This window comes from Rosa chinensis, chromosome 2 (genome assembly GCF_002994745.2).
Source record: "Rosa chinensis cultivar Old Blush chromosome 2, RchiOBHm-V2, whole genome shotgun sequence".
NCBI lineage: Eukaryota > Viridiplantae > Streptophyta > Magnoliopsida > Rosales > Rosaceae > Rosa > Rosa chinensis.
Window position 1 is genome coordinate 31,851,358 of NC_037089.1, and position 72,089 is coordinate 31,923,446.

At 42.6% G+C, this 72,089-nt stretch overlaps 4 protein-coding genes and 1 long non-coding RNA gene across 5 annotated transcripts in view; 1 reads left to right on the forward strand and 4 right to left on the reverse strand.

Annotated features, from left to right (window-relative positions):
• Window positions 1-17,659: 17,659 nt before the first annotated feature.
• LOC112187873 (cytochrome P450 81Q32) lies at window positions 17,660-19,622 on the reverse strand. Its single transcript, XM_024326829.2, has 2 exons — window positions 18,690-19,622; window positions 17,660-18,517 (listed from the first exon to the last, which is right to left on the reverse strand). The coding sequence occupies exons 1-2, from the start codon at window positions 19,587-19,589 to the stop codon at window positions 17,906-17,908; spliced, it is 1,512 nt and encodes a 503-aa protein (XP_024182597.1). The 5' UTR covers window positions 19,590-19,622; the 3' UTR covers window positions 17,660-17,905.
• Window positions 19,623-42,812: 23,190 nt separating this feature from the next.
• LOC121051606 lies at window positions 42,813-45,433 on the forward strand. Its single transcript, XR_005806211.1, has 3 exons — window positions 42,813-42,876; window positions 42,992-43,155; window positions 45,333-45,433. It is a non-coding gene; the product is annotated as an uncharacterized LOC121051606 (long non-coding RNA).
• Window positions 45,434-62,396: 16,963 nt separating this feature from the next.
• Window positions 62,397-63,875, reverse strand: LOC112184128. The gene has a single exon (XM_024322416.1). It carries the CDS (start codon window positions 63,873-63,875, stop codon window positions 62,397-62,399), a length of 1,479 nt encoding a protein of 492 aa, XP_024178184.1.
• A 2,367-nt stretch (window positions 63,876-66,242) lies between these two features.
• LOC112184129 lies at window positions 66,243-67,587 on the reverse strand. Its single transcript, XM_024322417.1, has 2 exons — window positions 66,933-67,587; window positions 66,243-66,811 (listed from the first exon to the last, which is right to left on the reverse strand). The coding sequence occupies exons 1-2, from the start codon at window positions 67,585-67,587 to the stop codon at window positions 66,243-66,245; spliced, it is 1,224 nt and encodes a 407-aa protein (XP_024178185.1).
• A 3,634-nt stretch (window positions 67,588-71,221) lies between these two features.
• LOC112187861 (cytochrome P450 81Q32) overlaps window positions 71,222-72,089 on the reverse strand; it is a 1,958-nt gene continuing 1,090 nt past the window's right edge. Inside the window, exon 2 of the mRNA XM_024326816.2 lies at window positions 71,222-72,074. Within this exon, the coding sequence (XP_024182584.1) occupies window positions 71,463-72,074 (612 nt within the window). The 3' untranslated portion in view covers window positions 71,222-71,462. The remainder of the gene's footprint in view (window positions 72,075-72,089) is intronic.

The following is a 72,089-nucleotide window of genomic DNA, read 5'->3' on the forward strand; positions in this document are numbered from 1 at the left end:
GACAAGGCTGCCAATCCACAAAATAGCCGTCCAAGGAGTACTACGTCACGTACCTAAGGAATTACAGCTCTCATTCAGTCAACGAATCACAAGGGGTTCGAAACCCTAAATCGAACCAAAGTTCCCAAGGTGACGCCAAATGAGGCGAAACCGCATCCGAGGCCTCCCAAAGTCCCCGGAATATGTCCACGATCGATGTGACCAAACCACAAGTCGATCGGACGCTCGAATCCTCAAGGATCGAATAAATCGATCGGTATGAAACGGCAAAAATCATAACAATTCCATACGAACTCCAAAATTTTCATATTATATATCGAAACGCTCGTATCAACGAGTAGAACATATATAATACCAAAACCAATTCCTTAAGTGGCCGGAACACCGCCGGAACGCCACCACAGACGGTGGTGCACCGCTGCCGGCCAAAAACTCATTATTTCACAAAACTCCCAACATCAAAAAGCTTCATCTAAGCATGCTTGTGAACTTTCATAACTGGATCGAAGTCAGAAAACAAGCTTAAGGGATCGAAAACTACCTCACAAGCCGTGAACAGTGATCCAATCCGAGTTGATCGAAGTTTCACGTGAATCGATCCAAACAACCACCAAGGATCGATCAGCGAAGCTATTCTGAGCTCAACCAAGGAATCGTTGAAGCCATGAAGTCGCCGGAGTTGTGTTTTCCGACCGGGTCCGAAAACACAAGGCTGCACCGCCTTGCAGCGCCGCCGTGGAGAAGAATCGGCGATAGAGACCACCAGAGGAACGACCAGACGGAGGAGACGACCCTGCTGGTCAAGTTTCACGGCCGGAGACCGCCGCAGTTGGCCGGAAAAGCCGGGTCGGAAGGCCGGGTTCGGGTCGGGTCAGGCGGTTTATTTCGATTCTGAAGGTAGCAGCCGAGAGAGAAGAGAGAGAGAAGTAACTTCCGAAAATGGAAGAAATGAAAATAGTAAGTTTCTAACTTGGGAAACTTCTATTTATACCAAAATGGAAATTCCTTCCAATGGCCATAACTTTCTCATACGAACTCCGATTCTCGCGTTCTACATATCCACGAACTCGTATCGACGCGCTCTACAACTTTCGTGAAGGAAGTTTTCGGAGAATCCCAACGTATAAAAAGTCAACCTTTTCAAACCCCCTAAAACCATACTTTTCGAATAAAAATTCGTCCGAAACACTTCCGCTCCGTCCACAAGCCACGAAAACGTCCGATACCCACAATTTAAATTCCGGAAAATCCTCGGAAAGTAAATACGAATTTCTGGGGCATCACAGGATCCAAAGTGGAGGAAGGCAATGGAGGAAGAAATGGAGGCGTTGTAGAAGAACAATACTTGGCAACTTGTGACTCCACCACAAGGCAAGAAGGCTGTAGGTTGTCGTTGGGTGTTTACCGTGAAGCATAATGCAGATGGATCAGTGAATCGGTACAACGCACGCCTTGTAGCAAAGGGGTTTACTCAGATGTATGGTATAGACTATGATGAAACATTTGCCCCTGTTGCCAAGATGAACACTATTCGGGTTATGCTCTCATTTGCTGCTAGTTTAAACCGGCCACTCCGACAGTTTGATGTCAAGAATGCATTTCTTCATGGAGAGTTAGCCGAGGAAGTGTACATGAGCCTTCCACCTGGGTATGTAGTTGCTTCTCCTGGCAATTTTGTCTGCAGATTGAGAAAATCTTTGTATGGTCTCAAACAGTCACCTCGTGCTTGGTTTGGAAGATTTTCACAATTCATGCGGAAGGTTGGTTCCAAATAGAGCAACTCAGACCATTCCTTGTTCCTTAAGCATCAACAAGGGAAGATAATAGCTCTAATTATTTATGTGGATGATATGGTAATTACTGGCAATGATACTGTTGAGATGGATAGACTACAGAGACAACTAGCCTCTAAGTTTGAGATGAAGAACTTGGGTGAACTTAAGTACTTCTTAGGGATTGAGGTAGCCAGGGGGAGAGAAGGAATCTATCTGTGCCAGAGGAAGTACGTTCTTGACTTGTTGATAAAGGCAGGTTTGTTGGATTGCAGACCTATTGACAATCCTATTGAGCAGAACCATTGTTTAGCTGAGTATCCAGATCAGGTACCTACTGATCGAGCTCGCTATCAGAGGTTAGTTGGGCACTTGATTTATTTGGCTCATACTAGACCAGACGTTGCATATGCAGTGAGTGTGGTGAGTCAGTTCATGCATAATCCGAGTGAAAGTCACATGGATACTGTTTTGCGGATTTTGAAATACTTAAAGTCAGCTCCAGGAAGGGGAGTACTGTTTTCTAAACACAACAATATTCTTGAGGTTTGTGGCTTCACAGATGCAGATTGGGCTGGAAATATCACAGACAGGAGGTCGACATCTGGATACTTTACCTATGTGGGAGGTAATTTGGTTACATGGAAGAGTAAGAAACAGAAAGTTGTGGCACATTCTAGTGTTGAGGCCGAGTATAGAGGTATGGCTCACGGAGTGTGTGAATTGTTGTGGCTGAGAAATCTGTTGCATGATCTGGTTTTCAAACTCAAAAATTCCATGCAGTTGTATTGTGAGAACAAGGCAGCGATTGACATATCACAGAATCCAGTACAACATGATCGTACTAAGCATGTGGAGGCTGATCGTCACTTTATAAAGGAGAAGCTAGATGCCAAAATTATTTGCTTTCCTTTTGTTCCAACTGAAGAGCAACTTGCAGATGTCCTTACCAAAGGAGTTTCCAGGAAGGCGTTTTATGACTCATTAAGCAAGTTGGGCATGGTTGATGTATATGCGCCAACTTGAGGGGGAGTGTTAGTGTGAGTCATCGTTCCCTATTAGGAATAGGCCACAAGAGAATATATTGTTGTAACTACTTACCTTGTATATGTTGTGTAGTACAGTAGTACACAATAGTTGTAGTACGTTGTAGTACGATTGTAATCGGTTTATATACACCACAGAATGGGTGTAATAATATATCAGAAAATTCATTCTCAATCTTATTCTATTTGACTGATATCTGATATGGACCTTAAGATGAAGGGAATGAGTTTTTTGTCTCATCATTCTTCAAAGGTCTTATGTTTTGTTTAGGTCAATAATTAATGGCAAGTATTTGTAAGATTTGTTAGTTTATATTTGACGAGCAAGCTGGCACTTATTTAGTTTATCCGACTAGGAGGGTGAGTCTCAGACTAAATTATCATACAAAGATTTATTAAATTGCAAATTAGTCCTTAAGGAATTCGGTTGACTTTGATAGATTCAATAGAAAATTCAATAATACATATCAGTATGTTATACACACAGTTACAAATGTGACAATGAATTTGTCGTCGTAGTGGTAAAGTGAGTTATATTTTGTGCAATCTTCGTCCTGTTAATAGTAATTACACCACCTATGACCTTGTTATAAGTTTTTAGAGAAATTCATTGTCAATGTTGTAATTTTGGTCTAATTATATGTAAATAATGTAAATGAATATGATAACATTGTTCTCAATTTGTAATTTTGATCAATTGTAATTTTTGTTCAAGTAGATGTAAAATTAGTGTATACGTATTTTAAACATTACAGTACCATACCTTGTCCTAGATTTAATAATTGTGGTAACAAACTTGAGAGACCAACTATCTAATCTATGAGTCCAGTTCTCCTACTCAATGATTTTCTTACTCAGTTATGCTCAACTGTCTTTGTATTTAAATTTAACGGTAACGAATAGTGAGGAAAATAAATAAATTTAAACTACCTGATTATTCACCATCTAGTAGTTTGAATCCGATAACAGTTGAGCACAATTGAGCATGAAATTCATTGAGTAGATGAATATGATTGTCTAATCCATATCATAACAAAAAAATCCACTATTAAACATGAAAATCTGAAAAGTTTTACAGCAAACTAGGATTTGAATACGAGCAAAAAACACCTTTTGTACACAAACTAGAGAGAATCAAAGAACTCTGAGGAAGATACCATAAGCTTATTTATAAAAAATAGTAAAATACATGCAACAATTTATAGTTGAAGCTTTATCTTGATAACATGGACGGGGTATCCATTCAAATTTGGACATGTAGAGATTTTCTTTACCTAAATCTGTGAACATTTTTTTATCGAGAAAGGTCATCTCATTAGAAAGATTCAGCAAGCAGTACAAAAATGAAACACCACTGAGGGGTCAACATAAAGAATTGTTCCTTAGAGAACCCTAAAACCTATCCTGACAACAAGAATAAGACCTAGGGTACTCCCCAATACACCCATCTTTTAGGAAATCGACGCACCTTGATTCCAAACAAAGATCAGAAACTATGAAGTTAAATAGTAAAATGATCCTCAGAGAGTCTGGACTTTGTGATGACCTAACAAAAAATTAAATAAAATTGGGCAAGGAAGCTGAAAGGTTCCCGTCCATACCTTCTTCCACCTCAGCAAACTCAGTGTCATTCGAAACATCTGCAACACCAACTTCACCAGAGCAATCAACATGGCTCTTCCATTTTTGAGTCTTTTTTCTCTGGTTCCTCCATCTCCAAAACCCTAGAAGATTTGGGCTTATTTTTGCTTCCACGAGGACGCCCTACTTTTTTCTTTCTCGGTGACACCACTATTTTTCCATTCTTGTGCTGCAACATCAGAGTTATATTTTCATCCACTTGTAGTTCAAGAACTGGCATAACCAAGTACCGCTTACCAGTGTTAGTGAGATCAAATGTAGCCATATGCTTAGTCCCTACTAGAGTAGCATTAGATGCCTCCAACACCGGACTAGGTTTCTTCATCAATTTCTTTGCAACAGGCTCAACCTGCAATGGCGCCATCTTAGGTATAGTAGTAGATGGCACCAAAGATGCCCAATTCTTGAAGAAGCTTGCATCACCAATGCTTGCCAGAACCTATTTAGCACAACTAGAGACTCCAATCGTTATGGGGCCAGATATCCTTTCACCTCTCAATGACGCATGGGCTTCAATAATGCCATGCAAACCACCATTCACCGCTGCACTAGCCTAACGCAAAACCAGGTCCATACAGCCACCACCTCCTTCATTAGTCACCATCAAGTCGTCCGATGTAGAGGACCCCAATTCCTGCTGACTGACAACAAGTGACAAACCTACCAGCGCCACTGGCCATGCCATTGGCTGCAGCTCTTCTTTTTCCATCACAAGGAAACCATCACATCCCTCTACATCATGCTCAATCAGCCCGCATTCCCTGAAGAAACCCTTAACCATCTCATAGATCAAGGTAATTTCAGGTTCAATCGAGGCAGAGAATTCAAAAAGCATCTAGGTTTGCATTCTTGGATGAACAGCAAAGGTCAAACAGACAAGCTACACTTCCTCCTTGCAGCGGAGTGCCAGTTGATAGAAGCGGATCACCTGACCAATCGAAGATCCAATCAGAGTTAGGGTCGCTTTGTTCCTAAGAGCCACCGACAACCCTTTGACCACCACCCATGTCTCCATCTTCCACAGAGGCATAGCCTCTACCGAGCCTACACCAACTTAAGCGCTGACCACCAACATAGTGTGTTTCTACAGAACCAAGGTCTATCGTGGAGGGCTTGGTTTCGATATGCTTCACGATCAAATTGGAACAGGAATCGATCTCTAGTATCATGGATAGAGAGACCAGACTTGATGCGCCAAATTGAAGGACTAGTGCCTTTGAAGCTAGGAAACCTAGCCTTTGGACCAAGCAAGTGGCCAATAATGTAATGGTTATCTTGCAGAGCTGCCATTCCTGCCGAATCCAGCGACACACGGGCAGAATTAGAGGGGTTAAGGGTTACCGTAAGATTAGGCAGTGAGTAACATTATCTGAGAGCAGGGGTAGAGGCAGAGCTTCAGGTTTTTCCCCTAGCTATCAAAGTATCGTTTGGTGTTACATTTTGTAGGAAGGACAGGGGTGCTTCCAAGGGGCTTGATCTTACGGTTTTTTCGAAGGACAATGATCAAGCCTTTCTTCCTTCAGTCTGGTGCGGCGTATTCTGTAGGCATCATTCATAGTGGACTGCATAACTATTAGGGGTGGGTAAAAAAGACCATAAGCCTGAAAACCCGATCAATACTGGCCGGTTCGATTCAAGTTTAAAAAAAAATTGTCAAAATGCTCCGATTTGGTCCAAACCTGCTCAAACTTGGCCGCCCCCCATCCCAATCCGAGGTTTTGAATATTAAAAAGCCAGTTAGGCCTGATTCTTAATTAATAAATATTTTTTTATTAGTCTTCCTTCCCGATCCACGAGTCTTCTTCTCCAGATTTTCTTTTCTTTAATTTTTCTCTTCCCAGATATATCAATTTTCCATGGCCCAAATATATCAACACCATTATGAGGGTCTCTTCCCTCCAAAATCCTAGTCCTAATTGGTCTCTTACTTCTATGGTAAAGCACTTCTCTTTCTTATCTCCCCCCAAATTCTTCGAATAATGAATTGACTATGCTCTTTAAATGGGTTTTCCGACACTTCGGGCTCAAATTTCTGATACCTATCCTCACCGCCACTAAATTTGGTTGAGCTCGAAAAGGGCTTAGGGATTTCAGAATCAAGGGGAGGTTGTCTTCGAGCTCCGGGCCAATCAAGGCAGATAAAGGTTTAAACTCTAACAAAAGATGAAGTTCAAAGACAACCCAAAGCCCTTAGAATTTGGGTGCTTCGGGTTGGTATCGTAGGATTTGTTATCAGGTTTTGCTTTTGACATTAGGTTTCGTCGTGCTTCCATTCTCAGTAGTTTTTCTTTAAGGCTAGTTTGGGCACAAAACCCCGGAAACCCAGCTCCAATAATTTTGGCCTATGTTCACAACAGTCATAGCTAATGAATAACTCATTTTGGGCCCCGCCAAAAAAATTCAGGCTTGTGCCCAGGCCTAATAACTATTGGTTTTGTAATGAACCAGTGATCTCGATGGTAATGACGTGGTGATCTGGAATTGTATACAATTCCTTGACTTTTTGGATTGACCCTTGTGAAGCTTTGATGATTTAGCTATGGCTTGATCCTAAGTCAACTCTAAGACGAGCTAGTTTTCTTTTCATTGTTCTCAATGGTCAATCTAGGGATGTGGCTGTCCGCCAGAGGTGGTCAGGGGGTAGCCCTTTAGGGCTCTAGTTTTTATTCAGTGGTGACAACCTTCTTACTTAAGATGCACAAAAGAGTATGTTGGGCATGGGCTTTTGGGCTCAAACCCTAATCTTCTCTCAGCATTTTGAGTTGGGATTGAGATTTTATTGCATGTGATAGGTGCATTCGACGTTGGCTAGTATTGTTGTACACCATTTGAGTCTTAGGCTGATTTCTAGTTAATTTTTTCGAGTCATGTAACATCCAATAGTTATAAGGTTTTAGTTTTAGGCACCTTGAATAAAGTGTGTAATCTGAGATCTAATGGGTGTACATTGCTTACTAGAAGCACTCTTGGTCAGGCTGTCTATGGTTTCGATAATATGAAGGAGATGAGTCCAAACATTTGTATGACTCTGGCACTGATCTAATATGGTTGTCATGATTTTTCAATCAATGAATATATTATTCCCCTAAAAAATTAGACTTCTGTTCAAGTAAATCTCTATTTTGTGTCTGGCTCAAACTCTAGGTTACTTGACCTATTGGTAATAGTTTAATTAGATAATCTCGGAGAATCTTAGAGATTCCTATTCAATGTATGTCACCTTTCCTTGTACAATTCAGATTCAATGCCTTATAATCCTTTATATAAAGAGGCCCATATTATCAATGAGAATACACAACAATTTCCTCTCAATTCTCGTTTTTCTAAAACACGTAATCAGCACGAAGCTCTAACCCTAAAACTCTAATTTCGTAGCTGTTAATGTTTGTGACCGAGGGGTCTAATTAACATAAAGAATGAGGGAGAGAGAATGAGCGAGAGAGAGACACAAAAAGTATAGTGGTTCGTCTCCCGCCTTAGCAGGAGACTACGTCCACTTGAATATTATACTATGTGTGTTTGGGCCTTGCAGAGCCTTGCCAGCAGAGGCAATGCTCAGCAGTGATGTGGCCTAGCGAAGGAGGATGTTGGATGGCGGTGCTGGGTGTCTTGAGCAAATGGGAGACAAATTGTTGTTGTTTTTTTTTCAAGCTGTGAGTTGGCGTTGACCAGCTCTGATCAGCATTGACCACGCGTAATGAGCCAAGGATAAGACTTCTAGCGGTGACACTTTGACAGAGATTGGATGAGTAGCAGCGGACTCACGCTGGCAGTGCAACTTTGTACCCTTGTCTGCCAAGAGTAATGAGCTAATGAGAAGATTAGGTGCCCAAAGTAAATTGGCACCTTAAATATATATATATATATATATATATATATTTTGTGGTGTAGCTTTGGCCAACTGGGAGTAGGCGTTGACCAGCTCGGAACGTTTGTTGACCGAACGTTGACCACTCCTATCAGCGTTGACCAGCCTTGACCGCTCGTTGACCAGTCGTTGACTAGCCATAATGGGCGTTGACTGGCCCCATGAGAGTTGACGGACTATTTTCCGCTTTGACCGAGCGTTGACTTGACGCTAATGGGCCAAAGTTCATGGTATGTGACGAAACCTTTGTGTTGGCTTCTCACAGACGGCGCCAATGTTAATGTTTGTGACTGAGGGGTCTAATTAATATAAAGAATTGTGGAGAGAGAAAGATCAAGAGAGAGACACAAGAAGTATAGTGGTTCGTCTCCCGCCTTAGCGGGATACTACGTCCACTTGAATATTGTACTATGTGTGTTTGGGCCTTGCGGCCCAAGGGGATTAAAAAGCATGTAATGGGATGTTGAGGAAGTGGGAAGGAGGCTCCTTCCTTTACATGTTTTCCAATGTGGGATGCTAAAACCACTATTCTAGTGTAAAAAGGCCTATTATAGAGGCAACTTGGCAAGGCTGGGAAGGTGGCTTCCCGGCGAGGTATTGGCCTCTTCCGACTACCGTTGCGTAGTTTGGACATCGGGCTACGGGATGCATGTCTTGGTTGGGCCCCACCATGACTTGTGGGCCCCCCAAAGAGGGTGTTACTTATGCTTGGTGATGTAGCAAATCCTATATATTGTTGGAGGTATGTATAGTAGCCCTCAAATTCCACTAACCACCTCCCCATATATTGAAGCCCTAGTATCAAGGAGCCTAGAACCGGCTGCGGAACCACCGAAAACTGCCAAAATTAACCTAAACCGGCCGTCGGAAAATCTGAACCAGCCCCTGTCCGGAGCCTGCCTTGTGCTTACCCCTGCGCAGCTGCCAAGAAGTTGTCGAGATCTACCGAGCATCTACCGAGCCCCTACTCGCCTGCTGCCGACACCTACTGAGCCCTTAAGCGCCTGCTGCCAATACCTGCTGACAGCCCTGCATAGACCCCTGCCGAGACTTGACAACACCTGCCGAGCCCCTGCGCACCTGCTGCTGACAGCTGCCGACACCCCTACAGCATCTGCCGACAGCCCCTGACAACCCCTGTAGCAACCCCGCACAGCCCAGCCTAGCTCCCGCCAGCAGTTTTCAGCCACTTTTCAAGGGACCGTTTTCCGGCCATTTTCAGCAACTTTTTCCGGTCAAGATTTCCAGCAACTTTTCAAGGTAAACTTTTCTAAAAGTTCCATTTTTGAAGTTTTTCATTCTTTTCTCTTCTTTTTCTAGGGGACTTGCAACCTCCCTTCTTCTCCCCCCTTTCATCATAGGGGAGACCTAATTAATCCGAACTGTGGGCGTTCATGCTCAATCTAAGCTTGGAGCTTGTTGAGATCTCCAAAGTTAGAGTTTGTAGAGAATTTATGATCGACCACTTACGTCATTGTTTCGATCTAATCCAATATCTCTTGGAATTGAATTTCTTGGAAGCGATTACGCTTACAAATTCCTAATTTTTTGGGAGCGACTACACTAAATTTTTTTATATGTTTTCGTGGTAGCCTTTTACCCTCCAAAACTAACCCTAATTTCTTGTTCTCTTTCAGGATGAGTAACCTGAAAAAATTGGACTTTGCTCCATTAGGAACAACTGGCTCTGGATATCACAGGTGGGTTCGTGATGTCCGCCAGCATCTCAAGGCCAACGGAATCCTGCATACGATTGAGCAAGCTCAAGCTTTGGGAGAAAATAGAGCAGCCTTAGAGGCAAATAAGGAAAAAGCCATCATCGTAATGGCTCGTCATATGGATGATTCACTCCAGTACAATTGTATCAATGAAGAGGACTCCAGAAGTCTGTGGGTCTCACTTTAAGAAAGATTTGGCAACGTTTGTGACTCCCTGCTTCCTAACCTAGAAGTGAGATGGCATTGCCTCCGCTTCTGTGAGTTCAAGTCAGTTCTTGACTGCAACTCGGAAGCACTTCGCATTAAATCCTTAATGGAATTCTTTGGTAAAGAGATCACAGATGCGATGTTGATTGAGAAGACTCTCTCTATCTTCCTTGTCCCTGCATTAATGGTTGCTAAGAACTATCGAATCGATGTTACTGCAAGACGGATCACGAGGTTTCATGAGCTTGTTGGAGTTATGAATGTCGCTAAAAAGCATGACAACATCCTTGTGAAGAACTATAAATTTAGATCCGTAGAAACAGAGCATATTCCAGTAGCCAATTATAGTCGCGACTCTAAGAAAGGGCGCCAAGAGCAAAACCCTAATCTTAGGGATTCTTTTCGACGTTCTGGTCCATATAATCACTCTACTTGGGAAGGTAACCGCCAAAATTGCCGAACACGGAACCGAAGAGGTAAATGTGGAAACAGAGAGGGAGGCAACGTCTCTGGCCATGTTGGTGGCGCCACCTACACTAAGAGCCATCTAAATGATGCTTTCAAAGCTCCTCAACCCATGGAGTCTGAGCAAAGAGATGTATGTTCTCGATATGGAGTATCAGGTCATTGGGCACACATTTGTAGAGCTCGTGAAGAAATTGTCACCGCCTACAAAGCATATTGTGAAGCAAGAGATGCTCACTATGTGGAACAAGAAGATTAAGAAGATGATCTAGAGTGAAGGGTTGAATACTACAAATCTGACTGGGATCAATAGATCGCCAATTCTGTTTAAGTCTTTATTTTTCCAAGAGATATAATAGGCAATTGCCATATATTTTGTAGTAAATGCCATTGGTTTAGTTTTTCTTCACATAGGCTCATCTAAAATGAGTATGATGTCTAGGAAGGTTTTGAGGTAAGTGGTACTTAAGCGAGTTTTGCTCCACCGACATCTCTCTACTCATCTGGTCATATTTACTTTGGAGTTACCGAAAGAAGTCAGACGACTACCTTTATTTTGCATTAGCTAGCATTTGGATTAGATGATGGCTGTGTCATCAGTATTAATTCAAGGACATGGAATAGCCGAAGTTCCCCCTGCCAAATGGCAACTTGATTACTGGCACAAAAACTCTCTACGCAACTAGAGAAATCTCACCTATGAATAACCAACAGATTCCATGCGAAAACGCATGTAAAGAACATAAATGAGTTCCTTTGCAATACCTCTAATGATTGTGAACAAAGGCGCATCTTAGAGAAGTTTATGTGTCTCTCTAGTGAACTCTATGTCACTATTCGAGCTATTAAATCCAATAAAATTATGAGAGATGATCTCTTGGATTTAGACACATAATGGCTTTGTCACGACAGGATAGGTCATCCTAGTCATGATGATCCGTCTACTATATAAAGACTTCACAAGGACATATATTCTTTCGAGCGAAATGAAGCATGAATCAAAAGTTGATTCTTAGACTAAGTGTGATCACCCCTGCTGCCTCTAGCTCCGCCACCATCCACCACCAGCCTAGGGCTGACACAGTCCCTATCCATGATGCCATGGATGGCGTCCATCAAGGTGATGACGCCCCAGGTCATGCTGCAATCACCAACTTTGCTTCAAATAGTGTTTCAAACGCTCAGGCCCAACCAAAATCCTCATTGGTTGCTTCTAAAGCCTCTCGCTCGTTTTACAAAGCCTATTCCTTAGGGAAATTAGGACTAAGACCGTCCTATGCAAAGGATATGAAAATACTCATTCTGTTTCCATGGGGATTCTATGGACTAGTTCAACCAACTTACGGATGTTTAAATATCACATGATGTTGGTTGACACGCAAACACGCTGATCACGTGTTGTGCCATTGTCCACTTGTAATGTTGCTTATGCTACACTCCTAGCACATATCATATGACAACAGGATCATTCCCCGAATAATCTTATTCAGTCAATTGGATTTGACTATGCTAGAGAGCTTACATCGAAGATTTTCGATGGTTATTGCATTGGGACTGATGTTGGACATCATATTCCCATGAGCACACCCAAATGGTCTCGTGGAAAAGACTACGATGGTAGTCTGAATATTGGCAATGCGCACCAATCTCCTAACATCCGCTTGGGGTGATGCAATATCGCATGTAGCTATGCTAATTCGTCTACGACCCATCGCCACTCAATCTACCTCTGCATTACAGCTAGTGACTGGGTACAAGTATCGTACTTATGCATATTTGAGTGTGTCATTTATGTGCCAATTATGCCGCCACAACGCTCTATAATGAGTCCTTACAGATGAATGGGCAACTACGTTAGATTTGAGACTACAAAAATCGTCCGCCACTTAATGCCCTTGCTAGGCGATCTCCTTACTGCTAGATTTGAGGATGTCACTTTGATGAGACTGTCTTCCCATCGTTAGGGGGAGATAAGAACAAGGATGTTCAGCAGGAACCACAAGAATTGTCTTGGCCTGTCCCCACTATGTCTAATCTGGATCCCTGTTAAAGTGAATATATCACACAAATATGCTACAAACATGCCTGCAAGGATGGACGTCCCTACGAGAGGACGTAGCACCAACCTACACGGAGCTAGGTATGGCGCCAACGCCAAAGAGAGTGGCACTCTAGCGTTATAGGCCATGGCCCCATCTAGGATGTGTGGGAGGTTCATGGGATCGAATAATACTTTGGCACATTCCAATCCTTTGATCATCAAGACTCAAAATCCGTCTCATGAGTATCTTTCGGGTTATGGTTATCGTTGGGGGACGCCTCAAACATCAGAACCTATTCTTGAGAATATAGAGCTCTATGAAAATTACACAAGTGTACATGTGACGTGGAATAGAAACTCCATCATAAATGATGATGTAGTCACACATTTCATTACGCATGAGTATGTTGCGTCTGATGACATCGAACCATGCTCCGTTGATGAATGAATGCCTATGTAGAGAAATCTGTCATAAATGGAAAGATGCGATCTAGGTTAATATGGATTCTCTAACAAAGAGGAAGGTTTTCGAACTAGTGATGCCAATACCTCCTAACACAAAACTATTGACTAATGGGTCTTCGTTAGAAAGCGTGATGAGAAAAAGAGATGACAATCTAGCCTTATGGCTCATGGCTTCTCGCAAAACGCCCTGGAATCGACTACAATGAGACATATTATCTCGTAATGGATGTCATTACACTCCACTACCCTGTCAGTTTGGTAGTTTCCAAATAACTGAACATGCAGTGTACAAATGTGGTCACTACGTATCTCTATAGGGACCTAGATACTGAATATAATGAAAGTTCATGGTGAACTTCATTTACCCAAGTCAAGTGGCTCTAGACCACGGAGTGCGTTTACAATAAGGTTGAAATGCTCACTAAAGTGACCACTTGATTGGGAAGGGATATGCCCACGCATTTCCATAACAAGTTTCGGATTCTATCGAGGTTCATGTTGGACATGATCTACATTGAAAGCCCTTAAAGAGTTAAGGAAAATAGCTGAACACTTGAGATCCGATTTTGAGATGAATGATTTTGGGAGAACACGATGATGTCTAGGTTTGGAACTTGAGCATTGTGTTGATAGATGCTTAGGTATTTTTGACAAGGTCAAGCCTTCAAGCACCCCCATGATCGACCGTAGTCTTAATCCTGAAAAGGATCTTCTTCGCCCAAAGGATGATGAAGAAGATGTGCTAGAGGCAGAAGTGTCTTACTTAAGTACAATAGGCTTATTATTGTACTTAGCTCAATGCACAAGACCAGACATCTCATTTGCCATGAACTTGTTAGCTAGATATAGCTTTGCACCAACGCGACGTCATTGGATTGGTGTAAAAGATATATTTTGGTACTTGAGATGTACGATTGATATGGGCTTGTTCTATCCCTATAGAGAGATGATGGATTCAGACCCATCACACACCAGGAACGCCGCTAGCACTGGCCTGCATCCACTATCCCCATCCCCAAAACGACATGTTTTTGGAAGGTTTTGCTGATATTGGGTATCTCTTTGACCCACACAAAAGTCATTCTCAGACTGGTTAAGTGTTCACCATGGGTAAAGACTGTGATATCTTGGAGGTCTACAAAATAGACCATAGTTGCTATATCTTCGAACAATGCAGAGAATATTGCTCTTCACGAAGTGGTTAGTGAATGTATATGGATTGGATCCATAATTATGCATGTTCCAACAATTATGGTTTGAAGTCTACCAAAGATGAGTCTACAAGCATTTAGGGTAATGCTGCTTGTTTTGAACAAATGAAGCAAGGCTACATTAAAAGCAACAACATCAAGCATAATCAGCAACAATAGACTCTCCTCAAGATCAAAGTGAACTAGGTTCAATCTGAGGACAATGTGGCAAGCTTGCTTACTAAGTCATTGCCTAAATTCCACTTTCGAGAAACATGTAGCATCGTTTATGGAAGTTATCCGAACTCCCAAGACCATAGTCATCAGGGGGAGATGCAGACATTAGGGGGAGATGTCTACATGTATGGTCTCGAAACGTGAAAGGTGTGTTGTGCTCTTTTTCCCCTTCGACCGAGATTATTTTTGTCCCACAGGGTTTTTGTTACTCCGCAAGGTTTTTAGCGAGGCAACGAGAGAAACATCGCGTTTGGGCGACACAAGGGGAAGTGTTCAAGTTAATCTCTATTTTGTGTCTGGTCCAAACTTTAGGTTACTTGACCTAGTGGTAATAAAGTTTAATTAGATAATCTCGTAGAATCTTAGAGATTCCTATTCAATGTATGATTACATTTCCTTGTCCAATTCAGATTCAATGCCTTATAATCCTCTATATAAAGAGTCTCCTATTATCAATAAGAATACACAACGATTTCCTCTCAATTCCCGTTTCTCTAAAACAACTTCTTCATTTTAATGTATACATACAACCAAAATAAAAGAGCCAAATCAAAAGAGCAAAACTAGTTTAATTAATCTTCATCTATATATATTCTTATTTTAAATGTAACAAGCTACTGCTCATCCTTCAAAACCATTTCTAATGGTTTTCTTTCATATGCTACTTTCCTTTCATAATTTTGTCCCAGTGCGCGTGTATGTTGTAGAGGTAAAATAATGACTTTCCATTTATAAGGTCATCTGTTCAAGCCCCATCTATTTAAAAAAAAAAGTGGTTATCAATGTTATATGTGGTTTTTGAAGAAAATGTCTGAAAAAACTCAATAAAGTGGTAACCCGAGATATAATGGGTGTACATTGCTTACTAGAAGCACTCTTGGTCAGGCCGTCAGTGGCTTTGACATTATGAAGGTGATGAGTCCAAACATATGTATCACTCTGGCACTGATCTAATATGGTCATCATGATTTTTCAATCAATGAATATATTAATCCCCTAAAAAATTCGACTTCTACATTTTAATGTATACATAAAACCAGTTTAATCTTCATCTATATATATATATATATATATATATTTTGCCTCTTGCTATCCATTAAAACAATTTCTAATATTTTTCTTTCATAATTTTGTTTCGATGTAGTTGTAAGACAATGACTTTCCATTTATGAGGTCATCTGTTCGAGCCCCATCTATTTTTTTTTAAAAAAGGTTGCATTCAATATTATAGCTATTTGAAGAAAAAAGTTGTCTAAATAGTAGTTTTTTTTTTTTGGGAAATGGGGATTAATTAAGCTGCCCCAAAGCTAGCCCAAAGGGCTGAAATTAGTACCTACTAAAAAGTCTGATGGACAGGCCCAAACAGACAATAAAGAAAGGAAACTTAATTTCCCACTGGGCTTAACAAGGGCCAGTATTAGGAAATTAACCCTTGTAAAACAACTGAAACAAAGGCCCAAAGAATAAGCCCAATCCAATACAGAAAACCTAGCTACTGCAGACCACCTCGCGCCGCTGACCATGAAGAGCCGCCGATATGTCGCCGGAAGCAGAACACCAAGTAGTTTCGTGCTGTATATCAGATGCCAATCAAAGCCCAGAACACAAATCATATGAATATCAACAACCCAAGGGATATAATCCCTCAAAACAACACCATACTCTCCACCATAGAGACCCATACCAAGAAAGCGTTGCGGCTACCGAAGGAGGACCGAGAACCACAGCCGAGAACCAAAACCATGGAGAATGGGGGGTGATGAACCCATGCGTGAGCACCCATACTCACCTTGGTAAGTGCCTTGCACTTTATCATCGCAGCCACCATAACTTTCTTGGAGTTTAGGAGTGAAAATGGAAGAACTGTTTTGGGGTTGGGTAAACATTGATCTGGAAAGATGTGGGATTGATTGACAGAGAGAAAGAAAGAAAATGAAAGATGAGGAACAAGGTCCTCCCGATCTCCAGAGAAGAACTGGACATAGCCAAATATAACCACAAATGGAGCAAAAAGACCACAAAGGTGAGAGAAGAACAGTAGTCTTTAGGATGCTGAAAGGGAAGAAAGAGTGACCTCCCCCAACTCTTAAGCCTTCAATCTAGATCCAGATGGATCAAGATTTGGGCAAAAGAGAAGGGGGAGGAGGGAGTTTTTTTCTCAGATCAACTTTCTCTCTCTACTATTTAGAGAGAGAGAGTCTCATGTGCAAGACTAATTTCTTAAATAGTAGTTTCTAATTTGATATGAAGCCACATTTTAGTTGTGCACCTCAGGTATCCAAAAAGTCATGACCCGCCATGTGCACAATGCTTCCAAAGACATAACGTTAGGTATGGACGTATGGTAAGCCTTTTGCCTTTAGTCATATCAATCTCTTCTTCACTAACCCTGTCCCACTCAAAGCATTAATAAGCATCCACCCCTTTGCGATTAAGGTAATTAATGACTTCTGGCATGGCCAGCTCCCATAGTGTGACAGGTATTGTGTACAAGGCCTGGGAAGCCAAAGTCATGCCAACTTTGTCTATACAAGATTGCTTTAGAGCAATTCCTTCTTCCCATTTCCAAATGGAAAGAGCTTGTGTGCCTCATCCTTACTGCAGGTGTCAACCTCTCAAATTTTCTTTCAAAATCACCAAAAACTTAGGATTTGTAATTATCGCCCACTCATTTACCAGTACCACTGTGTCATGTGGAATATTATTAAATAAAAGCCACAGTAGAAGGCCCCATTGGAGATGACCATACCATTTAAATAAAGGCTAGAATTAGAACCTCCCCCTCTCTCTTTGGGATTTTATTGTCAAGAAAAATAAATTCCTTAATATATCAGAGGTACCTCATGCTCTCTGTTATAAATTAAAAATTAGAGTGTTTGAATAAATTTAGTAAAAATTATAAAAATGGGAAAATATACCTCAATCGATATTCATCTTTCAATCTCATTTGTATATAAAGAATAAATATTGAGAATTGATATAAAAGAAAAATTAATGAATTGAAGACCAAAAACCAAAACAAAGGCATCAATATACACTATACAATAACAATAGTTGTACAATATTGTACACAAATTATATAGCTTATAATTTACTAATACATTTATTTAGTAGAATCGACAATATTTTCCTCATCTCACCTATCTCATGATATTTGTGTATGTAATCTCCATGGTGTTAGTTATTCTAAATAACCAACTGCACATAACTTAATGACGTTTAATAATACATTTTGGTATAAAAATTGTCCACTAATCAATGGAAAACCTTGTTAAGAAATGAGCGTGGTTTGTACATGGCCTCCAATGGCACCAGTTTAGGCATGGTGAGTCCTGTCCCTTCAGTCATATCAACCTCCTCCTTACTAACTCTCTCCCACTCAAAGCATTGAATCAATGAGGCCAAAGTCAAGCCAATCTCACGTTGAGCCAATCCTGCTCCGGGGCATGCCCTTCTTCCCATTCCAAATGGCATAAATTTGTGTGCCTCGTCCTTGCTGCCAGTTTCAAACCTCTCAGGTTTGAAGCCTTCAGGATCATCCCACAACTTCGGATCTCTATGTATGGCCCACGCATTGACCAATACCAATGTGTCACATGGTATATTAAATCCACCTACAATGCAATCATCTGATGCAAAATGTGGCACTAGCATCGGTGCCGCAGGGTACAATCGAAGAGTCTCGGAGATAATACTTTGTAGGTAGTGAAGTTTGGAGATGTCTGGTTCGTCTACTATGCGTTCTTGACCAAGTTGAGCATCCAGTTCAGCTCTAGCCTTCTCCAAGGCATCCGGATGGTTTAGCAAATTAGACATAGCCCATTCTATTGTCACAGCCGATGTATCAGTGCCAGCCAATAATAGACTCTGAAAGTTAACTCGAGTTAATTAATAACTTCAAAAATATATATATATTAAAAATTAGATCGTTGAAGATGCTTATAAAGTAGATATTTAACACTAAATGGTGAACCACTATGACCGTAATTTTGGACATAACAGAAAAAGGCGAGGCTGGGATATAATAATTTTTACTAACCAGTATAAGTCCTTTGATAATCTCATCAGTATAATACCCAGGTTGTGACTCCTGCTGAGAAAGCAAATGGTCGATCATGGTGTTTTTACTCTCCGAAGCACTCTTGTTCCGGTGCTGATCAATTAGACGCTGCAGGAACAAATCTGCTCTCCTGCCCAACTTCTTCAACTTCCTCTCATAACCATTACCGCCAAAACATTTCAAAAAGGGCATGAATTCTCCGGGGTTGGTTCCCCCACTGTACGATAAGGCTTCATCCATGATCTCAATGAACTCCTTCCCCTCTTCCTTGTTCGCAACATCGTTCCCGACATACCTCTTCCCCGCCACCATGGTCATTATGTTGTTGAAGGTCAGCTCAAACAACATAGACCTCAGCTCCACTTTCACAAAACGACCTTCTTCTTCTTCTGCATGTCGGGAAAGCTTGCGCAGCAAATGCTTGACTTCGACTTTTCTGATTTCGGAGAACGAGTTGAGCCGGCCGGCAGACAAGACCTCGACAGTGCCGATACGGCGAACGTTGCGCCAGTGATCGCCGTAGGGGGCGGCCACCAAGGTGGTTTGATTGTACCCAAAGTGCTTGCTTAAGAGTGTGGGGGGACGGTTCGCCAACACGATGTCGTTTTTGGTGAAGCATTCTTGCACGGCCGAGAGGGAGGAGATAATGACCACGCGGCGGGAGCCGAACCAGAGGGAGATGATGGGGCCATGTTTCTGCGAGAGGCGGTGGAAGGTGCGGTGGATTGGGGGTTTAAGAAGGTGGAGGTGGCCGAGTATCGGAATAGATAAGGAAGGGCTTGGAGGGAGGTTGGGGTAACGACGCCGTCCAAACAGCTTTAGAGAGATGAACACGCAGACGATAATGGAGAGAGATGAGTAGAAGAAGATGGGTTCCATGGTTTGGAGTACATTAAAAATTTAAAATATAGGATGTGGTGTCTAATCTGTATATCAGTATGGTATTTATAAGGCCCCATATTGTCCAACCCTCAAGACTAGTGGCATAGGCAAGTTTAATTTGGATACGAATTTAAACAAAAAAAAGTTTAATTTGGATACGTATGGTAAATTAATTAGAGATGATGTTGGCTGCAATTCCACACACAGGTGGGGGTACTTCACGGGTCTGCTTATGTCAGTGAGTGCGTAGCGCAATAGAACAAGGACCAGACTACCAAGATGCTGACCCAGAAAGTCAAAAACAAGGCTTGGCAAAGACAAAAAACTCGAAGCAGATCTAATTCTATAATTTGCAAAGCGCATTGGCATTCATGTAGCATCAATGGGGGATTAGGAATAACAACTCGTTATGGATTATGGATGATTGAATAGTTATTAAGGTATTAAGTTTTTTGAATTTAGTGTTGTAACAAACAATGGTGGAGTTAGGATTTTAGAATAGGATTTTAGGATTTTTAAGTTTTCTAATTCTTTTAGTTTTTAGTTGTTTTTTTTTTCAAGTTCTACAAACCACATCTTAGATTAAACACATATCAAACAATCAAATAGCTAACTAATTAAAAAAAATCAACATTATAACATTTGACAGAAATTCGATAACAAAAGTCTAAGACAAAAGAACATGCCTACTCAAATTGCACCCTACACTCTTGATAATAGAAGCAAAATCTTTAATTATTGAATTTATATCATAATTCTCAGCCAACTCTTTTTCAATGTGGACAATCATATTATCAGCCAAAAAGTCATTCTCTATCTAATTACACAATATCGTTTTAATACGTTTCATAGCTGAAAATGCTCTTTCTGTAGTTGTTGTAGAAACCGGCAAAGTCAAAACAAGATGAATCAATCGATCAATCATTTGATATCTCTGTCATCTTTTTGTTTCAAAAAATCCTCTGCATAACTCAGAAAGAGTAGTCACATTCTTTGGCACATCATAATGAGGTACATCAGATTCATAAATGATTAGCTCGCTTAACAAAATATGCAACTCTTGTCTTGTAAAATCTTGATGATAAAGTTTTTCTTCAAGTGTGCGAATAGTATCAATGTTAAATGTCTTAAACATCTACAAGGTCCAAAGATGAGCTAAGAATAAGATGTTCTTTGCTCTTTCACTGAACCTACCATTTAATTCTACCAACTCAAAATCTATTGCAGCATAGAATATGTTGACACCATAATGATGCTCAGTTGTTATGCTTATTTGCTGACAATAACAGTGACGTGTACTCACACTGTATTGAGTTATTGACCATCCATAGCAGGTATATCAATATCATGTTGCTTGCAAAAAGACTCCACTTTTTCAAGAAAATCTTCCCAACCATCTTCTCTCAATTTTTGAATAGAATTCACTGTAACTTCTATTAGATTCATAGCATTCAAGATATCTTGAGATTTATGTTGCAGTTCTTGGCATAAGATATCAGTAACTTCCATAATTTCTTTTAAAAAATGCAAGATGAATATGAATTGAAATGACCTAATTGCATTGTAAGCACCACTAGCTTCAGCAAGTAAAGACTCTATGAACTTATATCCATAATAAATTCAAGATCTGTACATGTCGCATCATACTTATCAATCAAGTCACAAACAAAAGTAAAATGAGAACCCCAACGAGTAGCTCCAGGTCGATGCAAGGTACCAGTTTGGTTAAGTCCTCTACCGGTTTCACGCTCACTGACTATCGATCACCGATTCTATAATATGCATTACTTGAGCAACATGAAATTCATTTAGATGTTTTGGAGAAGCACAAATAACATTGACAATCGTACTCAAGGAAGAAAAGAATACGTCAATAAGAGCAACTTTTTTTTAAGCTGCAACCAAGGCTAATCATAATTGATGAGCAAAATAATGTACATAATATGCATATGAGCATATTAACATTTGAATCGAGTTTTAAAAAAATTTGTCAAAATGCTCTGATTTGGTCCGAACCAACTCAAACTTGGCACTACAAAAAAAAATATGCAATGGCCACCACAGTTAGCGTCGGCGCCAAAATGTCGTCGCCATTGGTCATAGATTTGCTACGGGAAACAAGGCGTCGCAAAATTAAAATTATTTTGTGACGGCAAATGAGAGTCGTAGCATAAAAATGCTTCAATTGCTACGGCTTTAATGCCGTAGCATAAAAGTTTTTCCTCATTCTTGCTTCGCTACCATTGCCGTAGCCAGTTTTCAACTTATTTTGCAGATACGATTTGGGTGTTAAAATCACTCTACAAAGCTGTACAAAAGTTTATGCCAAAAATTTCTACGGAACAGACTGAGAGAGAGGAAGAATGCGCCCCACGCGCGAGATAGAGAGAGAGAGAGGAGAAAACAGTACAGTTCGTCAGTTCTCTCTCGGCCGAACGCCACTGGCGCTCCCGCTCTGCATTCCGGTCTAGGAGAGGATGTAGGTATGGGAAGGCAGCGTTTGTCGTTGGCGGAAGCGAGTTCCATGGCTGGAGTTAGGAGGGCCGAGCTCGGGTCTGGCAGATCGTTTTTGATCTGTCTTCTCCAAATCGTGGCCGATGGCAGACGAGGGACGGCGCTTGATTACGGCTTGCCGGCGGCGATATCTGGTGTCTTTGCTGCATCGGAGATCTGTGTGGCGACTAGATGCTCGATCCCATGCCAGAGGTGAGGCTGGTGCGGACCTGGCTCCTTTTCGGATCTGGGTTCGGACATGGATCGGGTTCTGGGGTGGCCTTCGTTGGGTTGAGGCGGCGCGGCGACGCAGAGATGTGGTGAAGCGGCGTAGTGGCCCAAGGAGGCCATCTAATGCTGGGGATTGCTGTTAGTGGTGCTGTCCTTATGGGTTTGGTGAAGCATGGTGGTCTGGGCCTGGGCGTTTTCCGCTGGTTTTACTGTTTTTGGGGTTCCTTTTCTTGTTTGGACGGTTGCGTTTGGGGTTCCTTTTCTTTCGCTATGAGTTTGACTCTCTCTTAGACTTTGTTTTCTTCTTTATCAAATATGTGAGCTAGTTTGTTTCTGTGAATTTTTGGGAAAAAATTGGAAGCAATGTTGAGGTTCTGAGGTTCATTTTGCTGTAATTAGTGCTCATTTTGCTGTATTTTGGTTGTTTCTTTTGGTTTCAGGACGATTCCTATGTGGACAGCTACGTCAGCACCATTGGAGTTGATTTTGTGAGTACATATATATCTATATCTATATAAGCACACACATTACATGTATGCATAGTGTACTTTTGTTATTTATGATTCGTATTTTGTTGTTCATTTTCAGAAAATCAGGACGGTGAGCTGCAGATTGTGAGTAGGAGTTGCTTTGTTTTCCACTTAGGTGGTTTTTGCCTATTGAATGAAGCAAACAATATTAAATGGGAAGGCAGTCAATTTTCAATTAATTTTACATGGGTATTTGGGCAACATTAAAAGTATTGTTCACGGTATATTTGGTTCTAGTTCATTGGCCTTTTAGTTTAGTGGATCAGAATTAGTTTATTTAAAATGCTTCTTGAAGTGTATGTGAGAACAGGATAGAATAGATTTTAAATGTGAGCACTTTCTTTTTAGCTAACTGTAACCCACACATACCAGGTCCTCACGAAGGTAACGGGAGAGAGAGAGAGAATTTTGGATTTCTCAATTTTCTGTTTGCGTTTCAGCTTCATTTGCACAATGAACGACCTCCTCAAGGTAATTAATTCTCTATTCCTTGTTTGTTTTGATTTCTTCTGTTTTGGAGGTTTTTTTTTCTGCTTTTGTTCTGATCCGGGGACCTGCGTTTTTATTTATTAAATCAGATTTTTGGATTTTTTGTTTCTTTCTGTTTTGGCTTGTGAATTAGGGATCCTGGGATTTGTTTGTTTAGTTCATTGGAGCTAGAACACGATCAAAGTATTGTTTGTAGGCTAGCAAGGAAACCAAACAGAGTACATTGCTGTTTCAATAGCTTTAGCTTAACATGTTTCTTAGCAGTTCCTTAGTGACAGTGACAGAGGTAAAAGAATTCCAGAATTGAAGTGCTAATCCCAATGACAACAGTTGGAGAATATATTGTTTTAAACCGCTCCTCTTCATGAACTTGGGTCTCATTTGTTCATTTTTCGTGTTCCTTTAGGATTACTCACGTTTCTTGTTTATGGTTTGACTACAACTCCTACATTTGAACTAGCATTGTGAAAACTCTTGGCATTAAATTTATGTTTTGACTACAACTCCTACCTTTTTGTTCATAACCTTATGATGTTCCCTGATTGCACACTTTGCAGGTATTTCAAAGGTCCTGAGCTCCTTGTTGATTTACAAGATTATGACTATTCTTTGGAATTCATATGAGGTCAGCATGTGTTTGTGCAAGTCATGATAAACAGCTTTATTGGAACTTCACCCTGTTATCTTACATGTCTTAAACCAGCATTTAGCTGGATATATATACTGGCTTGAAACTTATGATTTCTTGACATCCATGTTGAGTTTTGCGTTATGCTTGTAGAGAAGAAGCAAGTTGGTGCTAGACATATAAGTTGAAGCTAGTATCTTACATTGGGTTTAGTATCTTATGTTTACATGTCTGAATATTAGATCTTTGTTTGATTGTTGTCTAATTATCATGAGTGAAAACAATACAGCGCTGTTAATAATATATTTTCTCTTCCAAATTAATTGGCGGTTTATGCCTGTTCAATTGAATTCTTGTTTTCCTTAGTGCAGGTGTTTATGTTGGTGTAGAAGAGGACGGAAGCACTGAAGATGATGATGGTTTAGGAGATGCATGAATGGAAATGTCAATCTAATGCCAATCTTCAAATGTATTATTTATATTCTTTCTTTACAGTAAGTGTCTTGATGTCAAGTGATTGGTATAAGCTTTAGGATTGTTTTGGACTAAAATGTCTGATAATTTTTCAGATCTGTAATCATAGTATACAATCATTATTTTATATTGGTTTTCATCTTTATCTGATTGAAGAAAGAATGAGTGAAGGCGACAGTGAGCATTCTTTTGTCTTGAACATTAAGCTATTGAAATAGATTAGCATCTTATTGGGCGGTGGCTATTGAAGTTAAGCATTTTTTGTGCAGTGGCTATTGAAGTTATTGAAAGAGTTTGCAACAACAATAGAGTAATTGGTACGTGAAGTAGAACGAAGAAGATCCCTTCAAAGTTTATCTTGAAGTAGAGGAAGAAAACATAGCTTAATTATCTTGTAAACTTTTGTAGAACACTACACCAAAAACCTCAACAGACTACGCTTTTCACACAACGAAAAAAAAATTTCCGTTGTGTGTTGATGGAAATTGCTTCATACAACACGTTTAAGAAACTTTCGTTGTGCAAAGATGTTACAATTCAAAATTTTTTAGATAGAAGAATATTGCACAACAGTTATAAAGAATGTTATGTTGTCTGAATGAAAAAAAAAATAGCGGGATTTTTTCCCCATACCTTTACTCATATTTGGCTCCAATTTCTAAGTCATATGCCCTGCCAAAGTACTACTTGTACAACAGAATACTTATATGTGTTGTAGGATTGGAACTTGGAAATTGTCACACAACATGCAGTTTAATTGTGTTGTCCAATTGAGGGAGATTACATTGGAAATATTTAATGTGCCCTAGAATGAGTTTCATTCCCCCCAAAATGACCAAATTTTGGCAAATGATTTGTAAGCTCCTACAACAGAACGACATATTTTTGTTGTGTGAATGTAAAAGCCATCCTAGCTAGGGCCAAAAATGAGTTTGTACTTGCACATAATAGGCGGGAGTTTTCATTCTTTGGTCCCTCAGCTGAAGTATAAAGTAGACAGTCAGACCACACAACATCATTTATGCGTTGTCTGAGTTTATTATAAAAAATTGAAAACAACTTAATGCGCCTTGTCCTCCCACACTAGGGCAAACTCATTACACCTAGCCATTTTCTAACACACAGCAAAACATTTGGTGGACTTCTTAAAGGAAAACGCTGGTACCATCTTCCTCTCAATCAAAACCCATCTTCGCAAAACACCATCACCATGTTCGCAAAACACCATCTTAGCCATCTTCTTCTCAAAACCCACCTTCGCAAAACACCATCCCCATCTTCGCAAAACCCATCTTAGCCATCACCACTTCTCAAAACACTAGATTCAAGTTGAAGATGAGGAGAACGAAAATGGGGTTCTTCTGGGCTATTGGATTAGATTAGGGTTCTTTGATCTCTGGGTTTACAACGTCGATTTGGGGATTTGTGGGCTACTCGATTTGTGTCGATGGCTACTCGATTTGGGGTTTTCATGACTCTTCGTCCTCTCTTCGCAATCGCACTCGTCGTCTTGTTCATTGCTTCTGGTAACTATTCCTCTTAACTTTTTTCACCATTTAATTTGTTTTTACTTGGGGGGAATTCTGAAGTTGAATGATAGATCTAGGTCTGTGATAATTCTAGTAATTTGTGATTTCTGGGCGTGGATCTACAGGTTGGTATTTGGCGTGGAAGCTATATATCTCATTGGCCTCATACTCGCCAGTTGCCAACAAACGACAGGCAACGAAGAAGAAGATAACCAAATCCCAAGACTCTGTAATTTGCTCACTCTCACTCTCACTTTCTGACTCCAATAGAAGCTCTGGGATTTCCGTCTCTGAATACTCACACCATTTCGTGCTCTAGTTTTCAGAAACGAAAACCCACCAAATTACCATATGAAACAAACCATTGTTCAAGCTCTTCTTCAATACCGAAATGACCCTCTTACAGAACCACCATTTTATAAGTAAATTCTCAACCTTTGTCATGTTCTGGTTACTGGGTTTCTCTTCTTATTTAAGTTTTCTTGTCTATTTTCTAACTTGGGTTGTTTCCAATTCAGAGTAGGAGTGCTACAAGAATGCAAGCTGACAATGAAGATTTCGAGTTGAAGCAAATGAGAGATATGGCTGCTACCAAAAAAAGATGGGATGCTCTGGTATGATGTGAAACTGAGAGTGAAAGAGAGAGACTTCCTCTTTTACTTTACAGATTGTAATGATTTATGTTGCATTTAGATATATTAATGTGGTTATTTGGAGTTTTAACTGTTTGATATAGATTAGGGACAGAAAGATTAAACCTTTAACACCAACGGAAGCTGGGTATGCAATTCAACTATCTAACAAAACCCTTCTTGATGTTAATTTGTCCCTCTATAGAACACAAAAAGGTAGACACAGCTTAATATTGTTTCCTTTTTATATTTGTTTTTGTGACTATGCTTAAATTTTCTCAAGTGTGTTATAGGCATGGGTCAAAGGCTCAACCTGGATTCCAATATTTGATGTTGGTGACAAATTCGATGTTGGAACTCTTTATAGAAAGATTATGGGATTCACTATGGGTATTGTGCTATCTTGTCTCTCTTAACTATGATCTAGTTTTACATTACTGCTATGCTTTATGCTTTTGATTTCGGGACAATTTTTGTGGCTCCCTAATGAATAGTTGAAATAATATCTTTACAATATGTTATGGGTGAAGGTAGTATTCCCTTGGTTAATCAAATGGCTTCTGACTTGAAACTTATCATTGCTTCTTATTTTTGGTTGTTTTACTCCACAATGTTAAATTCTTTTTTTAGCTTTTGTGTAGGGGGTTGGTGGAGTGGTGTGCCTACATTGGCGTATAACAAGTATGTCAGTTTTGGAGTCACTTCAATGAGTTCAATCTGTGCCATGGCTTTCTTGCTTTTCATCTTGATGTTGTTAGTACTGCACGAGTTAAGTTCATTGATTACATAGATTCAGAAGGGTATGAAATAGAAATAGAACATTGCAATGGATAGAACTTTTAATTGTTGCTTCACATGTGCATGGTTGTTCGGTTATCTTGTTAAATGGAAGTGTTCTTTTCTCCATCTCTATTGTTTATTTTAAGGGGCAATTTGTTGGCATATGTTTTCAGCAAAAATCAAGTGATAGAATAACTTGCACATAATTATCAGTGCGATCAATTCTTATTATTTCTGGCATGCTTACATGGGTGAAGCCTCTTCAAGTTTTACCAGCCTTTTTACAGGATACCAACATGGTACTGCAACCTGTTAAAGGCTTCCTAAGCCAACTGAGTTGGCGATGAGATCTTGTGCACTTATTTTATAAATTCATCAGCATTTGATTTGGCCTTGTAGTTTTAAAGCATCTTTCTTTGTTTTTATCATATTGAAAAGTAAAGAAAGAAAGTCCTTGTAGAACTCTGCTATGTTTCTTGTTGTTTATACTTTGATTTAATCATGGCATTATGGCTGCGAGTTTTACCTGTCAGTTGCCTAAGTTTTTCATTTGTGAAATTTAGTTTGGAGTTGGTTCAGTTGTGTTACTTTTTCCATCGCTAAATTTTACCCTATTATTTCCAGATGATTGAAGTAAGGAATTGTTTAACTGAACCTTGCTTAATTCTTCTACTTTACTTGTTTGTCTAAAGATTGTAAACCCTGTATTAGCTTTTGGAAAATCTAGAAATTACATGCATCTGTTTTGTCTTCAATCTGGTATTTCTCGAGTTTTTAAGAGGCGTTGGCGTTTGGTTAATCCAAGTTTGTGCCTTAATCAGTTTCTAGGCTCACAAGTATCATTTTCAGATATCTAGGTGTATGGGGAAAGGAAATAGGCTCACTTTATTTAGGTTGTTAGGAATTCATTTTGTAAGTGGTGCGGTTTGGTTAAATATTATGAGGCATTTGGAATTTCTGCTTTGACATAACTGTATTTTATTTTTCATACAATTAATGCTATCCAGTGATTTGATTGCATACATAGTATATATGGTTATTACATTGTTATTCCTATTTAATTATGACTCAAAAACTTTCTAGGAAGTCCAAATAGAACTAAGCAATACACTGAGAAAGGCTTTTGGCAAACAGTTCTGTTATTCAAACATAATGAAGATCATGTGGTCATTTTCTCATTTATATTCTTGCCTACAAAGTAATGATCTAAATTAGTAGAAAGTTGAGCACTGGATTTTCTCATTTATATTCTTGCCCACAAAGTAATCTACGCTGTATATTGCTCACCAATTTCATTACTGATCTAAATTAGCAGAAAGTTGAGCACTGGATATTCTCATTTATATTCTTGCCCACAAAGTAATCTACGCTGTATATTGCTCACCAATTTCATTACTGTCACATTTTATTGGCAGATCTATAGCTGCTTGTGAGGTGCTGTACAATGCTGGCTACAGAAACCCCTTCTGGGTTCAGGGGGGTCTAGAGACTGCTGAAGAAGAGGTAATTATGGTTGTATTGTAATTTTGATGTTGTTTTGTGACTACCATTTCCATATTTCTATTCTCTTTGGGTATTTCGCTGTGAACCACTGAAAACGTCTTATGTGGGAGCAGGATCTTGTCAGAGAAGCTATTTTTGTACTTGCTAGATTTTTCTGGAGATATCCAATGTTGTGCATAGTATTAGCTGTGCTATTAACTAATCACTTTGAAAGAACATAGAATGTAACATTTTAGTTTAGAGTTGCATAACTGAATATTGTTGCTTTGTCTGAATTATAGGTTTTGTACTTCATATGGTATTGCTGGTAGAAGTGAGAAGGGGTAGAAGCTTGGGGAGCTTCGGAAAGATGATGAAGTGTCTTTGCTCGAGAGAGCAGTCACTACACCAATTTTTCAATCAGACAACACATATCAGACGACAGCAAACATTTTAACTGTCGTCTGAAATAATCAGACAACAGCAAAAAAATATATGTCGTCTGAATTTTCGAATCCAACGACAGTCATTACTTAGCTCTTGTGCAATTACTTTTCAGACAATGGTTGATATTATGATGTTGTCTGAATGGATCGATTCAGACAACAGTTATTATTTCAATGTTGTCCAAGGTTTATTCAGACAATGGTTGATTTTTGATGTTGTCTGATTGTTTTCAATCACACAACTGTTATTCGTGGTCTGTTGTGCAATAATCTTTAAGTCAATGCTTGCTAAAGGATGTTGTCTGATTTGTGTTTCACACAACTGTTTTTATTCATCTGTTGTCACATTATCTTCAGACAATGCACCTTAAATGCTGTTGTCTGATTTGTGTTTCACACAACTGTTTCTATTCGTCTGTTGTCACATTATCTTCAGACAATGCACCCTAAATGCTGTTGTCTGAAGTTAGATTTTTCTTTTTCCCCTCTCCCGCTGCAAGTTTAATTTAGCTAGGGTTAGATATATGACTTTCAAAGTTTCAAGTTTCAACACTCGGACAAAAATCAAAAATTAAACTCTTTCCCTCTCCATTCGACCAAAACACCCGAGCTCCCGCCTCTCTTTCTCAAAATCACATCTGCCCTCAGTCCTCAGCCCTAAGACCTTCTCTCTCTCTCTCTCTCTCTCTCTCTCTCTCTCTCTCTCTCTCTCCGAGAACCTCTCTCTGCTGCCTGTTTGATCGTACTTTCAGCTCTCTCTCCCACCGCAGTGACAGCCAGTCGACCACCACCGCTTCGATCTCTGCTGCTTCCATCCGCCCTCTGCTACTTCGATTCGCCCTCTGCTGCTTTGGGACTTTGATTCCCGGAGTTTCGAGCAATAGCCAGTTCATCTTTTTGGTGTGGTTTGATTCTTTGGCTTGGATCTGTTGATGTTGTTTTGATTGATTTGGTATTATACGCTTGGATTTATAATTTGGGGCTTGGTTTAATAATAAGTCCCGGGTTCAAATTTGGTTGATTGGTTTTGAATTTCCATCCAAAGAATTATGGGTGCTGCATATGAAGATACTTTAGGTTTATCTATCTGAGTTGTTTTGGGATTTGAATTTGGTTTTGTGGGTGATTGAGCCTTTTTCTTATTTTGACTCAATTTGTGCTTCTAATTTGAACAGTTCACTCTTTATAGTACAACACAGAGCAACCCTTCAGTCCAAAAATTTAATGAACCCCAGAGATAGCTGTGTGTGCATGTAATTGTTTCAGGCTAACTAAAGGACTCACTCGCACTCACTCATATGGCTCCTCCTCCAGGGATTGTTGTCACTGTACATACATGTGCATTTGCAAGCATAATTAGCTATAATGAGCCACGCTCATTGTACCGCCAGGGGTATCAACGCCCACCATATAAGTGACTGGCGTAAAGACAGCTAGCCAGGTTACCGCCCGAGCCCCGGAGCAACCCCAAAGCACCGCAGACGCGCCGCCACGCGCCGTGTCAAGTTAGCATCAGAAGCTACTGAAACTGGGAACTGAAGCACATCAGTCCCACATCGAAAACAAGGAGAAGATCATCCTCTTCCTCACCTATAAAAGGTCCTCTCCTCTCTCCTCATTTATTACGCATTCAATACTTACCTACTGTTACTTTGTCAACATAAATACATTGACTAACTTAGGCATCGGAGAGTCGAAGACCGCCCAGCGCGGTCTCCCTCTGACGCCCATTGTATTTTACTTGACAGGTAACGGTAACCACCAACAACAGAGGTATCGATCCGCCCGCCGGATCAGCGTTAACTAAAGTCCAGCTACCGCTAGACTTTTAGACATTAACATTGGCGCCGTCTGTGGGAATCCTTGAACAGAAGGTCATCCCATCACAATTACCATGACTAACGGTAGCGGGGGAAATGTCGAGGAGCAGGCAGACCAGTCCGCCGTTCCCCAACCCGCCCACCCAGCGGCAAACATCAACCGCGCACTATTCAACACCCCGGTCAACCCAGGCGGTGAAACAAATCCAAGCAGCAGCCGTCCCCCAGGTCAGGACCTCACCGCCTTGTATGAGCTGGCGCTCGCGGACCTCCACAAAGCAAACAGGGAGCGCGAGCAGGAACGCAAGGAGAAGGCGGAAGCCCAACACCAGGTGGCCACACTGATGACACGTTTCGACGAGCTAAGGCGGACGCTGGACGCAAACGCCAACCCCGCACGAAGTGAGCATTCACACAGCACCAGACACAGCCGGCCTACCGCTGGTATAGGACCCATCGTGCAAATGCAGGTACCGCCAAACCCACCTGAGCTGGCGGGAATGGGACCACCCCCTGTCCCACAACTGTTGGAGCAGGAGGCGGAGTCATCGCTGCGCACCCACCGCTCGAGGACTAGAGCAAGGACTGAGGGCAATCTACCCATTCCCGGGCGGGGGTTTGTTCCGCGGAGCGCCCGAGCGGGCCCCGCCGGCGACGCAACCACCCAAATTTTGGAGAGGATGCAGCAATTAGAACGGAGACTAATCCTGGCAGAGGCAGGCACCCCGGCGCCAGCCCCAAACCCACTCTTCGCGTCCAGGCCAGGCCCATTCACCGCTACAATTTTGCAAGCCGTCAGACCAGCGTTTGCAAAGACCCCAAAAATGTCACATTATAGCGGTAAGACCGATCCCTTCGTCCACATGGACACGTTCAAGAAGGTCACCAACAACAAGGGGTTCGATGACGCCACCCTGTGCCACTTGTTCAGCGAAACGCTGGACAGTGAGGCAATGAGTTGGTTTTTTGAGTGTCCGCCAGGGTCCATCGACTCATTCCACGCATTATCTCATGCTTTCCTCTCTCGATTCATCTTATTGTCCGCCGGTCATCACAACACGAGCTAGTTGTTTGGCGTCAGGCAGGGAGGGACGAATCGTTGAAGGCATTCGTCACAAGATGGCGAGCGGCAGCATCTCAGTGCCGCGATCTCGACAAAACGATGGCTTCGGCGGCTTTCAGGCAGGGACTCCTCAAGGGACCATTCCTCTATCACCTCAACTACAATCATCCCAATGCGGCGTATGATCACCTTATGAGTGAGGCGGTCATTCATGCCCAGGCGGAATTTATCACATATGGAGAAACCCCACCGCCACCAGCAACACCAACAAAGTCATCTCAACCCTCCTCCAGCCATCAGGAGACCGCCAGCAAAGCCCCCACTGCACCGCCAGCTGACAAGAAGAGGGAATGGCAGCAGGGCAGTTATCAAAGCAAGAGGCAGAAAGACAACCACTACAAGGGCAACCGCCCATCCCATGGGGACAATCGCAACAAGCAGACGGAATCCTCTCAGCGGTATGCAGTATTCACCGTCCTCACAGCCTCGTACGAGGAAATTTACAATCAATGTAAGGATCAGATACCACCGCCACCCTCACCGAAATTCCCCAAAAAGGGTAAGCCAAAAAACACCGGCATGTGGTGCAAATACCACGAGGACAGCGGTCACAATACCAACAGTTGCAACGCTCTCAAAACGGCCATTGAGACCATGTACCGTGACGGCAAGATGGATCAGTTTAAGGTGCGCCAACCGCCACCTGTGATTGCCAACATTGAGCCACTGGGCCGCATCAACACCATCGATGGCGGGGCTCCAATCACCAACATGTCTCACAGGGCAAGAAAGCGGTATGCACGCGCAAGTCACCCAAAGGAAGTCTGCAACATCCACTACGAGAGATCTGCCAAACTCCCAAAGTCTGGTTGGGAGCCCATCACCTTCTCAGAGGAGGAGGAGCGCGGAGTACATCTACCCCATGACGACCCATTTCTGATCGATGCCATTCTCGACAGATGGTCAGTGGGAAGAATCCTGGTGGACAGCGGATCTGCTGTCAATGTCATATTCAGCGGTTGTTACAACAACCTTAGGCGGAACAAGAAACTACTACAAGACCATGAGCCATTGCTTAGCTTCTCCGGCGATATCACTTAACCGCTAGGTTCTGATTACATGCGGTTAACCGTCGGTTCCAGTCCATGTATGGCACAGGTGCATACTGAATTTATAGTTGTGGATTGTTTCAGTTCGTATAATGCCATCATAGGACGGCCGGCACTCAACAAGCTCAAATGCATCATCGCCGGATACATGCTTCTCATGAAGTTCCCCACACCCAACGGCACGGGCTGTGTCAAGGGAAGTCAGCAATTAGCACGAGAGTGCTACTCAACCACCATTGCGCGGTCAACCCGCCGCCACGAAATCCTAACGGTAGGAAATCGGGCACCGCCACCAGATATCTTCGAGGATCCTAGGGATGAGGAGGAGAAATATGTAAGGAAGGAACCGGTCAATCCGGAAACATCGTTGAAGGTCATCAGCATCTCTGACGAGCACCCAGAGCGGACAGTCCGCATAGGAGCTCAGCTAGACCCAGAGGTGGCCGCAGAACTCACTCAATTCCTGCGGGACAACGCCGCCGTTTTCGCATGGTCGTATGCGGACATGCCAGGTATCTCTCCCGAAATCATCACACACAAGCTAACCATCAAGCCATCGTTCCATCCCATCAAGCAGAGGCGAAGGGCCTTCGACGAGGAGAAATACCGCGCCATAGGAGAAGAGGTCGCCAAACTCCAGGGCATTGGATTCATCCGCCAGGTAGTCTATCCCCAGTGGATCTCCAACCTGGTCATGGTCAAGAAGCCTAGCGGCAAGTGGCGGATGTGTGTCGACTTCAAAAATCTCAACAAGGCATGTCCAAAGGACAGTTTCCCTCTGCCACGCATTGACCAGCTGGTCGACGCGACCGCCGGGCATGAACTCCTCAGCATGATGGACGCCTTCTCCGGCTACAATCAGATCAAGATGCATCCCAGCGATCAGGAGTGTACCACCTTCACCACCGACAAAGGGCTGTACTGCTACAATGTCATGCCTTTCGGTCTGAAGAACGCCGGTGCAACCTATCAGCGGCTGATGAATGCTATGTTCGCTGAACATTTGGGCAAGATAATCGAGGTCTACGTGGACGACATGTTAGTCAAAAGTATAAAGGCCAGCGGACATGTGGCAAATCTCAAGATCATAGTTACCATCCTCCTGGCCTATGGCATGCGCCTCAACCCAGAAAAATGCTTCTTTGGCGTCACCGCCAGCAAATTTCTGGGTTATATTGTCAGTGAACGAGGAATCGAGGCTAACCCGGACAAGGTACAGGCCATACTCGACCTGGCGGACCCTGAGTATAAGATACACGTCCAGTGCCTCCAGGGCAAGTTAACCGCCCTTTCTCGATTCATCTCCAGGCTCTCTGACAGGTGTGCCCCATTTTTCAAGCTCCTCAAAACGACTCACAAGAAAGTCATCAACTGGAACCCAGAGTGTCAGACGGCGTTTCAGGGCTTGAAGGATTACCTAGCAGCAGTCCCACTACTCTCTATCCCTGTGCAGGGAGAGACACTGTTCATATACCTAGCGGTATCGGTATCAGCGGTGAGTTGCGCCATTGTCCGGCGGGAGGGACAGGACGAGCTCCCAGTTTTCTATGCCGGCAGAGGCATGAACGGGGCAGAAACAAGGTATCCACCCTTAGAACAGCTAGCTCTTGCACTCATCGTTGCCGCCAGACGCCTCCGCCAGTATTTTCAAGCGCACACAATCCACGTGCTGACCAATCAACCACTAAGACAGGTGATGCAGAACCCTGAACATTCAGGGCGCCTCAGCAAGTGGGCCATCGAGCTCAGTGAATTTGACATAGATTACAAGCCAAGAACCGCCATGAAGGGCCAGGCGGTAGCGGACTTCATCGCCGAGCTCACTGAGCGTCAGCCCAATCCCAGCACGGAGAATGAGCCCGGGACGGAAATGGTCACCGCTAAGGAGCCAGCTCCCCTACAATCAGATTGGAACCTGCATGTGGACGGCTCCGCCAGCGCCAAGGCCAGCGGCGCCGGAGTCATCCTCACAGGACCTGGGGGGCTGAATGTGGAATACGCGCTAAAATTCAACTTCAAAGCCTCCAACAATATGGCGGAGTACGAAGCACTCATTGCCGGCTTACTCCTCGCCATCGATTCAGGGGCTGACAGTGTCAACATCTTCAGTGATTCCCAGTTGGTCGTTAACCAGGTCAATGACAGCTTCCAGGCCAAGGACCAACAGTTAGCGGCATACTTGGGGTACGTTAAGACACTCCTCAAGAAATTCAAATTTCATAACATCACACAAATCCCCAGGGAAAAGAACACCAAGGCTGATTCACTGGCAAGACTGGCAACCGCCCAGCCACATCAGAGTCCAGCGAACACAAGAGTGGAGTGTCTTGACAAGCCAAGTATCACAAAAACCCTGGCGGAGATCTTCAACATTGAGGTCAATACCAGCTGGATGGACGAAGTCATTGAGTACAAGCGCAATGGCACATTGCCGGAAGACAAAGTTAAGGCGCGACAACTCCAGCGGAGGGCAACCCGCTACAACATCCAGAACGGCAAGCTGTACCGCCAGGGATTCACCCATCCCAACCTCCGCTGCCTAACCCCAGAGGAGGGAAAGGTCGTTCTGGCAGCAATTCATAGCGGAGAATGCGGAAACCACTCAGGCGCCAGATCCTTAGCCAATCGCACAATGCGACAAGGCTATTTTTGGCCTACTCTCGGCGACGATGCCCGCCAAGTATCAAGATCATGCCACAAGTGCCAACAATTTGCTGACATCCCGCATGCACCGGCGGAACCACTATCAGTCATCGTCGCTCCATGGATCCACTCAACTTGGGGCCTGGATCTGATGGGAAAATTTCAAACCGCCAAGGGCCAGTTCAAGTACATCATAGTGGCTATCGACTACGACAGCAAGTGGATAGAGGCGGAACCACTAACAGCAATAACTACCGCCAAGGTAATTCACTTCCTCTGGAAGAACATCTACTGCCGTTACGGTGTCCCACACACGATAATCACCGACAATGGCACACAATTCAACAACAAGGAGCTCATCTCTTTCACCGCCAACTTGGGTACTAAGATGAGTTTTGCATCTGTCGCCCACCCCCAGACCAACGGTCAGGTCGAAGCAGCAAACAAGATAATCAAAAAGCTGCTGAAGAAAAAACTCGACAAAGCAAAGGGTCTATGGGCGGAGAAACTCCCGGAAGTTCTATGGGCCATCAGAACAACCCCAACTTCCGCAACTGGTGAAACTCCTTTTTGCATGATGTTCGGAACGGAGGCTGTCCTGCCTATTGAGGTCTCTCAACCTACCGCCAGAGTCGAGGGCTACCGCCCAGAGACCAACACTGACGGCATCAACCTGGACAAGGACCTCCTGGAGGAAAAGCGACACAAGGCCCACCTATGCAACCTGCAAAACAAGCAGCGGGTATCGCGTTTCTACAACGCCAGAGTTAAGGCCCGGAACCTCCAACTGGGGGACTGGGTAATGAAGGAAGTCATTCCACCGCCAACAAAGCTTCGCCCAACTTGGGAAGGTCCATACAAAATTGTGGAAGTCGTTAGCCCAGGCACCTTCTACTTAATGGACAAGGATGGCGTCACAACGACCCACCCTTGGAATACCGAGCACCTTCAGTATTATTACAAATAGTCATGCCGCTACCCAAGAGCATCTTGACTTAGCTAAATTTTTGTTCAATATTTAGCTAAGGGAAGCTACCCAACGGGTACTACCCTTCTTTTGTAAACGCTGATCAGTCAGCTATCAATGAAACGAGGAATTATTCAAACCATTGTTACCAAGTCTAGCACTGAGGGCAACTGGCAACGCCAGGAATCGTCAGCGGACCACGTCCGCTACGTGGTGCACTTGGACCAATTTTAATTCTTTTAATGTTTCATTGCTTGGCAAAAGAAAAATCTCTACGTCAAAACTCTAGCGGTACAAACACATCATGACAAACGTCAAACTCTGAAATTTCATTTCAGGGCTGGGACTCCCCACCCAAAGTAGTTCATTATTACAAAGTGTCAAAAAAAAAAAAAAAAAAAACTATGGAAGTCTCAGCTAGCTTCAGCGGTTGTCTTCAGCTTCTACGGCTTCAACAGGCGGCGGCACGACCGATCGGCTCGCCTGATCGGACCCTCGAGCTGTCGGACTGGGAGTCTCTATAGTACCATCCGCCCGAGTGTGTGCCTCCAGAAATCCGGCACGTGACACCTCCGACGGGGTCTGCTGGGGAGTCTGCCGGGACCTTTCCGGCGGATGGGAGCCACTTTCCCCGCTGCCCGAATGAGTACCCGCCGCAGGGTCAGGCACGACTTCTGTCTCCGGCGGGACACTCTCGACCACCGGCACGTCGGGCTGTGACGCCTTTGCAAAGTCAATGGCGCCCTTCCGCGTCAACATGTCTATATTGGCCCGGGCCCCAGACTTCGCCGCTTCGGTCAATGTCTTTTTATACTCCGCCGACAGCTTGAACGCTTCAACGGCGGCGGCCGCAGAGGAACTCTGTTCATTTTTCAGGCGGTTAACCTCCCCGTCCAGCCGCTGCACCTCATCCAGTCTGGCGGCAGACTCCCGCTGCACAATAATGAGCTTCTTATCTTTAGCGGCTATCCGCTCCTGCAGCAGCGCGATCTCTTGCTCCAACTTGGAGACGCGCTCATTCCTCTCCAGATCCCGCCGGATGGCCGCATTAAGCTTGCCACGAGCGTCCGCATAATCACACTCCGCCTTGACCAGTCCCCGCTCGACCTCCGCCAGTCTCTCCTTGGCCTCCGCCAACTCCCTCTGGAGACCTCCGATTTCTCCCCTGAGCTCTTCCTCAATCCGGGGCTGCTTAGACGCCGCCTCGAACATACCATGTAATCCCGCAGATATTTGACCAAACGCCGAGCTGAAGGGCGATTGGTCAATTGCCGTCGGGCGCGATAGGCCCGCCAGACCCCCGAACCCCAGCCGCTCGCACAAATGGAAAAGGAACGCCCGCTCCCCTTCTGTCATGAATGGCGCATACTCGGCGAAGGAGTCCAGATCATTGGCGGCTGCCGCCTCTCCCTCCGCCACTGCAACCTTCGACGCAGCTTGCCAGGCCTTCTTTTGTTGGCGGACTCCGATCACCACCCCTTCTTCCTCTTCCTCGACGGGGGAGTCAGGCTGCCGGCGTTTTTTCTCCAGCGCCCTTTGTGTCCCAGCAGCGGCCCTCGTCACCCGCACCGGCGGCTCACCCCTGGACTCGGTGGCAGTCTCCGTCGGCTGCACCGTCTTCTTTTGAGGACCGCGCCGGGTGGTAGGCATCCGCTCCCGCGGCCCGGTAGCAACAATCCCCCTATCCCCGCCGCCCGCTTGAGTATCCGCCTGTACTACCGGCAGACCATCCTCACCCAGATGGGAGTGGTGCGGCATCGGCAGCTCCACCGCAACCTCGGACTGGCTCAGCACCAGCGTCTCCGGGTTCACCACCGTCTGCTGGGCCGCCAGCCCCTCGGCATACATAGCCTCCAGAAAATTTTCTATCTCGGCACGATCCATTGCTTTTTCGAAAGCGTCGCGACTAGATTTGTTACCGGGCGGGGTTTCTGCAAAGAAAAACACAAACACCCGTCAGTCCGGATCACTTACAAAAAAAGAGGTGTGGCGGAAATGTTCTCACCAATAGAACGAGTTAGCCGCAGGTCGACCAGCAATTCCCAACCGGTCAGAAGACGGAAGTCAAGCAAATTGCGGTTCCGCCAGCAGCCACGGATCCTCGCCACGCGACACTCCTCTTCGCGCGTCAAAATGTACCTCAGTCCCGCTGCACAAACACAATAGTCATTAACAAAAAGCGCAGGTTTGCAAAAGTTTGAACCCGCCAGTTATTTTTAGCGGAAACCAGTTGCCAACCTCGGATGGGCTGGAATTCCGACTTAGTCTTAAACGTCGGCCCCTCCACATTCAACCTGGTGTGATATTCCCAGCCATCTGTGGCGACGCAGAAGGTCCCCTGCCAGTAGGACATTGAGTCCCTTAGATTCTCAATCAACTTGGGCGCTCCCTGGCGGCGGCTCAGGTTCACACACCCTCTGCAACCTCGGCGCTTCACATACACTAGCTCGTAGAAATGAAGCACTTCCGCCACGGTAGGCCCCTCGCACCCCGACAAGCGCCACAAGGAGTTCATCGCCAACATCAACCGCCACATGTTGGGACAGATCTGACCAAAGGCAAGGCCAAACTCGCACACAAGAATTTGGAGATTGGGCACCAGCGGGAATGTCACTCCTTGGCGGAATATGGCCTCGTGCACGGCAGCACATCCCGCTGAGAGCATCGAGGCCTTCTCATCCGCTGTCGGCGGGCGCAGCTTCACCGAGCCCGGCAACCGGAACGTCCGCTTCATCCGGTTAACAGCGGCGGCATCCATCCGCCCACCTGCCTCGTCGACGGCGGTGCCGTCTGAGAGGTACCACGCCGACTCGACATTTTGGCCCGGCACTTCCCCTTCGCCAGCGGAGCCGCTAGCAGCACTATTGCTCGCCAAACGCTCGTCGCGCCCAGCAACCTCACCCGCCCTAGAGCTCTCTGGACGCGAACCACGATCCATAGCTACTTCCCAGGGGATGGTCTGAAGTGGCTCAACTTCAAGCGGTTCTGGCAGTGAGGTTCCTGCATGGGCAGACGGACGCAACGAGTCAATAAAAGTCATATCCGCCACGCTGAACGACACGTCAGACCCGGAATCCTTACTGCTCGAAATCTCTATGATGTTGGCCATCCCAAACCCTAAAACCCACATCAGTCAGCACAAATACAGATCTAACCTACTCTCACATAAGATATAGCCAAAGATGTCAAGAACAATTACCCACAAAAATACCAAAACAAAAACAACCACACACTCAACCCAGATTGGACCGTCTAGCAAAATCCAAAACCCCAACTTTCTGTCAAACACCGTAACCTCCCTCAAATCTCTCCCTACACCCTCCGAGAATAACACAGAAGCAATATTATACCATTAACAGAAATACCAAAACCCAGAAACCACCATTGCAGATTCAATGAAACAGGAAAAGGATCCGAAATACCAACCTCACGTCGAAGACTTTGGAGTGCAGCTCGTCTTCACTGACAGATTTCGTCCTCTCCAGTCCGACTACTCCACGCAAACCCGGGGATCTCCTTCGCAATTCGCAGACGAACAAGGCTCGAAGGAGGCAACTCAGATTTGAAGATTTTCCAGAAGTGTCGAAACTCGCTCAGTTCCCCCCTTTTTATGTCAACATCAAGTAATCCTGAGCCGTCCGCTACAAAACGACATCACGTAGCAACCGTACACGTGTCCCACGTCTTCACTAACTCCCTGGATTAGCCGAGGCGTCGCCTCGGTTACGAAATCCATCATTACTCACATTAATGACGAGAAGACGGCTAGGCTTAGCAGACAAACCTCCACACGCTAACCCTCTAGGAGTTGGCCACGTGTCAACCGTCGTCTTCTTCAGCTTCCAAGGGAAGTCACCACTTGAGAAGAAACCCCAAGTGACGGAGTCTCCGCTGAGCGGAACTCCGCCAGCGGACCTTCACTTGCCATTCTCCAAGTGACGGAGTCTCCGCTGAGCGGAACTCCGCCAGCGGACCTTCACTTGCCATTCTCCAAGTGACGGAGTCTCCGCTGAGCGAAACCCCGCCGGCGGACCTTCACTTGCCATTCTCCAAGTGACGGAGTCTCCGCTGAGCGAAACCCCGCCGGCGGACCTTCACTTGCCATTCTCCAAGTGACGGAGTCTCCGCTGAGCGAAACCCCGCCCGCGGACCTTCCCTTGCCACTCTCACAGTGACGGAGTCTCCGCTGAGCGAAACCCCGCCAGCGGACCTTCACTTGCCATTCTCCAAGTGACGGAGTCTCCGCTGAGCGAAACCCCGCCAGCGGACCTTCACTTGCCATTCTCCAAGTGACGGAGTCTCCGCTGAGTGAAACCCCGCCAGCGGACCTTCACTTGCCACTCTCACAGTGACGGAGTCTCCGCTGAGCGAAACCCCGCCAGCGGACCTTCACTTGCCATTCTCCAAGTGACGGAGTCTCCGCTGAGCGAAACCCCGCCAGCGGACCTTCACTTGCCATTCTCCAAGTGACGGAGTCTCCGCTGAGCGAAACCCCGCCAGCGGACCTTCACTTGCCATTCTCACAGTGACGGAGTCTCCGCTGAGCGAAACCCCGCCAGCGGACCTTCACTTGCCATTCTCCAAGTGACGGAGTCTCCGCTGAGCGAAACCCCGCCAGCGGACCTTCACTTGCCATTCTCCAAGTGACGGAGTCTCCGCTGAGCGAAACCCCGCCAGAGGATTTTCTCACTTGTCATCTCAGGTGACAGTCCACTGAGCGACACCCCGCCAGCGGAACTTTTCCTGTCACCATCGAAGTCTCCACCGGAACTTCCTTCGTCATTCGGTAAACGGGGCGTCCTCCGCTACACAGCACACCGCTAGCGGACCCCCTTTCTCATCTGACAAGCTGCGTACTTTATTCAGCGCAACACCGCTCAATAAAATACCACCAAGCACGTCTACTTGACGCTGCTTCCTGATACATCTAGCAGGGGGACTTCCGCCAGCGGCGGATCCCGAGGCCACGCCTCTCTGACAACGCCGCCACGCGGGGTTACGGTCAGAATGTCCCTACGGGACACGGGGACTAGTCAACAGTCTACGACAGCCCTGATCAAGTACGTTGACCCCCGTCACTTGGGTGCTAAGATTGGGCTCGCAACCCAACACCCTCTGCTCCGTGCAGCGCTGCTCCATGCAGCTCCCCCTCAACAAACAATAATAACGACCATCCGGAGGTCCATCTTAGCCGGGGAGTGGGGGACTCCCTGGGGGGCCTAGCAGGGGCCCACCCGAAAGGGCACAAAGCGTTTGCTCAGTAAATCCATGGTTGACGACGCACTGACGCTAATTATGCTTCTGCAAAGTCTAGCGGGAGAAACGATTCAAACCGCCGATCAACTCCCCAACCAAGATTGCCCTCCTTGACTGGGGATTTGGGGGACTTGTACATACATGTGCATTTGCAAGCATAATTAGCTATAATGAGCCACGCTCATTGTACCGCCAGGGGTACCAACGCCCACCATATAAGTGACTGGCGTAAAGACAGCTAGCCAGGTTACCGCCCAAGCCCCGGAGCAACCCCAAAGCACCGCAGACGCGCCGCCACGCGCCGTGTCAAGTTAACATCAGAAGCTACTGAAACTGGGAACTGAAGCACATCAGTCCCACATCGAAAACAAGGAGAAGATCATCCTCTTCCTCACCTATAAAAGGTCCTCTCCTCTCTCCTCATTTATTACGCATTCAATACTTACCTACTGTTACTTTGTCAACATAAATACATTGACTAACTTAGGCATCGGAGAGTCGAAGACCGCCCAGCGCGGTCTCCCTCTGACGCCCATTGTATTTTACTTGACAGGTAACGGTAACCACCAACAACAGAGGTATCGATCCGCCCGCCGGATCAGCGTTAACTAAAGTCCAGCTACCGCTAGACTTTTAGACATTAACAGTCACCCTTTTGCTTCTTCTTGCTCTGCACAGTTATGGGTTCGTTCTTTCTTTTGCTTCCACAAATGTGAGTCTACTCTTACTACTTTGATTATGTTGTCTCTTTTTGAATGGTCAGATTTACTATGATGGGTTTTTTTAATTTTTAATTTTCATTGGTTTTTGGTGACTTGTAATGCCAGGTTTACATTGTCTATATGGGAGAAAGAAAGTATGGAAACCCCGAGCTGGCATCTGAGTCTCACCATGAGATTCTGTCATATGTATTGGCAAAATCAAGTTCAAGGCCTTTGATTTGGGAGGTCATCAGATTGCTCGCAGGGTCTGGAAGGATTACTACGCAAAGGTTAGCTATACTGTGCTTTATGTAAATGCCGATATTGCTGCTTTACATCAATGTGTCTTTTTAGAGTTGTTTTTTAATGCCTCCTGGATTCCTGTTTGTGATAATTATGTCTACTGTCCGATGTAATGGGAACGGGTCAGTTGGTTTCTTGTCAAACCAGCAAAGAGCAATTGTTGCCTTAGCACGTGCAAGGTACTATCTATAAAATTTCATTGTAGTTATCCTATATGATGCATCTCAGACATGTCTGATTTCTGCAATTGTGTTCTCTACGAATTCTTATGAGATTCTGACATGATTAGAAATTGGTGGAACCTTGTTTGTTTTAGTACTGATGCATCTGTCTCTATGTGGAGTTTTACCTTGTTTTGATTTGCAATTATATGACGGGCAAACAAATTTTAAGTACCAAACGTCCTTACTTTTTATGATCACTATATCTTGGTCTTCTAAGTCCTGTTTGGAATCAGTAAAGGATTTTATTTAAAGGGTGATTTGTGGGATTGAATTCGAGTTTAAGTTTGGAAAGGTTGGTTTGAAATACACTTTTGTCTCAACTGTTCTAGTCAAATTTGAATCAAATGGTTCATTCTTGGATTTAATTCCAACACAGTTCCATTCCTTTTCATACAAGGATTTGAACAATCGATTTACGATATGTATAGACAGTGATTTACCAAGTTTGAGTTTAGATCGAATTCATATGGGTAAAAGTGTTCTTCTTTGGAATGTTGGTGTAGTTTATAATCATAAATTTCTGGAATGGTCGATCAGCAATATATTTGACGAGTCCTACTACTATTTGTTTGTTTCTTTTATGGTCTTTGGACATTACCATATAACTAGCCTTTTGAGTTATAATTTGCTGAAACTCTTGAAGGTGCTCACAAGAACTATATCTTTAGTTTGCAGCAAAGAACTTATATATATATATATATATATATATATATGAATATATATAGCTGCTGCGTCATGTCTGGGTTTGCCTATCAAAATTCGGTGTTTAATAATACCCCTTTTACTAATTTTTCTAGCCAAATGGAATCAGCTCCTTATTTATAATTGTCATCAAAAAGTATTTTGAATACCTACATATTCATGTTCTGATGAACATAAGCATATATTTCTCATTGAGTTCCGACTATACCATATGGTTATATGTATATATATTCCCCTTTCAATGAATTTATTGTTTGATAAAGCTATAGAAAGGCTTTCTGGAAGTCTCTTAAGTGCATGTAAGAGACTACATATATTGATAAAAGTATACTGTTGGAGTATCATTCTTTTTGTCTTTCAGTTTGCAATGTCAAGTGGTTTCTCGATCACTTAAACAAAGTAGCAAATGTGTTTTCTTCTTGATTATATATATAACCTTGGTCTTTTGACAGCATATTGGAATTTGCTTTCGAATCATACCTTGCTGGGATTTTTTCTAAGCATGCCAGGAATTATTGCTATCGTTACTATTTTGTTCTCTTCTCACAAAGCATGTACAACAGATTTGGTCCTTTGTATTTCTTATCCTCTTCTCATCGTTACTGGAATTTTCTCATTAAGTTTTCTATGTAGAAAGGAATCCTTAGATAAGAATGTTTAATAAACATCTCTTTAAAGTTTTGAAAGGAATCCCCACTCGTGAAGTCTCTTAAAGAAAAATTCCATTCTCATATTAGTCTCGTGTGTTTACATCATTGAAGATGCGTTCCAGTTAATAAATTTCAGCTGCTGCTGTAAATTCCAAGCTTTTTGTATTTTTACTGATTTGAGTAGTGTTTCCTTGTCAATATATATTACTTTGGATCTCTGGTTTTCTTTCACAAGTGCAGCAGCAACTGTTGAGCTTTAACCTCAATTTGTAGTTATTTTTCTGATGCTAAAAAGTAATTAAAAGCATGCTTTCTGTCTTTCACTTTCTGGTGCATGCTGGGTTAGAAACTTAGTTATAAAAATTGTTTTGTCGTACCTACTGAGCTTGTGAAGCTCATTCCCTATACTCTTGTTGTTTTCAGGTAGTCCAGGAGTGGACATTTAAGTGATATTCTGGAGCTTTCTTGAGTGGAAGATTGCTTGGTTTTACTTTGTGTTGGTGTGTTGGTTGTGCTTTGTTTATTGATCAGTTACTTCATAAGTTCAACCGGACTTCTGTCTGATCCATTTTTCTTGTGTAGTATCAGATAAGCAAATAGTTGCCAAGGTGACATCTTACCTGTCAAAGTGCATCAAGGACTTCGAGAATGCTGCTGTGATAAATAAGGACAAGTTTTATGTTTTCCGGCTTTATGTATTTATAGGCACTTAGGGAATGTTAATTCCTATGTAAATGTTGAGATGAATATTGCTGATGGAATGAAATGATTTTTGCAATCAAGGATGTGTTGTTCAATTGTACAGAATGTATGTCTTCTCTTATATCTCAGACAATTCAAAAGCAACAGCAAACCATTGTCTAACAAAAGAACATGAAGAAAAAAGAAAGAAAAATCTGTTGTTTGAATCATCTATCTACAATACTTATTAAGCATATTCAATTGTCTAACAAGATGTAACACAACAAAAAAATAATATGTTCTGTTGTCTGATGAAATGATACATAATGGCTTTAATAGTTTTGATGTTGTCTTGTTCAAAGTCAGTCAATTACTTTGCTGATCTACAAGCTTCCTTCAGACAACAGTTTTTTTACAAATCAATGTTCTCTAAATGTTCGTTACACGTCAACATTCTTCCAGGGTCTGTCAACTGAAATTACTTTGCACAAGAGTTAAGGTACCAATTGCTGTTGTTCTTCGTGGTATTCAGACAACAGACAGTTTAGTAGTTGCTGTTGTAGTAAACTTTATCAGACGACAGTTTTCTGGTATTGTCTGATTCATGTATCAGACGGCATTGAGATAGACAACAGCAAACTCTATACTCAGACGACAGTGAAAAACTGTCGTCTGATTGAAAAATTAGTGTAGTGAGTTAAGAGCACCACATATGATTTGGTATTTTCAGATGTGGAATGAGTGGGCTAAGTTTGTCGTCAATACATATATCTAAGAGCTATTAGAATGATTTTTTGTATTTTAATGTATAGATGATTGAGAAATACGTTCTTTATAGTACATTTGATTCTCTAATGTATGAATTGGAATACTTCAATAGATGAATTAGATTCAAATTTCTATCCAATATTGATCAGTACCATTATTTAGGTAATAATGGAGTATTAATTTTGTCCAATTCTGATCACACAATGATCAAGTAACAATCATACCACACTAATACTCTACAAACTGTTGTGTGAGGAGTAATGACACAACAAAATTAATTAAACTCTGTTGTCGTAAAAGTTAATCACACAACAGAACCAATTGAACTCTGTTGTCCTAAAGTTAATCAGACAACAGATATAGTCCAAGAACTGAAGTTTGAAAATCAATCAGACAACAGACAAAATAAAAAAATGTTGTCTGACACGCTTAACATACAACAGCTGAAAACTGGCACTGTTGTCTGAAGACAGCGCCTCAACTGCTACGCAGCTGCGCTTGGCATCTGCCGAGCCATCTGTCGAGTTATCACACAACAGTTATAACACATACCTGTTGTCTGTGTGTTTATCACACAACTGTGTTCCACCGTTGTCTGATTTTTCATCAGACAACGGCTCACTCTACAACGGTGGGACTCCAAATCCCACATCGGTTTTCTGCCGTTGTCTGATAAGATTTTTGGTGTAGTGGAAGCTTCATTCCTTTTGCAACATTCATGAATGTATCATTCCTTTTTGTATAAGTTGAAATCCTTTTTTGTATAGCTTTTATTCCAAAAAAAAAAAAATGGCATGCATTTGCATGCCAGATATTTTTTTTTATTCATAAATAATATTTTTGATGCCGTCGCAAATGACTTTTTGCGACAGCAAAAAACTTCAGTAGCGGTTGGTGGCGTCGCCATTGGTATTTGCGACGGCATTTTTCAGTCGCAAAATTCTTGCGACGGCTGTTTGCCGTCGCTAATAGTCTTGCGACGGCGAATTGCCGTGGCAAATAACATTGGCGACGCCGTTGGCATTGCCGTCATAGAGCTGTCGCCAATGGTCTTTTGCGACGGCAAAAGAAACTTTTGCTACGGGGACGCGCCGTGGCTATTGCAATTTTTTTTTTGTAGTGTGGCCACCCCCCCCATCCCAATCTGAGGTTTTGAATATTAAAAAGCCCGTTGGGCCTGATTCTTAATTAATAAATATTTTTTATTTGTCTTCCTTCCTGATCCACAAGTCTTCTTCTCTAGATTTTCTTCTCTTTAATTTTTTTCTTCCCAGATATATCAATTTCCCATGGCACAAATATATCAACACCGTTATGAGGGTCTCTTCCCTCCAAAATCCTAGTCCTAATTGGTCTCTGACTTCTATGGTAAAGCACTTCTCTTTCTTATCCACCCCTAAATTCTTCGAATAATGAATTGACTATGCTCTTTAAATGGGTTTTCCGACTCTTCGGGCTTGAATTTCTGATACCTATCCTCGCCGCCACTAAATTTGGTTGAGCTTGAAAAGGGCTTAGGGATTTCAGAATCAAGGGGAGGTTGTCTTTGAGCTTCGGGCCAATCAAGGCAGATAAAGGTTTAAACTTTAACAAAAGATGAAGTTCAAAGACAACCCAAAGCCCTTAGAATTTGGGTGCTTCGAGTTGGTATCGTAGGATTTTGTAATACCCTGGAAATTCATTATTAATTTCTAATGATTTTTCAGAATTTATTAAGTTGATTGTTGGGACGATTTTGTGATTCGGGGGTGGAGCGAAAGTGTTTCGGACGAATAATTACTAAAAACGTTTTATTTTTGAGGGGTCAAAGGGTTGACTTTTTATTCGTTGGGTTTCTCCAAAAAACTTCATTCACAAAAGTTGTAGAGCGCGTCGATACGAATTCGTGGACATGCGGAACGCGAAAATTGGAGTTCGTATGAAGAAGTTAAGGTCGTCAGAAAAAGTTGCCATTTTGTTTAAATAGGAAAAAAATCAGAAATTTCCAAAATGGGAAACTTTTTCTCTCTCCTCTCTTCCGACCTCAGTTCCGCCCAGCCAACTTAGGCGGATTCGTTCTTCGCCGTCCGGCCACCATAGTCTGTGATTTTTGTCCCTATTTCTTCCCCTCACTCCCATCTAGCACCCTGTGAAGTTTCACTGTGTGGGTAGACCTGTGAATGACGCTACAAGGCCGAGAAGTTGCACGGTGGAGCTGCAAATCGACCAGATCGGAGATCAAGTTTCTGGCCACCATAGCCGGTGATCCTTAGAGGCTTTTGAAGCCCAAAGGACGTAGATACTCTCCACAAAACGGCTTGCAACGATTCAACTTTTGGAGCTCAAATTTGGAAGATTGGGAATCTAAGGTTCATCGGTTTTCAAAACTTGCGAGGTAAATTATCGCCAAATGGCTTTGATTCAGACTTTGTGGTAGTTATGAAAGTTTCAATTGGAGTTGAGATGAAGAACTTTGGTGTTGGAAGTTTTTCCAAATTCCTACTTTGGGTGGGCGGCGGCGTTGCCACTATGGTGGTGTTTTCCGGCAACTTCCGGTCACCCCCAGGACAGTTTATGTTCCTGATTTCGATCTACACGTCAATACGAGAATTTCAATATATAGTTTGTAATTTTCGGAGATCGTATGTGCATGTTATGATTTTTAGGGTTTTAGGGTGTTCGATTCGTTTCGGTTTTCGATCCGTGAGGATTCGGCCATCCAATCGACTTGTAGTTTTGTTTTATTGATTATAGGAGTGTTCCGAGGTTGTTGGATGGTCTCAGATGACGATCCGACTGTTGGATCGTTATATAATTGTGTTTTGTGAATTGTGTGATTTGTGTTGTATTGAGTTTGACCTTGATGTGATTAGGTGATTGATGGAATTGTGTGAGCGGAGTTTGGATGATTTGGTGCTTGTCTTGGTTTTGTGTGAAGACGTAGCTAGATTAGAGGTGAGTAAATCTCCCGGTGTTTCGGTTGATAAAGTAGTTATGTTTTAATTTAGCATATTTAATTGTTAGCATGAAAAATCGTATTTATCGAAACAAATTATTTTAAACTATATGAACTTGATCGACAACGGTTCATGGGTAAGTTAAAACAATTTTTTGATATAAAATGATTTTCAAGAAGTATAATTTATAAAACTATGTATATATATATTTACGTGGAATATATATATTGGATGGCGTGACATTGTGATATGAGTGAATTATGATTTATTCAGAATATCGTTTTGAACTGTTGCTTATTGTGTTGAATGAGTAGTTGAGTTCAGTGAGGTGTTGAGTAACAAGGTGACAGTTTACGATTCAGTTAGAGCTCTAGTATGTCTGACAATGTACTTCTTGGGGAATAACTTTGAGTTATTGTGTGCCCTTGAGTACAATGTAATTCTTGGGGAATAACTTTGAGTTATTGTGGGCCCTTGAGTACAATGTACTTTTGGGGAATAACTTTGAGTTATTGTGTGCCCTTGAGTACAATATACTTCTTGGGGAATAACTTTAAGTTATTGTGTGCCCTTGGGTATATTTGTTTAAAAGAGAGTGTTGGTGTCCTTTCTTTTTTCGTCCATGTGGGACTTGATTTCGAATGAATTGTGGAGGTGACATTGGTTGCTTTAATTTGATTTTGGGTTGAAAAATGATTAAACTGAGATTGTTTGTTTTAATGTAATCTCCTGAACTAAGTTACATGCAGGGATTGTTTGTTTTAATGTAATCTCCTGAACTAAGTTACATGCAGGGATTACTGCCTTTTAAATTATTGTTTGTTTCAATGTAATCTCCTGAACTAAGTCATATGCAGGGGTTACTGCATTTTGAATTGTTGTTTGTTTTAATGTAATTTCCTGAACTAAACTTTACGCAGGAATTGCTATGATTTGAATTGTGTGCTTTTAGTGATGTCCTGAACTAATTTTCTAAGCAGGGATTACTTGTTTTATTTACTTTAATGTTGTGAGTGCAGTTGTGGTTGAGACTCGTAGAGAGTCAAGAAATATTTTATCACGTCATTATGGTATAAATGCTTTATGTTAAGAGGAAAGAAGTGTGATTTCGTGGTTGTATTGTCGAGACTGAAAATTATTTGAAACATCACTGAGGTGACAACTATTTTTGTTGATACAAATGAGGGATGATTTTGTATGTTTGGCTGTGTTTTGTGGAGTTAAATGTTGTTGCTTTAATTATCTTACGAGTTGAGAAATTATAAGCATGAGTGACGTGAGTCATTTTAATTGAGTTTACTCATATGGGCTTAAAAGCTTACCGGGTTTGTTTTGTTCAACCCGGTGCACTATTCTATGGTGTAGGGTTTATTGTGCAGGTTAGAATATCGATTAATCGCCGTCGAAACTGAGGTGTACGTTCGGAAGCGTGCACGTCGAAGGGTACTCTTAGTTTTAAGTATTCTGCTGTGTAGTGAGTTGTGGTGGGTGTGTTTACTTATTGAATTGTCATTCAGTTTAATTTGTAAACTATATGTAATGTAATATGTGACTCTAAAGAATAAGTCGGTATTGACATTGTGAGCTTAGTTTGTTTAGTTGCTTAATTTAAATGAAAAATTTTCTATGTGTTTTTCTTGTGCTTGTTAAGTTATCGCGTTTCGGATTTAAATTTATTTATTCAAAATTCGGGGTGTGACAGATTTGTTATCAAGTTTTGCTTTTGATCATAGGTTTCATCGTGCTTCCATTCTCGGTAGTTTTTCTTTAAGGCTAGTTTGGGCCCAAAACCCCGGAAACCCAGCTCCAATAATTTTGGTATGTTTTTACAACAGTCATAGCTAATGAATAACTCATTTTGGGCCCGGCCAAAATAATTCAGGCTTGGTCCTTGGCCTAGTAAATTGACATAAGGGCTCGATCTGTACCCAGGCCTAATAACTATTGGTTTTGTGATGAACCTGTGATCTTGATGGTAACGACGTAGTGATCTGGAATTGTATACAATTCCTTGACTTTTTGGTGTGACCCTTGTGAAGCTTTAATGATTTAGCTGTGGCTTGATCCTAAGTCAACTCTAAGACGAGCTAGTTTTCTTCTCATTGTTCTCAATGGTCAATCCAGGGACAAGGCTGTCCGTCGGAGGTGGTCAGGGGGTAGCCCTTTAGGGCTCTAGTTTTTATTCAGTGGTGACAACCTTCTTACTTAAGATGCACAAAAGAGGATGTTGGGCATGGGCTTTTGGGCTCAAACCCTAATCTTCTCTCAGCATTTTGAGTTGGGATTGAGATTTTATTGCATGTGACAGGTGCATTCGACGTTGGCTAGTATTGTTGTACACCATTTGAGTCTTAGGCTGATTTCTAGTTAATTTTTTTGAGTCATGTAACATCCAATAGTTATAAGGTTTTAGTTTTTAGTTTTAGGCACCTTGAATAAAGTGTGTAATCTGAGATCTAATGGGTGTACATTGCTTACTAGAAGCACTCTTGGTCAGGCCGTCTATGGTTTCGATAATATGAAGGAGATAAGTCCAAACATATGTATGACTCTGGCACTGATCTAATATGGTTGTCATGATTTTTCAATCAATGAATATATTATTCCCCTAAAAAATTAGACTTCTGTTCAAGTAAATCTCTATTTTGTGTCTGGCTCAAACTCTAGGTTACTTGACCTATTGGTAATAGTTTAATTAGATAATCTCGGAGAATCTTAGAGATTCCTATTCAATGTATGTCACCTTTCCTTGTACAATTCAGATTCAATGTCTTATAATCCTTTATATAAAGAGGCCCATATTATCAATGAGAATACACAACAATTTCCTCTCAATTCCCGTTTTTCTAAAACACGTAATCAGCACGAAGCTCTAACCCTAAAACTCTAATTTCGTAGCTGTTAATGTTTGTGACCAAGGGGTCTAATTAACATAAAGAATGAGGGAGAGAGAAAGAGCGAGAGACTACATCCACTTGAATATTATACTATGTGTGTTTGGGCCTTGCTGAGCCTTGCCAGCAGAGGCGATGCTCAGCGGAGCCATTGCTCAGCGGTGATGTGGCCTAGCGAAGGAGGATGCCAGCGGAGGCTGCCCAGCGGTTTTTGGTTGACTCTGGAAGAAGGCCTAGCAGAGGATGCTGGATGACGGTGCTGGGTGTCCAGAGCAAATGGGAGCCAAATTGTTGTTTTTTTTTTTTGCAAGCTGTGAGTTGCCGCTGTCCAGGTCTGATCAACGTTGACCAAGCATAATGAGCCAAGGATAAGACTTCTAGCGGTGACTCTTTGACGGAGATTGGATGAGTAGCAGCCTAGAGTAATGAGCTAATGAGAAGATTGGGAGCCCAAAGTAACTTGGCACCTTAAATTTTTTTATTTTTTTTTTGGTGTAGCGTTGGCCAACTGGGAGTTGGCGTTGACCACTCCTATCAGCGTTGACCATCCTTGACCGCTCGTTGACCATTTGTTGACTAGCCATGATGGGCGTTGACTGGCCCCATGAAAGTTGACCGACCATTTTCGGCTTTGACCGAGCGTTGACTTGACACTAACGGGCCAAAGTTCATGGTACGTGACGAAACCCCATGACCGTAGTCATCAGGGGAGATGCAGACATGAGGGGGAGATGTCTACATGTATGGTCTCGAAACGTGAAGGTGTGTTGTACTCTTTTTCCCCTTCGACCGAGGTTATTTTTGTCCCACAGAGTTTTTGTTACTCCGCAAGGTTTTTAGCGAGGCAACGAGAGAAACACCGCGTTTGGGCGACACAAGGGGAAGTGTTCAAGTTATTCTCTATTTTGTGTCTGGTCCAAACTCTAGGTTACATGACGTAGTGGTAATAAAGTTTAATTAGATAATCTCAGAGAATCTTAAAGATTCCTATTCAATGTATGATTACCTTTCCTTGTCCAATTCAGATTCAATGTCTTATAATCCTCTATATAAAGAGGTCCCTATTACTAATAAGAATACACAACGATTTCCTCCCAATTCCCGTTTCTCTAAAACAACTTCTACATTTTAATGTATACATACAACCAAAATAAAAGAGTCAAAAGAGCAAAACTAGTTTAATTAATCTTCATCTATATATATATATATATATATATATATTTTTTTTTTTTTTTTAAGTAACAAGTTACTGCTCATCCTTCAAAACCATTTCTAATGGTTTTCTTTCATATGCTACTTTCCTTTCATAATTTTGTCCTCGTGCGCGTGTTTGTTGTAGAGGTAAGATAACGACTTTCCATTTATAAGGTTGTGAGGGTGACTTTGTGATTTTGACTCTTTGCAGCAAGACCCTCCTAGTTGTGCGAGACTAGGCCCAAAATCGTTCAAAGGTTGACCCAAGAACAACTTCATTGTAACCTGTTAGATGTAACAGCAGCTATTTGGCTTGATGATAACAGGAGCGATTAGACTTGATTTCATAAGAACAGGGCTTATAGGCGGGCATGGTGTGGGAGCTAGATGCATGAGAGTTTAGCAGAGAGGGAGAATTCCAGCAGTAACATGATTTCTGGGTTTTGGGTTAAGGTTGGTTAAGAAGAATTGATGGCTAGGGATTCAGAGATAAAGCTTGATCTCTTGCTTGATGTTTCTGGGCTATTGCGGCTTGGTTTCCTACGGCAATGAACTTGCCTTTTATAGCGGTGATAGATGAGAAGGATTTGTGCCAAGAACCAGAGGCTTTGAAAGGGTATTCCCAGTTTTGGTGGGATCATTCTAAAACTTTCAGCGTTTGTTTTCCCCATGAAACCACAAGAGTGAGAGCTTGCTTTGGCTATGTGGGTAAAGACCAGTGGCACAGGTATAGGACGGTGATGGGGATCCCAGATTTTGTGCTGCTGTGATCTTTGAGAGATCATAATCCCCTAATTTGTGCTATTGCAAACTGTGATCACAAAAATCTAAGAATTATTGGAAATTGAGGCAGGATTTCGGAGGAAGAGAGTTTGGAAGCTTTTGCATAGACTTGGAGTTCTTACCAAAAAAGGGTGGAGTAGTAATCCCAGCAACAACTTGATGGAACAGCGTTCCTGATTTGGGGAAGACGACTCCAACGAGTTTTTTTTGGGCTACAGATTCTGGTGTAATGGACTTTGGGTAGGGGAGTGACTCTAGTGGGCTCTAAGTCTTTGTTGGGCTTGCTTTCATCTCTCTACTAGCCCATGTTAAGATGTTGGCCCTCAAAGCATGAATTTTGGATCCCAAGTCCAAAATTATCGACGGACCTTATCATAACAATGGGCCTCGCACGATCCGTTACCTTCCACACCACATCCAGCCGTATAAGCCCCAAACGTAGCTTGGGTCTACGCGTATCGCATGGTAAATAAGCGTGTTGGCTCATTTGGAAATGCCTGTCAGTTGTTTGAGTATTTAGGCATCTCGTATCGCTTGTTAGATGGAGAACTCTCTTTTGACGTAAAAATGGGCTCGCTTGAAGGCCCAATTAGGTTACGAGGTTGATGACTCGTTCCCTTTGCCTGTCACTAATTAAATTCGGATTTGTGGAAATTTGGGTATCAACATTAGCCCCCTTGATTATGTAGCTCGTGTGACCGCATTACGGGCTACATAATCAAAAAATTCGAAGACTCATTGACTGATTGCATATAACCCCGTTCTCTCTCTCTGTTTTTTTTTTTTTGAGTTGGGTTGGCCTGCGTATCTTATTGATACGACCCATGACTTATCAAGCTTTCTATGTGACAACAGATTTCCACCGTCATTGGACTCCCAGTTGGAAGAGAGAAGTCCTACTTTTCAGTTACTTTTCTTCTAGGAAAACATCATTGGCGTGTAGAGTCGTTTCCTTTTCTCCTCGTTTTCTTCCATATTTCGATTTGTACGAGACGCCTTTGCTTTCAAGAGTCAGACCCTCGATCTAAGGGAAGAAAAATCATATCCTCTTAAATCTATCTGGCTTGAGAGACTCCATCCCTGCTCCTTTACTCTCTCAAGAAACAGATCGAGTGCACAGAGCTTGTTACATAGCCAATTTGCGATTTCTTCTACGCTTGGTAAGCTTGACAGATTGCATCATCTTTTGCTCGACCATCTCCATCCTTTGCTATCTCTGCCTCTTTTCTTCTCTCTTCTCTTCTCCCTCTTTTTTTTGTTTCAACACCTGCCGTTGCTGTAATCTCATATCTGGTCGACGTGATATCAAGTTACAAATGCGATTGCTCATTACTGGTGTGATATTGTTGATTTGCCGTCGTGATTGACTCGTTGGATATTGCATGTTCTATTCTGGCGTTATCAATTCTGCTATTGCAATTGTTTGTGGCTTTGGCTATATTAATCTGCTGTTGTGATCGATCTACTGCTGAGATCAGATTTTGCTATTGTGCTTGATTTGCTATCACGCACTTTGAAAGGTACACAATCTGTAAGTATTTCTTCCCGTTTCGCATCCTGATTTGCTTCTATCTTTCATTTTTTTCTTTCTTGGCTTGGCTTGGCTACATGCACTCAATAATCTTGGTTTTTGATTAGTTCTCGGCTTGATGTAATAATAGATTGATTCAGCATGAGTGACTTGATCTTTTGCTTTATGCGTGGAGGATTTTTTTTTTTTATTGCTGTGATTGCCATTAAACATGATGGAGTTTGCTGTTAGTTTGCTTGGTTCATCATATAAGACGTGCTTATTAGCTCAATTAGGGCTATGTGGATTCGATAGTTTGAACTTTAGCTTAGCCTTTTGTGTGATTATGAATTGGTTGAGCATGGAGTGGCTTGGGTTATTATATATATTTTTGCATTACGCATGGAGTTACCGCTGTGGTTGCAATGGAACATGATATAACCTAGTATAAATTGTGCCTGTTAGCTTGGATTGACCACGTTGGCTTTGCGATTTTGATTTTGCTCGGCCTCTTGCTTGGCATATAACGGTTAATTGATTCAAAGTTGATTGTTTGTGAATAGCATGCTGTGATTCAATGGCTTGGCCTCCCTTTTTTTTTTTTGTTAAGAAATACCTTATTGTATGTGCAGATTCCTGTATCTTTCTAATCACGTCATGGCTCCTGAGGCATGTAGTCTAGTCGATCATCATTTTGTGCTTAAGGATGGCCTTAAGAAGGAGTTTAGAGGCAATTTTGAAGCCTCCAAAGATGTCAGTCTTGAGCAGATCTCCAGGCTACTAATTGAGAGGGGGGATTATCCGGCAGTCCCTATAAACTTTGAGTATCCCTGCGGTTTAGTCACAGGGTGGCCACAATGGGTTGACAATGAGCTGAAAGATGAGGCCACGAGAATTAGACTTTCAGAGGTTGCTGTTCTTTCTTCTGTATTCATCTCTGCTCGTTGTGATATTAACAGGGATGTGGAGTCTCTTCGCCATGTAGTTCGAAGATGGAATCCTCACACGCATACCTTTGTTTGGGAGTGGGGAGAGTTTACCCCTACTTTGGAGGACGTCTTCAACATTATGAGGCTCCCCATTACTGGTTCAGTCAACCCCCTTGGTTTTGATTTTGACTTAGAGAAGTTGCAGGTTCTTATAGAAGGGGCCTCCAGTGTCAAAGGATGTAAGCGCCGTTTCTCAAATTGGGTGAAGCATTTTTGGGGTATTACTGAAAATGGGGTATTTGTCCCAGGTAAAGGCTTTAATTCTGGCTGCCGTCTGGAAGCAATGCTATCTCTGTGGCTGACGAAATTTGTCTTCATTGAGTTCTCTTATGAGTATGTTGAAGAGCGCGTGTTTCCCTTGGCAATTGCAATAGCAGCCGGCAGTAGGTTTCCTTTGGGACCAATGTTTCTTGGTCACGTCTATCGTCTGCTTGACTATATCGTTGTTGACGAGTTGGAGAGCGTTGGTCGGTGTGGAGTTACTACATTGGTTTCTACCACTTTTCTACAAGTATTTATCTGGGAGCGGTTCAAAGGATTAAAGGTGGAGCCCCTGACCATGAGTCTCTCTTTGGAATTGTACACCAACGACAAGGAAGGCAGCAAGCAAGCACAGACTGAATATTTGCCGCCGGTACTCCCTCTACTGTGTCGTTGGTTCAAAAGGAGACAAGATAAGACTGTGTTTGCTCCGAGCATGTTAGACGATGTAAATAATTTCATCTGGCAACCCTATCTCCGGCCTTCTGAGTTTGAGACCTTTTCATTTTCTGGTAGAGAAGAGCAGTGTGCTACAGCTCTCGGTCGGGTTGAGCTCTACATGACTGTTTGCCCAAATTTTATCCCATCCATCAATGAGGATAAGGAAGACCTAGATATTTTCCCTGTTGTTTATTCTCCTGACAGAGTGATGCGGCAACTTGGTTGCCTTCAGGATGTTCCCTCACCTCCACCTCGCTCTCTTAACTCTAAGATCACAAGCTTTTCTCATATGGAGCGTAGATGTGTACTTGACTTCTCTGGCAGAATTGCGGACTTCCCATCTCAGTTGCCAGGGAATGTCGCAAATGCTAACGCTTCCCCTGCTTATAGTTATTATTGGAGGGGGTGTTGTGCAGGTTCAGGCTTTTTGTGGAAGCCGGCAGTCCTCAGCTAGAGTTGGGACCTATTACCAGCAGTAGGTTGGCTAGCCCCAAGGCTGTACTGACTTATGCTGAAAAGCATAATCTCACATATACTAAAGTGTACAGCGATGGTACTAGAAAGATTGTCGGCTATTTAAAGGGTTTTGAATCTAAGAGGGTGAAGGGAGAGGGAAAGAAGTGCGATAAGAAGACGGGTGATAAGGGCGATGCAAAGGAACACAACACTCAGAAGCCTATTCGGCATTTCAAGCCCAAGGTGGATTTTGATAAGTTTATGCATACGACCCAACATGGAGTCAAATTGATGATTCCCCCAAGCATGCTGCTTCAAAAGAACAAGGAGGTAAAGAAGAAAAGATCCTCAACCTCCCAAGCAAGTAGTACTTCTCATGCAAAGCAGGCGAATGCTACAAGTTCTGAAGTGAAGAAAGGGGTGAAGAGGGAGGCCGGTGTAGATTTTGATGTCCCTCTTCATCGAAGTAACCATGTGAAGTCTATGAGTTCTCCTTCTCCTCGTGGTCCTCTGGCTTATGTTGAGTTGTCTGAGTCCAATCACGGAGAGGGTTCTCAAGGGGGTCCGACTGATTCTTCTAAAGAGGACCATACTAATCTTTCAAAAGAGGTATCTGATCATCTGCCTGAAGTGCCTCCCATAATTAATCAAGATGGTAACGATCAGGTTGTTTCTTCTTCTTCCTTCCCCCATTTTTTGTAACGACTTCTCCCCTATTTTTTTTAAAAGGGAGCTAAAACTGCTTCTCTTTCGTAGGTTATTGAAGATGGAGGCATGAGTGATGGTGATAAGGTTGTCGAAGATAAAGGCATGAGTGATGGTGATAACCAAGTGCGCAACATCCCTTTTTGCTCATCTACTGCTCTCTCTCTTTTTTTTTCTTATTGCCAAGATTGTTTCCTTCTTTTTTTTTTTTGATGATGTTGCTTTCTCGCAGGCCTTTGAAAACGGCAGTGCGAGCAATGACAATCAGGTATGTCCCAGCTATTCCTTTTCCTCTTTATTGTATTTGTCACATGCATGGAGATTCTTTGGCTCACAAAGTACATTCTTCTTAGGTTGATGCGGGATTTGAGCCTTTGCAACATAGTCCGAGTGAGAGTGAAAATAATGATCAGGTAGCTTGTTTATTTGAAACTGAAAGCTTGAAATTTTTTTTTTTGCATTAGCATGCTGTTGTGTTTTTGAATCGGAGCTTTTGGCTTTTCATCTGCCTGCTGCCACTTTCATGCATGTTCATCAGATCTTTAGCTTAAGATAATAGTATGAAAGAGTAGATAAATGAATAATATTGTCATGGAGATCGGATAGTTAAATAAGTTGATGTGTGTGTATCTGTATTGTAGTATGCATAAGTATGTTTACTAAACAACAAAAGGGTATTTGAAAGGAATGAAATGCTTGGTGATTCAAAATCGATGTTTGGTTACTATAACTGAAGAGTGAAAGTATCGTGTTTGTTTGCTAAATTATTCGTGAAACAAAATAAGGAGATCATGTAGTCAAACAATTAACAGAGGTAAAACTAAATGAAACGTAACACACAAATCGATAATGTGTGTATTAGTTATGTGAAGTGTGTGTGTCATGTAGTGCAGTAAGCATGACTTTTGTGTTAAGAATGGTGATAAAATGTCTGCAGCCTCGTGTGAAAAATGACATAAGAGTAATGAAAAGAATAGGGGGAAACGTATAATTGAAAGCTCAGAGAGATTATTTGCTGCCGGGAACAGCAGTAGGAGTAGTACTCGTGAGAAAGTAAAAGAAATAAAGTGTGTTTCGAAAAATCATGAGTACTAAATAAATTTGCAAGTAAGATGAGTTATAATGAAGCAAGTTTTCAGGTAGAACAATGCATGTGTAACAAAATAGAAAAGAAAGAGAGCAAAATTGGAATGAGATGCACCTTTTGCTATGATTTTGGTTATTTGCTTGGAGTAACAGATCAGGAAATCACTTCCTTCTCTTGAGGTATGTTGCATTACTCATGCGTCTGTTTTTTGTGTCTGTTTTGATTTCTTTATCTTGCTTGCGAAGTGTGCTTGAGTATTGAGGACAGATTTTTTATTTTTTATAATCATGCAGCATGATATTAAAGTATTTATGCTTTCCCACCGTTTGTAGTTTGTGATAATGTTGCATTTGATACTGCCGCCGTTACATGAGTTTTGCCCCTTTGATAATGTGAAATGTGAAAGGCACGTAATATTTTACAGAATCAGATATTTTCCTTTTCTTATGATTTCCCCCCCCCCCCCTTTTTTTAGGAGCAGGATCATCCTTCAGATGTTGGTAAGAGTAATGACGGGGTTGGTCATGACACGGCAATACATGCCTTAGTTGAGTCTGATAAGCATGCTCTGAGGATTGATAAGACGACTATCATTCAGACTCAAAGCCTTGGCCCAAGCTTGCCTGCTAAAGGGTCAACTAGTGAGTGGGCGACTCATATGGACAACTTTATGATTCGATTTGCTTCTAAGGAGGAGTTTGCTCTAGGCATGGCTGATGTTGCACCAGTATTGAGCGGAGACACTGCTGATTTTGCGGGTATGAAAATTCCTTCAGAGTTAGCGGGTCCCTTGGCTAGATTTGCTGAGAGATATAGTGGTGGAGATATCTTTAACTTAATTGATCGAGACTATACTTCAAGGAAGAAGTGCGAGTTGATTAAAGAACTTGGCATGATGTTGTACAGCATGGAAATTTGCCAGATAAAAGATGGAGAAGTGTTTCTTATTTGGAGAGATGCTTGTCGTGATTTCATGGGGGCAGGTCTTAATGTTGGCTTCCTGCTGGATTCCTTGAAACAAGGTGCAAAGCACTGCTTTGGTTATATGATCAGGTCTGAAGGATCAGAGAACCAGTATGTCAAAATTCGTGGTCTGCAGGAGATGGTTTCACAAACCAAGAAGGAGCTTGCACGTCTTGAGGGAGAGTTGCGTAAGGCTCAAGATGATCTGAGTTTCAGTTTGCGTGACATTCCTATGCCTGCTATGGAGTGTGTACTAGAGTCTTCTTGGAAGGATGACAGTCACTTCTTTCATTATTTGTATTAGGATTTGGGTTTATATTGCTTTGTAGTATGAATGCAGCTTTTGATTGAGCGTTCATGTATGGAAGCTCACTCAGTAGGACTAAACTTTGCAGCATGTATGAATACCTACCTTTATTTATCATTAAGGTTTGTTCTGGTGATATTGCATGTTCTTACTTGTCACTCTCCTTTTCCTTTTTTTTTTTTTTTTTTTTTGAAAATGTTGGAGCTAAATGAATAGTATTTCATTTACTGCCGGAATTGTATTATTACCTTACTGCTGGGATTTCAGGCTAGCGTTGATCCTCCCGCCCTTTTTTTTTTTTTTTTTTTTTTTTTTTTAGGCTCACGCTAGCCCCCTTGTATAGATTCACAAAGTCTTCAGTTAAAGCATCTCGGTTTTGGCAAATGAGGTAAGGCAATAGTGAATATATTTAGAAACACCTCTTCATTTCACATTGCAAGCTTCTTAATACAAATTTAGGCATCATCATGGTGACGCGCCTTTCAAAAGCTTCTAAATGATAAAACAGAAGATGTGTCTTGCAAGTGACTACAGAGATTGATAGAGGCATTTTTTTTTTTTGAAAGGAAACTAAATTATAAGATAGGGACCTTCATGTATTAAGGTCTAACAGTAGTAAGGCTTGAGCCATTTGCCATTGATAGGATCAGTCAGCCTACCGCTGTTAGCATGAATGAGGCGATAATAACCGCTGCTGTGAGACTCCTTAACGACAAATGGTCCTTCCCACTGAGCTGCAAACTTAGAAGGGCCAGGCATCTGTCTTCTTACCCAGTCAACAGTTCTAAGAACTAAATCCCCTTCTTTGAAGCTTCTCTCTTTGACTGTTCTATTGTAAGCTTTAGTCACTCTTTGCCTATACGCTTATGCCCTTGCTTCTGCTTGTCTTCGCCTCTCATCTGCTGCTTCAAGGTCCATCGTTCTCCACTTAGTATAAGATTCATCATCCCATTCCAGATCATTAATAGCTAGCACTCTAGCCGTCGGGATCATAAGCTCCACTGGTAAAACTGCTTCGGATCCATAAACCAGGGAATATGGGGAAAACCCGGTGGCACTCCTAGGTGAGGTGCGATAAGCCCATAAGGCATCCGGTAGATGAGTGCTGCATCCTCCCTTGTATTCATGTACCATCTTGCTTAAGATCCTGATGAGCATCTTGTTTGTAGCTTCAGCTTGGCCGTTTCCTTGAGGATAATAAGGTGTTGATCTCCTGTGCTTGATTCCATATCCCTTGAGTGTTTTGCTTACTTCTTGATTGACGAAGGGTGTTCCATTGTCAGACACAATTTTGTAAGGAATACCAAATCTGCAAACAATGTTCTCCCTTATGAAGTTTGAAATTGCAGCTCCCGTGGCCTTACGAAGTGGAACTGCCTCCACCCACTTGGTGAAAGACTCAGTTGCTGTGAGAATCCATATGAAGCCCCCAGAAGGTGGGTGAATGGTTCCTACCAAGTCCAACCACCAAGTGTGAAATGACCAAGGTGTCTTCATGTCTTGTAACAACGTTGGTGGCTTGTGACTCAAGTTTCCGTGTGTTTGGCATGTATGACACTTCTTGACCGTGTTATAGGCATCTTCACGCATGTTAGGCCAGTAGTATCCCAAGTCTAACAGCTGTCGGTAAAGCTTCTTTCTTCCTTGATGCTCTCCACATTCCCCAGCATGCACCTCTTATAAAACTTGTTGACATTCAGTAGTCCCAAGGCATCTTAATAGCTCACCATTGAATCCCTTTCTATACAGTGTGCTCCCATCCACAAAATACCTTTTCACCGTCTTTTTGACCTTGTACGCATGCTTACAATCTTCTGGCAGTGTTTTACTTATGAGGTATTCCAAGTATGGTGACCTCCAATCTTCAGTAATTGCTGCCGTAAATCCTTCCTGTTCTGACAAAGTTGAGGGGCACTTAGAACATGAGAGTTGCATCTCCGCTGCTTGTTTCTTCATGTTTGGCCAGTAATAACCCCTACGTTGCAACCTTCGGTATAAGCTGACCACCTGCTCAACCCCAAAAGTGGCCTCATGTACTTCTTGCAATCTCCTCTGAGCTTCTTTTTCATCTACACAGTGGACTAATACCCCTCCTGGAAGACGCTTGTACAACTCTCCAAATATCAAACTATAGTCTCCCAGTGTTCTGAGTCTATCTTCCTTGTCCAACTGAGCCATCTCATCCTTGACAAATTCATGCCAATCTTTCTCACTTGATGGGCTTGAGAAAATCATAGCTTCTACACATGGTTTGTTGTTTTGGATTACAGTGATGTTGGGTTGCTCCCTTGTGAATGAAAGCTTGGAACCAAGGGTAGCTAAAGCGTCTGCATATCTGTTAGTGCTGCCGGGAATGTGCTCAAGAGTTATCTGCTCAAAGTTCTTGATTAACTTTTCTGCCAAAGTCCTATAGGGTGCCAAGGTTACTTCTTTCACTGCAAAATCTCCCTTCAATTGGCTAATGACTAGGTTTAAATCCCCGATCACTCTGATTCTCTTGACTCTCAATTCATGTGCAGTTGCGAGTCCAGCAATAAAAGCTTCATACTCTGCCACATTATTAGTGCATGAGAAGTTTAGTTTAAATGAAAGGGGTTTGGCATGCCCCTTAGGATCCACGAGTACAACTCCAGCTCCTCCTCCATTAGCCGTGGCTGACCCGTCGAAGTGAAGGGTCCAAGGCTCCTGTTCTTCAACCACTGCTGTCATTCTAGGTAACTCTCCGAGTATGTCATGAGAAACATCAAATCCTTCTTCTTCTGGGAAGAGGGTGATCATGTCGATCACGGCTTGTCCCTTGATAGCCCTTGGTGTCGTACATACAATGTCGAACTCAGACAACTGGAGCAGCCATCTTGCTAACCACCCTGATAGCACTGGTTTCGTCAGCAAATATCTGACCAAATCAGTCTTCACCATAAGTTGAAGCTTGTGGGCCAAAAAATAGTGACGTAATCTTTGGGCTGCATAGACAAGTGCTAAACAAAGCCTTTCTACCTTAGGGTAGCATGTTTCAGCCCCCCTCAAAAGCTTGCACACATTGTAAATAGCAAATTCTTCTCCAGCTTCACCATCTTGTGCTAATAATGCTCCCACTACTGCATTGGTGGAGGCCAAATACACCTTTAAGGGGACGCCTGGAGTTGGTGCTTTCATGGTTGGGAGCTTGGTGATGAGCTGCTAAACCTTCAAGTAAGCCTCCTTGCATTCAGCGTTTCACGTAAATTTGTTCCCTTTTCAACAGAGGTGTGAACTCCTGGATCACAGCAGCTAAACCAGGTATGAAGCGTCTTATATAAGACAATCTTCCTAAGAAACTCTTCAATTCTTTCTGACTTGAGGGTGGTGGATGAGATGTAATGGCCCGGATCTTGCTGGGGTCAACATCAATGCCTCTACTATGCACCACAAAACCAAGAAACTTTGCTGAAGATACCCCAAATCCGCATTTTTTTGGATTCATCTTCAGCTTATATTCTCTGCATCTTTGTAGTACTTTCCTCAAGGTACCCCAATGCTCGCTTCTAGTCTTAGATTTCACCACCAGATCATCGACATAATCCTCCACTCCTTTTCCCATCATGTCATGGAATACTGCCGTCATTGCCCTTTGATAGGTAGCGCCAGTGTTCTTCAAGCCAAATGGCATGACTGTATAGTAAAAATTTCCATATGGTGTGCGGAAAGCCGTCTTTTCAGCATCCCTGGTGGCCATTTTAATTTGGTTATAGCCGCTGAATCCATCCATGAATGACAGCATCCCATGGCCTGAGGTTGAATCTATGAGGACATCCATGTTTGGCAACGGGAATTCATCTTTAGGACATGCCTTATTCAAATCCCTGAAATCAACACAAACTCGTATCTGACCGTTCTTTTTCTTCACAGGAACAACATTTGCCAGCCAAGTAGGGTGCTTGATTGGCTTGATGAAACCAGAGGCTAAGAGTTTTTCAACCTCTTGCTTGATTTGCTGCTCATCATTGGGATGGTAATTTCTTCTTGGCTGCACCACTGGTTTCGCTCCTAACTGTACATTTAGAGTGTGACACACCAGATTCGGGTCTAATCCCGACAACTCCTCGTAGCTCCAGGCAAAAACATCTTTATACTCTCTCAATAAAGAGATGAGGCAGCCTATTTCTTCAGGTGACAAATAGGTGGAGATGGAAATATATTTCTGAACAGCGGGATCATCACTCAGGTTGACTTCTTCCATTTCTTCTGTCACAGAAGCACTTCCGTCCTGCATATACTTTGGCGCTTGCATTGCTTTTTGAAGGGGAAATTTCTTAGGTACCACGGAAGCCCCTTCTGCCTCTTAAACTTGATCATACTCCATGGCACCTGCTGATTTGGGGCCTTCCCATAATGAACGGTTAGGCCCCGCATCCCGTCATAAGCAATATATGGTGCGGCCATCCGGCAGCACCACTCGAGAGCATTGAGGCTGCTGTGCTTGAGCATAGACGCTTTGTTGCCTCACCAACATTGCAAGCTCGTTGTTGCTGAGATCTTGAATGTCAAACCATAAAGGTAAAGGTGTGCCCGCGGCTTTGGATGGATTGCCTCCTTCTCCGTCAGTGAATTCATCATAAAATTGTGCCTCAGCGTGATGACTTTCTGACCGGTGGAACGATACTTGATTTCTTGGGAACCTGACAGGCTTGAGTCCAATCCTCCCCTTAACACACTGGTGGTAAGTGGAAGGCACGAGCTTATGTTTGTTCAACCACGGGCGTCCCAGCAGCGCATGGTAACTAGTGTCAGCATCTACAACATAGAATCTGGTAAGAGACTGAATTGGTCCAACCTTGAGGTTTAGTAGTATGTATCCTACAGCCTGCTCACTTCCATTTGCAAATCCGGTAATTGCCATGTTTGCCTTCACAATTTTAGTCAGAGAAACTCCAGCGGCATTGAGCACTTGAAGAGATATAATGTTCAAGGAAGACCCTGTGTCCACCAAGGCTCTTCTCATGAATACACCATTGACTTGTGCTTCCAAATAGAGTGGCCTCCGGTGATCTGGATAAGAAACTTCCATATCTTTATCGGTAAACACAATAGTATTGTCACCTTCTAGTAAGCTCTTGCCCCTTTGTGTCTCAGTCCCGGCAACAAAACATTGGGGGCCAAATGCTTCAGATACGTCCATCAGGGCTTCAGCAGCAGCTTGCCTACCTTGGGGCCCATACTCTAGCTGATCAAAGAGTGACTTGAACTCGGGGTTTTGCTGGAAAACTTGTGCAGCGGTAGGCTTAGTACGTTGCATCACATCAGTTTCCACAACGCCTTCTTCTACCTCAGTCACATGATAGACCTGATCCATTGTGTTCACAAAATTCTGACCACCATTAGCTCTCATTCGGCCCTCCATAGTTAAGCTATACTCATCATGGGAGAACCATGGATTGTCATAGCCATATGCCCTGAAGTATTGTTGCCAAGAAGCTTGGTCGATTGGGCCTTGATATTTGCTTAATGCCCAAGATTCATTATCCTGATGCATGGTATCATCTCCTACGCCAGTGATAACAGAACTTTCCCATGCCGTTTTGGCAATGGATCATCATCTATAGCTTGCTTCTTTGATGGGAGCTCGAGAGTACCTTCATCAATCTTTGCGTGAAGGATCCTTCGCAAGGTTTGACAGGCAAGGGTAGGATGTCCCACTATTTGGTGATAACGGCAGTAGCGTGGATTTTTCTTATCATCCCTGGTGGGGGGCTTTTCTCGTTGCACGGGTTTGATCATTCCATCAGCAAACAATGTATCAAGAATAGCATGAAGTTCCTCATCAGTACAAGGGACTGCCGGGACTGTTCCAGACCGTTCCTTCATCTTCAAATATCTTTCATCCACCATTAGAGCTTGATGTGCATCCCTCTGAGTTGTGTCTTTTTTGTCTCTCCAACTCCTCTGACTTGTGGTGGTCTTAATAGACATGCTTGTTTTCCTCACAGCTTCAATTAATCTAGAAAATTGAGTAATGCAGATGTTCTCCAAATAAACCCTGTATTCAGGGAGGATATTGTTGATGCAGATTTCCACCAATGACTCTTCATCCTTTTCATCATAGCAATCTAAAGCTAAATCACGAAAGTGACCAACAAAATCCACCAGGTTTTCTCCCGTCCTTTGACGAGTGTTGTTCAGCTGTGCAATGGTCACCCCTTTCCTCATATTGGAAATATTTTCTACAGAACTTACCTGCCATTTCGTCCCAGTTTCTAATGGAGCCAGGAGCTAGGGTGGTGTACCAAGTATATGCACGATCAGTGAGGGTTTTGGAAAACTCCCTAAGCCTGAGATTATGATTGCTAGCATGAGGGCCAAGAGCGTCAATAAACTGACTAATATGCTCTTTTGGGCTGCCTTTCCTCCCATCGAAAAGAGTAAAGGTGGGTGTTTCATAATTTTTGGGATAAGACAAATGCATTATGCTTGAAGGATAAGGGGGTTGAGGAGCATACTTCCAGTCTTCAGAGCCACGACGCAATTCCTTTTCCAGCATGGCAACAACATCGTCTTGGGTAACAAAAGAAGGTGCCTTCTGATTGTCTGATGCTTTTGCAGCAGAGTCCTCATGGGAAACCTTCTGTGGTTGCTCTCCATCATTTGGTTGCTCAAGCTGCTTTGTTGCTGAGATTGAGTTGACCAATTGTTTCATGGTGTCAACCATCTCCTTTTGAGTCCTACCGAAAGCGCTGAGGATGTGTGCCAAGTCTGCAGGAGTGATTTCCTCCTCCTCTTGTCTTTCTTCCTGATCTTGTTGCTCTTCATGCCTGGAAATAGAATCAACGTGCTCTTCTTCCTCTTGGGAAGGCATACTGCTGTTATTCCTCTTTCTTCGCGGTGGAGCCATCTCGCAGGTCACAGCCTAGTCCCCAGTGAAGTCGCCAAAAATGTGAGGGTGACTTTGTGATTTTGACTCTTTGCAGCAAGACCCTCCTAGTTGTGCGAGACTAGGCCCAAAATTGTTCAAAGGTTGACCCAAGAACAACTTCGTTGTAACCTGTTAGATGTAACAGCAGCTATTTGGCTTGATGATAACAGGAGCGATTAGACTTGATTTCATAAGAACAGGGCTTATAGGCGGGCATGGTGTGGGAGCTAGATGCATGAGAGTTTAGCAGAGAGGGAGAATTCCAGCAGTAACATGATTTCTGGGTTTTGGGTTAAGGTTGGTTAGGAAGAATTGATGGCTAGGGATTCAGAGATAAAGCTTGTTCTCTTGCTTGATGTTTCTGGGCTATTGCGGCTTGGTTTCCTATGGCAATGAACTCGCCTTTTATAGCGGTGATAGATGAGAAGGATTTGTGCTAAGAACCAGAGGCTTTGAAAGGGTATTCTCAATTTTGGTGGGATCATTCTAAAACTTTTCAGCGTTTGTTTTCCCCATGAAACCACAAGAGTGAGAGCTTGCTTTGGCTATGTGGGTAAAGACCAGTGGCACAGGTATAGGACGGTGATGGGGATCCCAGATTTTGTGCTGCTGTGATCTTTGAGAGATCATAATCCCCTAATTTGTGCTATTGTAAACTGTGATCACAAAAATCTAAGAATTATTGGAAATTGAGGCAGGATTTCGGAGGAAGAGAGTTGGGAAGCTTTTGCATAGACTTGGAGTTCTTACCAGAAAAGGGTGGAGTAGTAATCCCAGCAACAACTTGATGGAACAGCGTTCCTGATTTGGGAAGATGACTCCAACGAGTTTTTTTTGGGCTACAGATTCTGGTGTAATGGACTTTGGGTAGGGGAGTGACTCTAGTGGGTTCTAAGTCTTTGTTGGGCTTGCTTTCATCTCTCTACTAGCCCATGTTAATATGTTGGCCCTCAAAGCATGAATTTTGGTTCCCAAGTCCAAAATTATCGACGGACCTTATCATAACAATGGGCCTCGCACGATCCGTTAACTTCCACACCACATCCAGCCGTATAAGCCCCAAACGTAGCTTGGGTCTACGCGTATCGCATGGTAAATAAGTGTGTTGGCTCATTTGGAAATGCCTGTCAATTGTTTGAGTATTTAGGCATCTCGTATCGCTTGTTAGATGGAGAACTCTCTTTTGACGTAAAAATGGGCTCGCTTGAAGGCCCAATTAGGTTACGAGGTTGATGACTCGTTCCCTTTGCCTGTCACTAATTAAATTCGGACTTGTGGAAATTTGGGTATCAACAAAGGTCATCTGTTCAAGCCCCATCTATTTAAAAAAAAAAAAAAAATTTGTTATCAATGTTATATGTGTTTTTTGAAGAAAATGTCTGAATAAACTTAATAAAGTGGTAACTCGAGATATAATGGGTGTACATTGGTTACTAGAAGCACTCTTGGTTAGGCCGTCAGTGGCTTTGAGATAATGAAGGAGATGAGTCCAAACATATGTATCACTCTGGAACTGATCTAATATGGTCGTCATGATTGTTCAATCAATGAATATATTATTCCCCTAAAAAATTAGACTTCTACATTTTAATGTATACATAAAACCAGTTTAATCTTCATATATATATATATATATATATATTTTTTTTTTTTTTGCTTCTTGCTCATCCATTAAAACAATTTATAATATTTTTCTTTCATAATTTTGTTTCGATGTAGTTGTAAGACAATGACTTTCCATTTATGAGGTCATCTGTTCGAGCCCCATCTATTTTTTTTTTTAAAAAAAAGGTTGCATTCAATATTATATGTAGCTATTTGAAGAAAAAAGTTGTCTAAATAGTTGTTTTGTTTTTTTTTTTTTTTTGGGAAATGGGGATCAATTAAGCTGCCCCAAAGCTAGCCCAAAGGGCTGAAATTAGTACCTACTAAAAAGTCTGATGGACAGGCCCAAACAGACAATAAAGAAAGGAAACTTAATTTCCCACTGGGCTTAACAAGGGCTAGTATTAGGAAATTAACCCTTGTAAAACAACTGAAGCAAAGGCCCAAAGAATAAGCTCAATCCAATACAGAAAACCTAGCTACTGCAGACCACCTCGCGCCGCCGACCATGAACAGCCGCCGATATGTCGCCGGAAGCAGAACACCAAGTAGTTCCGTGCTGTATATCCGATGCCAATCAAAGCCCATAACACAAATCATATGAATATAAACAACCTAAGGGATATAATCCCTCAAAACAACACCATACTCTCCACCATAGAGACCCATGCCAAGAAAGCGTTGTGGCTGCCGAAGGAGGACCGAGAACCAGAGCCGAGAACCATAACCATGGAGAATGGGGGGTGATGAACCCATGCGTGAGCACCCATACTCACCTTGGTAAGTGCCTTGCACTTTATCATCGCAGCCACCATAACTTTCTTGGAGTTTAGGAGTGAAAATGGAAGAATTGTTTTGGGGTTGGGTAAACATTGATCTGAAAAGATGTGGGATTGATTGACAGAGAGAAAGAAAGAAAATGAAAGATGAGGAACAAGGTCCTCCCGATCTAGACAAAGCCAGAGATGAACTGGACATAGCCAAATATAACCACAAAGGGAGCAAAAAGACCACAAAGGTGAGAGAAGAACAGTAGTCTTTAGGATGCTGAAAGGGAAGAAAGAGTGACCTCCCCCAACTCTTAAGCCTTCAATCTAGATCCAGATGGATCAAGATTTGGGTAAAAGAGAAGGGGGAGGAGGGAGTTTTTTTCTCAGATCAACTTTCTCTCTCTACTGTTTAGAGAGAGAGGGTCTCATGTGCAAGACTAATTTCTTAAATAGTAGTTTCTAATTTGATACGAAGCCACAATTTAGTTGTGCACCTCAGGTATCGAAAAAGTCAGGACTCGCCATGTGCACAATGCTTCCAAAGACATAACGTTAGGTATGGACGTATGGTAAGCCTTTTGCCTTTAGTCATATCAATCTCTTCTTCACTAACCCTGTCCCACTCAAAGCATTAATAAGCATCCACCCCTTTGCGATTAAGGTAATTAATGACTTCTGGCATGGCCAGCTCCCATAGTCTGACAGGTATTGTGTACAAGGCCTGGGAAGCCAAAGTCATGCCAACTTTGTCTATACAAGATTGCTTTAGAGCAATCCCTTCTTCCCATTTCCAAATGGCAAGAGGTTGTGTGCCTCATCCTTACTGCAGGTGTCAACCTCTCAAATTTTCTTTCAAAATCACCAAAAACTTAGGATTTGTAATTATCGCCCACTCATTTACCAGTACCACTGTGTCATGTGGATTATTATTTAATAAAAGCCACAGTAGAAGGCCCCATTGGAGATGACCATACCATTTAAATAAAGGCTAGAATTAGAACCTCCCCCTCTCTCTTTGGGATTTTATTGTCAAGAAAATAAATTCCTTAATATATTAGAGGTACCTCATGCTCTATGTTATAAATTAAAAATTAGAGTGTCTGAATAAATTTAGTAAAAATTATAAAAATGGGAAAATATACCTCAATCGATATTCATCTTTCAATCTCATTTGTATATAAAGAATAAATATTGAGAATTGATATAAAAGAAAAATTAATGAATTGAAGACCAAAAACCAAAACAAAGGCGTCAATATACACTATACAATAACAATAGTTGTACAATATTGTACACAAATTATATAGCTTATAATTTACTAATACATTTATTTAGTAGAATCGACAATATTTTCCTCATCTCACCTATCTCGTGATATTTGTGTATGTAATCTCCATGGTGTTACTTATTCTAAATAACCAACTGCACATAACTTAAGGACGTTTAATAATACATTTTGGTATAAAAATTGTCCACTGATCAATGGAAAACCTTGTTAAGAAATGAGCGTGGTTTGTACATGGCCTCCAATGGCACCAGTTTAGGCATGGTGAGTCCTGTCCCTTCAGTCATATCAACCTCCTCCTTACTAACTCTCTCCCACTCAAAGCATTGAATCAATGAGGCCAAAGTCAAGCCAATCTCACGTTGAGCCAATCCTGCTCCGGGGCATGCCCTTCTTCCCATTCCAAATGGCATAAATTTGTGTGCCTCGTCCTTGCTGCCAGTTTCAAACCTCTCAGATTTGAAGCTTTCAGGATCATCCCACAACTTCGGATCTCTATGTATGGCCCACGCATTGACCAATACCAATGTGTCACATGGTATATTAAATCCACCTACAATGCAATCATCTGATGCAAAATGTGGCACTAGCATCGGTGCCGCAGGGTACAATCGAAGAGTCTCGGAGATAATACTTTGTAGGTAGTGAAGTTTGGAGATGTCTGGTTCGTCTACTATGCGTTCTTGACCAAGTTGAGCATCCAGTTCAGCTCTAGCCTTCTCCAAGGCATCCGGATGGTTTAGCAAATTAGACATAGCCCATTCTATTGTCACAGCCGATGTATCAGTGCCAGCCAATAATAGACTCTGAAAGTTAACTCG

Excerpts from the sequence above, each read along its gene's own strand:
- LOC112184128 (XM_024322416.1), bottom strand. The coding sequence starts at position 63,875 with ATGAAAGCACCAACTCCAGGCGTCCCCTTAAAGGTGTATTTGGCCTCC.
- LOC112187873 (XM_024326829.2), bottom strand. The coding sequence starts at position 19,589 with ATGGAACCCATCTTCTTCTACTCATCTCTCTCCATTATCGTCTGCGTG. Across the intron at positions 18,518-18,689 it reads TTATCAAAGGACTTATACTG|AGTCTATTATTGGCTGGCAC; the intron begins GTTAGTAAAAAT and ends GTTAACTTTCAG.
- LOC112184129 (XM_024322417.1), bottom strand. The coding sequence starts at position 67,587 with ATGGCTCCACCGCGAAGAAAGAGGAATAACAGCAGTATGCCTTCCCAA. Across the intron at positions 66,812-66,932 it reads AAACTGGGACGAAATGGCAG|CTTTAGATTGCTATGATGAA; the intron begins GTAAGTTCTGTA and ends TTCGTGATTTAG.